This window comes from Terrapene carolina, unplaced genomic scaffold, assembly GCF_002925995.2.
Source record: "Terrapene carolina triunguis isolate 2854851 unplaced genomic scaffold, T_m_triunguis-2.0 Scaffold142, whole genome shotgun sequence".
NCBI lineage: Eukaryota > Metazoa > Chordata > Testudines > Emydidae > Terrapene > Terrapene triunguis.
In genome coordinates this window covers 3,234,458-3,306,546 of record NW_020664493.1, presented here as the reverse complement: position 1 = coordinate 3,306,546, position 72,089 = coordinate 3,234,458, and the positions used below count along the sequence as shown (strand labels likewise).

The window sequence follows — 72,089 nt, the reverse complement described above, 5'->3', positions numbered from 1 at the left end:
GGGGCGGCATTCCGGGAGGGTTGCGCTCTCGGAGGTTTTTTTTGATTCAACTGGCATTGATATTAAAATTATATCAGTAGAGGTAGAGTCAGGATTTCTGCTGGAGTAGAGCTAAGTCCCGCTGATCAAGAAGCATTGTACGAATGTAGTTTACAATTATCGAAGCATGAATGAGTGAACATGAGCTCTCCTTTGCTATTAATTAGTTAATGTTTATATTGATCTTTGAATTGCTAAGTATCTATCTCCCAGAGGCCCTATCCAGAGAAGAGAGTCCTTGGCTATTTGCTTACACTAATCAGGGGTCATCATTTACCCTACCATATGCCACTTAGCCCACCTCCTCCCCTCGCTCCCACACATACTTTGTTTGACCCCATCTATACTATAAAAACTAATTAACAACAGTTGTTGGATTAGTTTGTAGCCCTACTTAGGGACTGCCTGCCTTGTACTTCTTGCTCCTTGACTCTGACCTTGTGGTATCCTGACCCAGCCTACCACCTGACTCTTGCTCTGCCCTCTGGCCTGAATTGGACTCGGATTTCTTGCTCTGCCCCTGCCTGCCTCTTCACACCTGATTCTCAGTCTGCCCTCTGGCACTATCGCAGAAGATAATCTCCTGGTATTTTACCCAGCCTGACTCCTGCTCTGACCACAAGTCAGACCACCCACATCCTTGTTGTGACACAAAGTGACTTCCCACCCGCTAAACCAGGGGTCGGCAATCTTTCAGAAGTGGTGTGCCGAGTCTTCATTTATTCACTCTAATTTAAGGTTTTGCGTGCCAGTAATACATTTTAATGTTTTTAGAAGGTCTCTTTCTATAAGTCTATAATATATAACTAACCTATTGTTGTATGTAAAGTAAATAAGGTTTTTAAAATGTGTAAGAAGCTTCATTTAAAATTAAATTAAAATGCAGAGCCCCCCAGACCGGTGGCCAGGACCCAGGCAGTGTGAGTGCCACTGAAAATCAGCTCACCTGCCGCCTTCGGCATGCGTGCCATCGGTTGCCTACCCCTGCGCTAAACCAATTGTTCTGGGCAGGGACCAGTCTCTTGGCTAGAGTGAACAGATTCCCCACAAGTGGGTACTTAACAGTCAGCTACCTTCTTTGTTGTTCTTTTGCCACCAGCCATTGGGAATTTTCAACCCAACATAGAAGCAAACAGACCATAGAGAAGGCAAAAGGCTGCACATTCATAATGGAGTGTGCAACCGGACACAGACATGTAGGGTTCATCATCTCACACAGCATTCATAAATTGTACAGGCATGTTCCCAATTCATCACAGCTGGGAGAAGCCCAAACAACACCAAGTTTCTAAATGAAGTGGTGTTGGTAATTCAATAAAGAACACTTTTCCTTCTGAGTTAGGACTGATCCAATGCTCCAGTGTGATGTTAGAGGATCCACAACCACTAGAGATGCTGTCCTGTGATAAGATATAAAGCCAAGCTGTGATAAGATGCTCAGAGGCCTGGGTGGCGTAGCAGTTAGTGCACCTAACCTCTGGCCCCTTGCCTCTCTGTCAAGGTGGTAGAAGTGCCTGGTTCTTGATCATCAGTCAGCCACAAATCTTCTGGCCTCCACTTGCCTCTGGGTCTCACTTTTAAGGGGGTGTGGTAGTAGGACCTGGGCCCTCCCTCTCCACCAGGCACCAGCCCAGGGCCTGTGTGAGAAACACCAGCAGGGTCCTCCCTGCAGACAATCTAAGGGCTAGTCTACACTAGAAGCACTACATCAGCACAGCTGCGCCAATGAAGCTGCACTGATTCAGCTGCGGTATTGTAGTGCATCTGGTGAAGGTGCTCTATGCTGATGGGAGAAATGGGAGCTCTCCCATCGGCATAATTACTCCACCTCCATGAGAGGTAATAGCTATGTCGGCGGGAGATGCTCTCCTGCTGACGTAGCGCTGTCTTAGGGTGCTTAGGTCGGTGTAACTTGTGTCACTCAGGGGGATGACTTTTTCACACCCCTGAGCCACGCAAGCTATATTGACATAAGCGGTAGTGTAGACCTGTCCTCTGTCTGCTGCCCTGGGCTACTTCCTACCTATAAGTCCCTTCAGGTTGGGACATGGCCCCTATAGTCCAAACAATCAATCGCTTAACAAAAAGAGTCCAAATGAGCAGGGCTCTGCAGGACCTGCTGGTTCTTAAAGTGGTTGATGGTTTCAGAAGGCATTGCCTGTGGGCCTTACCCTCTTTATGGTCCCATCTCAGGCTCAACCTTCTATCTGGATTCCCGGAGGATTTGTCTCTCCTACAGCCTTCCCACGACCGATACTCTGGGCTTCTGAGCTCCTTTTAACCCACTCCTCCAGTAGTCATATGCTCAGCAGGCCTGGAGGGGTTGTGCTACCTGGGCCCAGTATTGCCTTTTAAACCCTTCAGGCCCAGTATACCACATTACAATCTATGGGACTTTTCTCTAGAATAAGTATCCTGTCCAAACTGGCACACAGAGAGTATGAAATGAGTATGTTAAGAATACATAGACAGATTAACTATGATATACTGGATAAATATCCCATTTTTGTAGATTTCATGTTTATAATCATAGAATCATAGGACTGGAAGGCACCTCGAGAGGTCATTTGGTCCAGTCCCCTGCACTCATGGTAGGACTAAGTATTATCTAGACCATCCCTGACAGGTGTTTGTCTAACCTGATCTTAAAAATCTCCAATGATGGAGATTCCATAGCCTCCTTAGGCAATTTATTTAGTGCTCAACCACCCTGACAGGAAGTTTTTCCTAATGTCCAACCTAAACCTCCCTTTCTGCAATTTAAGACCATTGCTTCTTATCCTATCCTCAGAGGTTAAGAAGAACAATTGTTCTCCCTCCTCCTTGTAACAACCTTTTATATACTTGAAAACTTTTATCATGTCCCCTCTCAGTCTTCTCTTTTCCAGACTAAACAAACCCAATTTTTTCAATCTTCCCTCATAGGTCATGTTTTCTAGACCTTTAATTATTTTTGTTGCTCTTCTCTGGACTTTCTCCAATTTGTCCACATCTTTCCTGAAGTGTGGCACCCAGAATTGGACACAATACTCCAGTTGAGGCCTAATCAGTGCGGAGTAGAGCAGAATTACTTCTTGCGTCTTGCTTACAACACTCCTGCTAATACATCCCAAAATAATGTTTGCTTTTTTTGCAACAATGTTACACTGTTGACTCATATTTAGCTTGTGGTCCACTATGACTCCCGGATCCCTTTCCACGGTACTCCTTCGTGGGCAGTCATTTCCCATTTTGTATGTGTGCAACTGATTGTTCCTTCCTAAATGGAGTACTTTGCATTTGTCTTTATTGAATTTCATCCTATTTACTTCAGACCAAAGCTTCCAAAGATTCACTTCAGAGAAGCACTCAGAAGTTCAGATGCTTATTCAAACTATCAAAACCTCTTAAATCAATATACCTGAGCTGGAAAGAGGCTTTCTTGTGAGATTTCCTTTACTTCCTACTTCCAGTTGAGTTAGAACTACTATGCCATTACAGCAGTGGGTCTCAAACAGGGGTACATGTAACCCTGGGGGTACTTAGTGGTCTTCCAGGGGGTATATCAACTCGTAGATATTTACCTAGTTTTACAACAGGCTACGTAAAAAGCACTAGCGAAATCAGTACAAACTCAAATTTCATACAGACAATGACTTGTTTATTTTGCTCTATATCCTATACACTGAAATGTAAGTACAATATTTATATTTCCAGTTCATTTATTTTATAATTATATGCTAAAATGAGAACATAAGCAATTTTTCAGTAATAGTGTGCTGTGACACTGTTGTATTTTTATGTCTGATTTTATAAGCAAGTAGTTTTTAAGTGAGATGAAATTTGGGATATGCAAGACAAATCAGACTCCTGAAAGAGGTACAGTATTCTGGACATTTTGAGAGCCACTGTATTAGAACATCCTCTCTGAGTATTTGATCACTACTGCTTCTTGTGCCAGCCAGAACCTTAAACTGGAAAAGGGCACAAAAGCAGAATGAAAAATTCAATATTTGTTCAAACATTATAAACGATTCAGCTTGAGTTCAGTTAGAGGTTTGGGTGATAGTTCAAGTTGTTTCTTATTTTATTCAAACTAATTTGTCCCCCTCTAATTTCAAACTCTCTTGTCAGAGACAAGGAAGGTAAGCTAACATCATTTCTTGGACCAACTTATGCTGCTGGAAGGTACAAGACTTCAAACCACACAGAATTCTTCTTCAGGTTATCTATGTAGTTGAGAAGCTTGTACCTTTCACCAACAAAAGGTGGGTCAATAAAAGATGTTACCTTCCCTACTTTGTCTCTGTCATATCCCAGGACTAACACAGCTACAACAACATTGCAAACAAACTCTCTTGATGTCCTTTTTGAACTAGTTGTTCTCCAACTTTCTTCTTTTAATAATAGCTGTATCCCTCCCAAAACAATTGAGCACATTTAATCTTATAACCATGCATCTCTGCTGATCTTGTGCATTTAGCCAAAATTAAACACATAATTCTGAGAGAGGCTGAGAAATCACGACTCACCAGTCTGGGTATGTTGAGATGACTTAGAAACAGAATAATAAAAGTGCTGACTTCACCTGGTATGCATCATTTTTTTTCCAGCAGCTCCTTTCAAAAAGGCTTCGATCTGTTCAACAGATTTGTGGTATATGTAGCAGATTTTGTTCCCACAACCAAATAGAATTTTTTGGGCATACTTCAAACTCCTATGTTTCTTGAACTACATTGTTTTCAGGTAAAGACAATATTTGATTGTTTCTAATTTGTTCACAAAATGTTTTAACATGAACTATATGAGAATTTCTTATATTTCTGTGCAGTGTCTTCTCTGCATTATCAGTGATTAAATTAAAGCAGATCCACTGTTTAAAATAAAAATGTTTACGAATTTATTTTTTTAAAAGTACAGTAATTACCTACATTTAATATTTTTGAGTATATTCCCAATACAACAATGCCCAGAATAATCTGTATACCTGTCCTCACCCTACCACTGCCTTTTCCCGGAAATTGAATGTAAATCCCATATAGTTTTAATATATCTTTTGCTATAGGATCTGATGGTATTAGAGTCCAAATCCTTAACTGTTACAGCAAGCACTATTGCACTGCCTCATGCTTACATTTTAAATCTTTCTTTGACCCATGACCATATTCCAAATAAATGAAACATGCCTTGATTTTTCCCATCCAGAAGACAGATGATAACATGTCTGTTTCAGACTATAGGCGTGTTACTCTTCAGCCAGTCATTTCTAAAGATATGGAACAAGTACTTCAGTCTTTAAGTTTAATATTACCCTTTCATATTTTGATCAATTTACAGTCTTTCTTTGTAATCAGTTTGGTTTCTTCCCAAGCCCAGTACAGGGGATGCTTTATTGCCAAATCTGTGTCTCTGGTATGATGTTCTGGATAAGGGTTATATCAAAGACAACAGTTCTTGATCTGTCTAGAGCGTCTCATACAGCCCCTTTGTTTAAACAAATATATATATGGTAAATATACCTTAACAAAGCAACTCTCTAGTTATCTGCATTCAAGGTCACAAAGTATTGTTAAAGGTGTTTCAAACAACAAGGACCCTTTGTCATCTAGAATTCCTCTATAGAATGTTCTTGGCTGGAATCTATTTTTATATATATTAATAATATAATCTCTTAGCAGCTCTCAATAAATAGTAGGCTAATTTGCATTAGTGAAGACACAACACTTCATAAGTCAATGTTTAATTCAACTGATCTTTCTGATTTCCAGTCTGATGTAGAAGTAACATTAGAATATAGCTGGTTCCAATAACATTTATAGACACAGTAACACAAATATCATTCTGAATTAAGAGTTAACATTTGAAAGTCAGTAACTGAAGAAAAGACTTAAATACATAGCATTTAAAAAGGAATACTGATTACTATGGGCCAGATACTGCCATCCAAGTGGCATTCCAATGGGACTAACTGTGGAATAATGTGCTACTCAATACAAGTAAAGGTAGCAGAATCTGGCTCCTTTGGTTGAAAGAAAATTTAATTTGTCATAAAGACACAAACATTAGGATAAAGAGTGGAATGACAGTTTCTTAAAGATGCATGTCAAGGTCACAAGGCACCACTGGTTTCTCTGAATGCACCCCATTAGGTTTCAGGCCTCGGGCCTTTGGCTTTCCTAAGATGGAATTCTACAATTTTCCCCCCTCCTAGACCAGGCCATAGACTAGAGTACCTTGTTGTTGGCTGACTCATAAACTCAGATTTTAAGGTCAGAAGGGACCATCATGATCATCTAGTCTGACCTCCTACACATTGCAAGCCATAGAACCTCCCCCTCCCTTCCAGCCACTCCTGTAATAGACCCCTAAACTCTGGCTGAGTTACTGAAGTTGACAAATCATGATTTAAATACACCTCTACCCCGATATAACACTGTCCTCGGAAGCCAAAAAATCTTACTGCATTATAGGTGAAACCGCGTTATATCAAACTTGCTTTGATCCGCCGGAGTGTGAAGCCCCACCCCCCCGGAGCACTGCTTTATCGCGTTATATCCGAATTCGTGTTATATCGGGTCACATTATATCGGGGTAGCGGTGTACTTCAATGACCCATGCTGCAAACGAGATCCACTCCAAAATTTAGGCTCAACCTTTACTTTGTATGTTTTAAGACAATGATATTACCACCTGTGAATTACATGTACATGCAAAAACAGATAAGGCAAGAAACTTTTCAAATAACTCTTTTCAAATCTCTGTTCTTTCCTGTGTCGTCTTCACCACTTTCCTATTACCAATCGCCTATTTTTACCCTCTGTTCTGCAACTTCAGGCAGACTCAGTTTAATGAGTTATCTAATCTCTACACATGTCCATTCTAAACCCCAATTAAAACATTCTTATGCATAAATCCCAATAACTAATGCAAATTAATCCATTTTTGCTTATCCTGCTAAAAACCTACTTTAATCTGTCTACTTCTGCCATCTATTCTTTGTTGTTAACCCCACTGGCTCCCTTCAGTTGTTTCTATCTTACTGGTCTGTGTAGGGTTTTGTTTTGTTTTGTTTTGTTTTTTAGTGGCCTTGGGTATGTGCTTGTTAGCATGTTCAGGGCACACCTGAAGTTAACAATTCCCTCATGACACTCTGTTTCACCCTATTTTCACAGATCAAGATTTTACAACTAAGACACACACACACACACACACACACAAGCTTTCATGGTTTACACAACCCTGAAGCTGTTTCAGCTAACTTCTGAAATGCTGCATCAGCAGGAACACATACAAAAAGCAAAACATTCTTTATATTTTCCTATAATACTATATATAATAATATTAATTTCTCTAACATTATTTAGTATATATTTGACTAACACAATTCATTACCCAGTTTTCCAGCACTCGATGTGCATTACTCCAGGGAGAGAGCCAAGGTTATGATTGAAATTGATCCTGGTATACGACACTCAAAGATGTCGAAGTATCATTGGGGAAGGACTAAGAAAAGCTTCAGTAAGAGAAGAGTTTTGAAGGAAAGTAATTTAAATAATTCTATTTAGGTGTTTTAAACTGTTTCATTTATAGCTCATCTGTATCACAATTCACTCATTTTTGGACATAATTTGAGGAGGAGGAATTTGGCTTGTGGCAGAATACACCTCTACCCCGATATAATGTGACCCGATATAACACAAATTCGAATATAACACAGTAAAGCAGTACTCCGGGGGGGGGGGCGGGGCTGCGCACTCTGGCGGATCAAAGCAAGTTCGATATAACGCGGTTTCACCTATAACGCGGTAAGATTTTTTTGCTCCTGAGGACAGCATTATATCGTGGTAGAAGTGTACTGGCATTGTGGCTGGGACTTGCCTACCAGTAGCTCTTTGCACTATGATAGCATGAATGGGGAGAAATCTCAGTGATGAGAATGTCATGAAGATTAACTTTCCTTTAGCTCCTTCTGGCAGGTGGGGGTGATCAGGTGGGCCTTTTATATACAGTCTCTGTTATCTGCTCTCACATGACACAACTCTTACTGTAGAGAAAAATTGCCCAAGAAGAGTAATTTGAGACGTGCCAACATCCTCCCACTCAAAATGGACAGGAGAAAGCTTGTAAGAAAAGTGAAGAATGACCACAGGAATGTTAGGAATCAGGGAGAGCTTTTATTAAAGTGCCTGGCCCTCAAGAGATGCTACTAAATGTCCACAATCAATAAACTTGTGGATGGAACTTTGGACAACACCTGCAGTGAGTAGCATTCTATGATGTGGAAGAAAATACATCCCAGCTCATATTTCTTTGGAAGATATTCCTTTAAAATTTACAGAATTAATTATTTGAATTTGTAACTGCTTTAACAATATATATTCACCAGGTGTTACAAGATGGCTTTTCATTCTCTCCTGACTGGCCTGAGTTTCTCTGTCATATGGGTGGAAAATGCCCTAAAAATGTATTTCTTTCTAAATTTGCAGTATAATATAATTATAATACAGATTTTTGTAATGGGTTTACCGACTGGCACTATTATAGATCACTCATTACAGAAGAGCAGCAAATTTGACACTTCTATCATAGCTTATCTGTCCAACAATTTGCAGGATATAAATTCATTTTGTGTGTATGCTAGCCAAACGGGGTATGAGGCCTTGAGTTTGTAGAAATTAAGGTCACTGGTTCTATTTACCAGATTTCTAGCCAAAAAAAATGTTGAAGGCAAGAGAGCACTCTGTAGGTGAGTACATTGATAGTCAAATCTGTCCAAAAGCTGTTGTCTTCTAATAATAATAACTAATAATAATGAATCACCTACTTTATGAGACTAAAGACAACAATGAAACTCAAGAATTGTCCATCTCTTGTCTTCTGTTCTATTCAGTTTAATTTTCTTGGCTGCTGCATCTGCAGGGTCTGGGCCACCAAAAGGCCTTGCATTTTTGAAGCACTCCTCAGGATGGTAGGGCTTCTGAGAAATCCCCTGAAATCCTGAATATAAGGCTCAGGTGACCGTATTTTCAAAATAAAAAACTGATACTTTTGTGGCTATATCTTTTAGGTTGGTGAAACACTCATGCAAAAGGCAAAAGTACGTTCTTAAAAATGTGTGCTGGTGCCCCCTACAGCCAGCTTCTGACTCAAGTTGCTCATATTTTTTGGAGCAGAGGAGTTCTTGCAGTAATTTAGTGTTGAGAATAAATTTATCATGAAATATTTAACAAGTGTTAACATTCACTTTGAGCAAAATATCAGCCTTGACAGTGTTTACACTCATTCAACTTTTCTCTCCAAACACTGCATCACACAGAATGCTTTCCATTAGACTGTTGCTGGTAAACAGAATAAATTCTACCTCTGATAGAAACACATTTTAAAAATTAGCATGTTCATTGATGAAATGAAAAACCTGGACATTTCAAGTGCCCCAAAAGAAGGGCCTGGGACCCTCGGACATCATACAAAAAATCAGGTCTGCTTTGGTAAAACTGGAATATAAGGTTTCTTTAGATATTCTTGAGCACATGGCTTAAGTCTTTGCAGGATCAATGTCCAAGTTATTATTGTTGCCAATATTTACAGAGAATATTTTCCATATGAAAAACTTTCTCTGTAGACAGGTTTCAACATAGTAACCACTTCTGTCTGAAATATAGGCCTACACTATGAGTTTAATTCGAATTTAGCAGCGTTAAATCAAATTAACCCTGCACCCGTCCACACAACGAAGCCATTTATTTCGAAATAAAGGGCTCTTAAAATCGATTTCTGTACTCCTCCCCGACGAGCGGAGTAGCGCCGAAATCGATATTGTCATTTTGAATTAGGGTTAGTGTGGCCGCAATTCGATAGTATTGACCTCCGGGAGCTATCCCACAGTGCACCATTGTGACCGCTCTGGACAGCAATCTGAACTCGGATGCACTGGCCAGGTAGACAGGAAAAGCCCCGCGAACATTTGAATTTTATTTCCTGTTTGCCCAGCACAGGAGAGCACTGGTGACCACAGAGAGCTCATCAGCACAGGTAACCATGCAGGCCGATAATCGAAAAAGAGCACCAGCATGGACCGTACGGGAGGTACTGGATCTGATCGCTATATGGGGAGAGGATTCAGTGCTAGCAGAACTTCGTTTGAAAAGACGAAATGCCAAAACTTTTGAAAAAATCTCCAAGGGCATGATGGAGAGAGGCCACAATAGGGACTCAGATCAGTGCCGCGTGAAAGTCAAGGAGCTCAGACAAGCCTATCAGAAAACAAAGGAGGCAAACGGTCGCTCCGGGTCAGAGCCGCAGGCATGCCGCTTCTACGCTGAGCTGCATGCAATTCTGGGGGGGCCGCCACCACTACCCCACCTCTGACCGTGGATTCCGATGCGGGGGTAATCTCATCAGACACACCTGAGGATTCTGCGGACGGGGAAGAGGAGGAGGAGGAGGACAAGCTTGCGGAGAGCACACAGCACTCCGTTCTCCCCAACAGCCAGGATCTTTTTCTCAGCCTGACTGAAGTACCCTCCCAAGCCTCCCAAGCCAGTACCCATGACCATGACCCCATGGAAGGGACCTCAGGTGAGTTTACCTTTTAAAATATAAAACATGGTTTAAAAGCAAGCGTTTTTTAATGATTAATTTGCCCTGAGGACTTGGGATGCATTCGTGGCCAGTACAGCTACTGGAAAAGTCTGTTAACGTGTCTGGGGATGGACCGGAAATCCTCCAGGGACATCTCCATGAAGCTCTCCTGGAGGTACTCCAAAAGTCTTTGCAGAAGGTTTCTGGGCAGTGCAGCCTTATTCCGTCCTCCATGGTAGGACACTTGACCACGCCATGCTAGTAGCAAGTAATCTGGTATCATTGCATGACAAAGTCTGGCAGCGGATGGTCCCGGTGTTTGCTGGCATTCAAGCAACATCCGTTCTTTATCTCGCTGTGTAATCCTCAGGAGAGTGATATCGCTCATGGTAACCTGGTTGAAATATGGGAATTTAATTAAGGGGACAGAGGTGGCCGTTCCTACTGGGCTGTTTGCCTGTGGCTGAAAAGAAATCCTTCCCTGTAGTAAGCCAAGCGCGGGGGGGGGGGGGGGGGGGGATTGGCGCTGAGCTTTTCACGTGTGGCTAGCAGGGATCTTCCCTGATACCAGCCACACGGTGGGGGGAGGGATAAAGCGATCATCCCAGAGAATTGGATGGGGGGGGGTTAGTTTGTTTTCTGCTGCTGCAGGTTAACAGGAAAACCGCAGCAGTCAACGGGCTTTGCTTGGTATGTGGGAAAGGAGGGCGCAGAAGCTGAAAGACAATGGCTTACCATGGCCGCCGCATGCAAGCCGAATTCTGTTGCCCGGATCTGCGTCTGTGATCTCTAACAGCAAAGCCACAGGCACTCAATATTAAGATGCAAAATGCGACCTTGCACAGAAATCACATGTGCTATGTAATGTGAATAGTATTGTTCACCGTGAAAGAGTATAAGCATTGTTCTGTAAAATGTATCTTTTTAAATACTTCTCTCCCTTTTTTCCCTCCCTCCCTCCAGCAGCTGCAAATTTTTCAAGCCTCCCTCCTCCGTCCTGAAGGCTATCTCAGATAAGGCGTCGGAAAAAGAGGACGCGAGACGAGATGTTCGCGGAAATCATGGAATCCACCCGCAATGAAAGAGCCCATCTGAATGAGTGGAAGGACACGGTATCAAAGTACAGGAAAGATGCCAGTGAACGTGAGAACAGGAGGGACCAACGTGAGGACAGAAGGGACCAACGTGAGGAGAGGAGAGACGCTCGAGATGAGAGGTGGCGGCAGGAAGATCAGAGGAGGCAGGATGCAACGCTGGGGCTGTTGCGTCAGCAAACAGACATGCTCCGGCGTCTGGTGGAGCTTCAGAAACGGCAGCAGGATCACAGACTGCCTCTGCAGCCCCTGTAGAACCACCCTCCCCCATCACCATGTTCCATAGCCTCCTCACCCAGACGTGTAAGAACGCGGGGGGGAGGCTCCGTGCACCCTCCCATTCCACCCCAGTGGACAGCCCAACCAAAAGGCTGTCATTATTTTAACCTTTTTTTAGTGGCCTTTTCCTTCCCTCCGATCCTCCTCCCAAACCCCACCCGGGCTACCTTGTCAGTTCTCTCCCTCTTTTTATAACCAATTAATAAAGAATACATGATTTTTAAATGATAGTGACTTTATTTCCTTCGAAAGCAAGCTGTGATTTAAGGGGGGGAGGGTGGTTTGCTTACAGGGAATGAGTCAATCAAGGGGGCGGGTTTTCAACAAACAGAACTTTCACACCGTAGCCTGGCCAGTCATGAAACTGGTTTTCAAAGCTTCTCTGATGCGCAGTGCTTCCTGGTGTGATCTTCTAATCGCCCTGGTGTCTGGCTGCGCGTAATCAGCAGCCAGGCGATTTGCCTCAGCCTCCCACCCCACCATAAAGGTCTCCTCCTTACTTTCACAGAGACTGTGGAGCACACAGCAAGCAGCAATAACAATGGGGATATTGGTTTGGCTGAGGTCTGAGCAAGTCAGTAATGTGCGCCAGTGACCTTTTAAACGGCCAAATGCACATTCTACCACCATTCTGCACTTGCTCAGCCTGTAGTTGAACAGCTCCTGACTCCTGTCCAGGCTGTCTGTGTATGGCTTCATGAGCCAAGGCATTAAGGGGTAGGCTGGGTCCCCAAGGATAACTATAGGCATTTCAACATCCCCAACGGTTATTTTCTGGTCCAGGAAGTAAGTCCCTTGCTGCAGCCGTTTAAACAGAGTAGTGTTCCTGAAGACGCGAGCGTCATGAACCCTTCCCGGCCAGCCCACGTTGATGTTGGTGAAACGTCCCTTGTGATCCACCAGTGCTTGCAGCACCATTGAAAAGTACCCCTTGCGGTTTATGTACTCGGTACCCTGGTGCTCCGGTGCCATGATAGGGATATGGGTTCCATCTATCGCCCTACCACAGTTAGGGAATCCCATTGCAGCAAAGCCATCCACTATGACCTGCACATTTCCCAGAGTCACTACCTTCCGTAGCAGCAGCTCAGTGATTGCTTTGGCTACTTGCATGACAGCAGCCCCCACAGTAGATTTGCCCACTCCAAATTGATTCCTGACTGACCGTAGCTGTCTGGCGTTGCAAGCTTCCACAGGGCTATTGCCACTCGCTTCTCAACTGTGAGGACTGCTCTCATCTTGGTATTCTGGCGCTTCAGGGCAGGGGAAAGCAAGTCACAAAGTTCCATGAAAGTGCCTCGTTTTTCTGGTCCTGGTTCAGCATAAACTGCACGATAATGCGTGAGGTGTTTACAATGTTCATGACTGCTGTCTTGAGCTGAGTGGGCTCCATGCTTGCCGTGGTATGGCGTCTGCAGTGTTCACCCAGGAAAAAAGGCGTGAAACGGTTGTCTGCCGTTGCATTCCTGGAGGGAGGGGTGAGGCTGTACCCAGAACCACCTGCGACAATGTTTTTTGCCCCATCAGGCACTGGGATCTCAACCCAGAATTCCAATGGGCGGGGGAGACTGCGGGAACTATGGGATAGCGATAGGATAACTACCCACAGTGCAATGCTCCGGAAATCGATGCTAGCCCCGGTACATGGACGCACACCGCCGAATTAATGTGCTTAGTGTGGCCGCATACTTTCGACTGTATACAATCTGTTTCCAAAATTCGAATTCTGTAAATTCGGATTAATCCCATAGTGTAGACATTCCCATAGATGTTCTGGCAGAGATTACAAACACAGCCAGCTCCAGTGGCTTTTATAATCACGGCAAACACAAACAGTGGGGTTTATAAACTCTGCTGGTGAATTTTGCAAATCCGGTAGCATGGGTAGTTTGTAAGGTCCTAAAAAGAATAACCGTGGAACCATATCAGGCCAGAACTTTCCAGTGATTTCTGCTTTACAGGAGATGCCATAATATGGGTCTTGGCTTTTCCTATGTCCCTATCCCTCTTTAGGTCCAAAAAAAAACAAGGAAAATTAAAATGAACGTAGGTTAACATAATTTTAAGGGTATAAATGTATATAGCCAAACATCAGGGCATTATTTTCTGTGACATGAACGTAGCCATTTGGAATGTCCTGCCCTTTGCTTGTCCTGTGCTGCTGCTGTTTGGTTGTTGTTTTTTATAACGTTGTATGATGGCAAACAACGTGCGCTGCGCTGCTATTTAATGCCCGCCTTAACCGATGCTATTAACAGTCGTGTGGCTCGGCTCTTTGGGGCCGGGATCGTCTTTGTGCTGAGTCTGGGCAGCACGATGCGGCCCCGCTCCAGGACCGCAATACCCGGCCCAAGTCCTGGGCACGGCTGAATGCGAGCTGCGGAGAACCTCGGCGCTCCCATGTCCGGGCTCGGGCGGGTGTGAACTTAACGCTCTAGGAGTTTCTGGCTGTTACTCCCCTGGGGCCTGGGGGTAGGCGGGCAAGGCCGTGTGTGGTGCGGGCTGCGGGGGGAGGGGACGTCAGTCCGTCCCTCAGCTGAAGGCGGAGCACGGCAGCGCCTCACACCGGGTGAAGGGCTCAGCGGGAGGGGAATCAGCCCCGCCGCGCAGAGGGAGAGAGCGCGAGGCGCCGCAGTGTGTCCGGTCCCGCCCCCCCCCGGGCTCGTACCATTTGGCGGCGCTGGTGCGGGGGTGCGCGGCAAACCCCAGCCAGGGGTTCCCTGGCTGCCGCGCGAGCGACTGGGCTCCCCCGTGACCCCCGCGCGCACATCGCGCAGCCCCCGCCTCCCCCCGGGCTCTCGGGCCCCCGCCGGGCCTGGGGCGGCAGTGGCGGGAGGGCGCTGCGCACGCGGCTCCCCCGCCCCGCGCGCCCGCCCCGGCCCCGCCGTTATTCGGATGCGGAGGCCGAGGCGGGCAGCGCCGAGAGCGCGGGGGTCCCGGACCATGCTGGGTAGCGGGCGGCGGCGCCCGGCGGACTCGCACCCCGACCAATGGGTGCTGGTTGCACCAGGTAACCCCCCCCGCGGAGGGCTGGAGCCCCGGCGCCCCGTCTCCCCACCAGCGCCGCCGGGGGAGATTGGACCTCCCTCAGCGCCCCATGTCCCATCCCCCACTAGCGCCCCAGGGGAAACTGGAGCCCTGTGACCCATCTCGGCCAGGAGGGGCACGACCTCAGAGCAGTGAGATTTGATCCCCCTGGTCCACTCAGGCTCCCCTTGTTGTGCCCCGTCCAGTCCCAGGGAGCAGGACCCAGCGGGGGTTGAGGGGCTACTCATTGTAGAAGGTTAAATTCTTTGCAGCTGTATTACAGTCAAGGGGGCAGCTGCAGGGGGTGTATTAAGGCAGGATTTGATGGTCTATATCTGCTGCCCCTTCCCTCTCACCAGTGAGCTAGATGCATCTCAAAGGCTACTGATGTTGCAGAAGGAGAGAGAGCTCCTCCCTTATCAAATCCACCTCTACCCCAATATAACGCTGTCCTCAGGAGCCAAAAAATCTTACCGGTTATAGGTGAAATCGTGTTATATCGAACTTGCTTTGATCTGCAAGAGCATGCAGCCCTGCCCCCCCTGGAGCGCTGCTTTACCGCGTTATATCTGAATTTGTTTTATATCGTGTCGCGTTATATCAGGGTAGAGGTGTACTTAGATTTCCTTGGCTGATTTGCACCCTAGTCAAGACCTCTTTGTATATCCAGCCAACCCCTATCTTGCTAAGTAGCTGGATCATCTACCAGAGCTGCCTGTGTGTAACCTTAAGCAAAGTCTTACAGAGTTCACCATTCTGCTTCTCAGTCTTGACTCAATATTTTCCTACATCACTGGGATATCACAGGGTTTAACTCATTAGAATTAGTAAATTGCTGTGAGATCCTTGGGGAGAAGGTGCTCTACAAGTGCAAAATATTATTTCTAGAGTACTCCCACTGGTGCTTCATCTCACCTGTTTTTGACAATCTTTAGTGAAGGACCCTCACCTACTTCACAGTTTATTCTGTCTTCTGTTTTCTAAAGGGAATGGCATAGAGACATAAACATCAGCTTTGAAACACTTAGACCCTTCTGAAACACAAAGTTCTAAACCTGATCAGGGATCTACTCAACCCTTCATTCTTATAGGATAAATAAACATAATTCCCTGTATCTGATGGAAGAATGTTTCAGATGAGGGCCTTAAAAACTGAAATCCTCTCTGGCCTGTATTTCCCTCCACTCCACAACTGTCATTCAGTGTGTTTTGTAAATGTAAAATTGCATTACTGCTAATTTTTTTGCAGTGTCTGGATTAAAAATACCATCTGATTCTTACCTTCAGTAATCTCCAAACAAAAAATTGGTTAATTTTTAAATGAAGGTGGCCGAGTGAGAGAGAATGTGTACAAACTGTAGAAAACTGAGAAAAGATGCATTTCTCAACCCTATTTTCTTCTGGATTTGCTGATTCCTTCCTGGCTCCATTCTTAGCTTTTCTGTTCCACACTCTTGGATCTGACATGCAGAGTGTACAAGATGCTGCTGCTGATAGTAATAATAACTAGGGCTGTCAATTAATCACAGTTAACTCATGTGATTAACTCAAAAAAAAATCAAAGTTCAAAAAATTTATCACCATTAATTGCACTTATAACAATAGACTACCAATTGAAATTTACTAAATATTTTTGGATGTTTTTCTACATTTTAAATATTGATTTCAGTTACAACACAGAATACAATGTGCTTACTTTATATTATTATTTCTGATTACAAATATATGCACCGTAAAAATGATAAAAGAAATAGTATATTTCAGTTCATGTCATACAAGTACTAAAGTGCAATCTCTTTATTGTGAAAGTGTAACTTACAAATGCAGATTTTTTTTTTGGTTACATAATAACACTCAAAAACAAAACAGTGTAAAACTTTAGAGCCCACTCAGTCCTACTTCTTATTCTGCCAATCGCCAAGACAAACAAGTTTGTTTACATTGACAGGAGATACTGCTGCCTGCTTCTTATTTACAATGTCACCTGAAAGTGAGAACAGGCATTCATGATGGCACTTTTGTAGCCAGCGTTGCAAGGTATTTACATGCCAGATATGCTAAACATTCGTATGCCCCTTCCATGCTTTGGCCACCATTTCAGAGGACATGCCGATGATGCTCATTAAAAAAATAATGCTTCAATTAAATTTGTGACTGTACTCCTTGGGGGGAGAATTGTATATCTCCTATTCTGTTTTACTTGCATTCTGCACTCTTTACATTTACTTGCACTCTGATGCAGAAACTACAGAACCCAAACCACCAAAAAAGAAAATCCACCTTCTGCTGGTGGCATCTGACTCAGATGAAGAAAATGAACATGTCGGTCTGCACTGCTTTGGATCGTTATCAAGCAGAACCCATCATCAGCATGGAACCATGTCCTCTGGAATGGTGGTTGAAGCATGAAGGGACATATGAATTTTTAGCACATCTGGGACGTAAATATCTTGCAACGCTGGCTACAACAGTGCCATGTGAACGCTTGTTCTCACTTTCAGGTGACCTTGTAAACAAGAAGCAGGCAGCATTATCTCCTGCAAATTGTAACCAACTTTGTTTGTCTGAGTGATTGGCTGACCAAGAAGTAGGACTGAGTGGACTTGTAGATTCTAAAGTTTACATTGTTTTATTTTTGAATGCAGTTCTTTTTTTTACATAATTCTACATTGTAAGTTCAACTTTCATGGTAAAGAGATTGCACTACAATACTTGTATGAGGTGAATTGAAAAATACTATTTCTTCTGTTTTTTACAGTGCAAATATTTGTAATAAAAAATAAATATAAAGTGAGCACTGTATGCTTTGTATTCTGTGTTGTAATTGAAATTAATATATTTGAAAATGTAGTAAACATCCAAAAATATTTAAAATAAATTATATTCTATTGTTGTTTAACAGTGCAATTAATCACGATTAATTTTTTTAATCACTTGACAGCCCTAATAATAACCACTAGCTCTTATATCATGCATTTCATCTGCAGATCTCAAAGCAGTTTACAAGGGATGTCAGTATCATTCTCCTCATTTTACAGCTGGGAAAACTGAGGTACAGTGCGAGGTGAAGTGAGGTCACCTACCAGGCTAGTGGCAGAACCAGGAATAGAACCCAGATTTCCTGAATTCCAGTATAGGATGGGGATCCACTTCTTTCTTTGACATCTATGCAAACTTCAGTTTAGAGTTAAGTACTGTATTCAAACAGTTGGCTTTGCCCACAAATGCCTCTGTCCTATTAATTTTAACACACTTAACTTTATGCATGTGAGCAGTCAGTTCTGTGCAAAATGTTAATCTCTCACATCAGCATTTTCAGGATTGGAGCCAGAGCTTGTAACTTCCATGAACTCAAACAGGTTTCCTTACAGAGGCTACGTGTACACTCGGGGGCTTTACTGGTATAGTATAGGTATAATATACCAGCAGAGTGCTCCTGGTGTGGGAACAGCTGCACTGGCAAAGTTGCCAACTTTGCCAGCACAGCTCCAGCAAAGTTTATAAAGTTCATCAAATGTATAGGAAAGTTTATTAAATTCAGTAGAACCTGAAAGCACATATTGAGTTTCAAAAGTCCACAGCAAATAGCTCCAAGGTTTTGCCGCTGACATAATCAGAAATAGTCTTAGGTCTAATTGGTCTAATAGTTGAAGTCTAATTGAAGACCATTGAATATAATAAATTAAAATTTTTATAGTGTTTTTGATAAATTACAGAAAGTTGAATATCCCTTTTTGAAGTCCCATATTTCAGAAGTGTTTTGTCAGAATTTCTGTAAAATTCACTTATGGCTATACTTGCAAAATTTGACTTTGCTTTCCAAATTTCCAACAGAATAGTCTGTTTTTTGAGGAAGTTAAATTCTTGCAACTCCCCTGTGGGGTAGGTAAGTAACAAGTTTCTGATTTTATGCAGGGAAACTTATGGAGAGAAAAGATTTGTTTTACTGTTACAACAAGAAGCACGAAAGAGCTATTTGTTACTTTTTCTTCTTGGAAAGTAGGTACATCCAAAGGATCCAGTCCTACAAACACTAAGTCACACCTATAGCTGCTCGCATGAGTAATCTTAACATTAGAATAGCTCACATGGGTGTTGATATCATGTATCACCCTATATATTCAGTAGCATTATTTTCACCTGGACATGAATAGTTCGTCTTGCTTTGATTGTGCCTTTTTTTAACGTTAATGGAGATGATGGGCTAATTCTGCAAAGAAGCAGATGTCTTGGAATCAATCCAGACAGAGAAGGGAAACTGAAATTAAGGGACTTGTCAGCAAGTATTCAGAAATGAAACTGAAACTCTACCTAAATCATGTGTATCTTGATACCCATCAAGCCCCAAGCAACATGGCAGCAGCTTGTTATACTGAAAACTCTGTGAAATAGAGTGCTACAAAGTTAGGGCCTCACCCTGCAAACACTTAACCACATGCACAACTTTTCTCATGTGACTAGTCCCATTGTACCGAGAATTAGTATTGTATTAATGTCACAGAGACCATTGAACAGCCCTCGCATGATTTTTAGTTGCTAATGGCAGATTGGATTGAAAACAGCTAGAAATAAAAAGCTCTGTTATTCCATTATCCATCTCCTGACTCACCATTAAGACTGATAAAACAACGAGGAGTCCTTGTGGCACCTTAGAGACTAACATTTATTTGGGCATAAGCTTTCATGAGCTAGAACCCACTTCATCAGATGCAACCATTCAGACTGATAGTAAATCTTAATCTGAAACTTTTGCACTTCAATTAATGGTGACATGCTTTCCCCCGGCTGATCACTGTGATGCAGCATTGGAAAGGGCAAGATACTGTCAGTACTTGCAACAGAAATCAGTGGAATGCCAAATAGTTAAATTGGAAGGCTGAGCGGTGCAATTTCTAAGTCTTCAGTTGAACTAATCACATGAGCAAAGAAAAAGCCTGTTTTCATTGTTTAATAATGAAAGGAACAGTTATGTTGTGGCTTTACTTTTTCATCTGCAGGATACTTGGCATGTTTTCTGAGCAAATGTTACTTACCAGATTATCAGATTGAGACAGTGCTACCAACCCATAGGGCAGGGGTGGCCAACCTGAGCCTGAGAAGGAGCCAGAATTTACCAATGTACATTGCCAAAGAGCCACAGTAATATGTCAGCAGCCCCCCAGCAGCTCCCCCCACCTGTTCCCAGCATCTCCCACCCACCAGCAGCCCTGCCAATCAGTGCCTTCGCCTCCCTCCCAGCACCTCCCAATCATCTGTTTCATGGCATGCAAGAGGCTCGGGGCGGGGCGGGGCGAGGGGGAGGGAGGGGAGGAGCGAGAGCACTGCAGGCTCAGGGGAGGAGGTGGAGTGGGGGCAGGGTCTGTGGCAGAGCCAGGGGTTGAGCAGTGAGCACCCCCTGGCACATTGGAAAGTTGGCGCCTGTAGCTCCAGCCCCAAAGTCGGTGCCTATACAAGGAGCCGCATATTAACTTCTGAAGAGCTTCATGTGTCCCTGGAGCCACAGGTTGGTCACCCCTGCCATAGGGCATCAGCAAGCATAACTGAATATGTGGGGCTTTCACATGAGCCCAAGGAATAAGAGAGGGAGTGACCAGCTTGAAAACTCTGGGTCATATTGGAAAAGTAGTCATATTAAAATAAGCTCTAGGAGACGTAGTATGTAAAATGTAATGTATTTTAACAACTTACATAGACAAATTATATTTATTCTATTACATGTCATTACTCCTAGGAGCATTCTGTTCCAAAAATTTAAAAATTCTGCAAATTTTATTTGTCAAAATAACACTACATAATCACTCCAGTTCCAATTACTTTGGTAATTTATTTCAAAATACCTGTCAGCAAGTATGTCTGTAACAATACAGACACACAAAAATTCCCCCGGGAGTAGAGAGTTAAAGAAACCCCTATGCTCTGTCCCTTTTACCTCCCCCTCCAGATCCCAGCTGGGGGGCCAGACACCCACAACCCCTCACCCCACAGCCCACCTTTGGGCCCCCCCCCCAGCCAATACACCCAAACCCCCTCCTCCCCAGAGCCCAGCTGCCAGGGCCGGCTCCAGGCACCAGCTTACCAAGCAGGTGCTTGAGGCGGCCACACCAGAGAGGGGCGGCACGTCCGGCAATTCAGCAGTGGGTCCCTCGTTCCCACTCGGAGCGAAGGACCTCCTACCGAAGTGCCACCGATCGCGGCTTTTTTGTTTGTTTTTTGTTTTGCAAGGTGGGGGGTGGCTGCTTGGGGCGGCAAAAACCCTGGAGCCGGCCCTGCCAGCTGCAAAGCCCCCCCCAGCCCAGATCCTGCACTCCATCTCTCCCCCTGGCCCAGATACCCATCTCCCCTCCCCGAGTTCAGCTGGGGGGCCCCGCCATGCCCAGACACCCTTCCCCCACAGAGCCCAGGGATCCAGAGGGAGAAACAGCCTGATGCTCTGTCCCAGGCTTGCGCAGAGTTTCCTGCGTGCTGCCCTCTTTCCCTCAGGGAATGCTGGGAACTGCAGCTTCCAGGAACCCTCTAGTTCCCTCTCCCTCCCCCCAGAAGTGTCTTCTATGTGCAAGCTCTGCCAGTCCAGTGGTTCCTAGTGGAAGCTAGCAGCACTGCAGCCCATTTCTGTGGGGGAAAGGAAATTCTGTGCAGACAGCGTTCATTTCTGCAAAATTCTGCATTGTGCAGTGACACAGAATTCCCCCAGGAGCAGCATGTTAAGACCCTACCTTTTAAAACATTTGTTTTTGTTCATTTCTGTTTAACCTAAAATAAAAGATGTTTAACCCAATTTGTTCATCACCCATAGAGCAAAACACAGTAGTAGACTGTTATAAAACAGGATCCAGGAATTGCTTAGAATTTGAAATTCAGAGAGACATTTGGCCTTTTATATTTATCTGTCTCTTCAATAACATTCCCTGAACAAGTAGGTTTAAAAAAAATCAAATAGAACTTTGTACATATTACATAAAAACACTGCAGAATATATATTAATATTAAAGTCACCTTAAAAAGTGAGTGGATTGAGTGTCCAGGCCATTCAGTAGAGAGTTTAGAGAGAGGCTTTGTTGGCATAATTTACCTCTGCTTCCCCCAGTGTGTACATTACACCAGCTTAGATTCCCTTACACTTAAGACCTTTTACCAACAGGTAATTTGCACCCATTCTAATATGTCATCTCTGAGTATGGCCCACTAAGTATAAGGAAGACTACTTTGATGTAACTCATAAGCTGTGGGGCCAGAAGAGAGGAGTGTCGCAAGTAAAGTAACCAAAAAGAGATGTGAGACTCTCCCCTACTTTTGTTTCCTATATTCTGGCTCCTGAGTGAGCAAGGCATTGTCTACGCTCAGGAATAGTGCTGATTCAGCGGTTGGTGTACCTGCACCAATGTTGACCCTTAAGTGTAGACAAGGATAAGCTGGGGTTTGCTTCAGTTAAGCTAGTTGGGATTTAACCTTGCTTGGGCTAATGAGGGTTTACCCGTACTTCAGTGGGTGCAAACCCTGGCATGCCCTTATGTACACCTAGGGTTCAGCATGGGTACAGCTACACCAATTGCTGAATTAGTGCTATTTCTCTGTAGACAAGTTTTAGACTTGCTCCTTGTGAGTTGCTCTAAAAGAGGTTAATTATGTCTGAACAGGGTGAAGCCAGAGGAGGGCTATAGTGGTCCTGATATGCAAAATCAGTCATTCCACTTAGGAATAGGGGCAAAAGACTAACCAAACCATCTGGTAGTTGTTTCTGTCTGAAGTTTCACTCAAGATAACTCGTGTTTATCCCATGACTGCACCTTACAATTCACAGGTGATGCACAAGGTGGTGTAAGTTTGAGGAGTCCACCTTGTACCACCTTAAACATTGCTTCTGAATTTAACCCTTTGCTGAAGAGCACCAAACAGTGTATCAGTGATTGCCAGACTGATAACCATTAGGGCATTGACAGTAAGCATTGGCGAAGTCCTCACTCAATTTTTTAAGATAGTATTATAGATTTGTTTTGAAAAAAGCCAGAAGTGTAAGCTCTCCAACACTTTCTGATGTTTAAACATAGTTGAGAAATCGAATGCAAAGGCAAAATTTTCAAAGAAGATGCAATGGATGCTCCTGCAGAATGTGAGTCTGTGCAAAAGTGCCTGTTTGCTGAAGTAGTTGAGGGTTTTTGTGAAGATGCAATATGGGACTGGGAGTCAAGAAATCAAGTTTATAGTCCTGTCTCTGATACTTGACTGACTTTCTGACCTCTACCAAGTCACTTATCCTCTGTGTAGCTGAGTTTATTCCTTTGTTGATTGGAACTAATGCATACTTCATATGGATTATTAATTAAACTTTGTAAAACCCTTGGATGATGTAAAGTGTCATAAGTAATATGTAATCTTATTCAGCCCTTCAAAAAGGTCTGTATTACTTATAAGCCCGGGTACAGAGTGGTAGGGCATCACACTTATGTACCATAGAGTCATTGGTACTGAATTAAAGCCATATACTTCAGAGTTCCTTCACTCCATGAGGTACACAAATGAAGTGAGATTATTAGATCTAAAATATCTGCAGTATTAGTATCTCCGTCACTCTATCTTTATTTAAAGCCTTTATTAAAATATCTATCAAAAGGACTTCATCAAAATGTTCCCATGTTATAAACAATGTGCAAAGGCTACGTGGGCCTGCAGTACTGCAGGGAATGGAAGAAAATACAATTTATGTAGATGACTTTAAACTAGATAAATTCATATGTTTTAATATCTGTTTTTAAATGAAATCTTAACTTTGTATTTCGAGACTTTTTAATGAGCCTTTCTTTTTCAAGAAAAGCCCTCAATATTCTTTTAATGCCAACTTTAATGGCATCTTTTTGCCGAGAATTCCATATCCTTTGATACCAGACTGTTAAACAGAGTATTCATTTTTAAAATTTGCTTATAAAAATAGATTTTGGGGCCATCCATAATTGCTTCATGTAGCTTGGTGGGGTTTTATGTTCCTTTCCAATTTATTCGTGTAACAATAACCATTGTATATATGGAATTTGGTTGTATGTCTGACCTCCAGAAAATGTGATAAGGTTTCCCCCAAGATTTTAGGAATGAGTCGGGCAAGTGAAAGTCATCAGATGACCTGAGTGTTTTCGTTAAATGTGAAAGAAGTCTGGATACTTTTAAAAAGCTTTAATGGTTTGTTCTGGTATTATTTTAGACTTGGCCTGTGTTAAAGTGGGAGAGGCTTTCATGTGAGGGAATGCATGAGGATAGAAAATAAGGATGCTGGGATTACCCGTTAGCATACCTGCTGTGCTGCACATTTTCAAAGCTTTTATAGCCTCTCTTAAATCAGCTTCAGGATAGAGTAAGTTGTGAAATTCACTTTGCAGACTTCAGTGAAAATGACATGTCCATCTCAAAGTATTTTTTTAAAACTGTTTGGTGTTACTTGATGAATACTGCATAGATTACTGTAGACTATATCTTAAATGATATATACCAAAACCAATTTTAGAGAGACAAGGTGGATGAGGTAATATTCTTTTATTGAACCAATAAAAAAAAAGCTCAAAAGCTTGTCTCTCTCACCAGTAGAAGTTGGTCCAATAAGACAGTGGTTCTCAACCTAGGGTATGTGTATCCCTGGGGGTACACAGAGGTCTTCCAGGGGGTACATCAGCTTATCTAGATATTTGTCTTGTTTTACAACAGGCTACATAAAAAGCACTTGCGAAGTCAGTACCAACTAAAATTTCATACAGACAATGACTTGTTTATACTGCTCTATATACTATACACTGAAATGTAAGTACAATATTTATATTCCAGTTGATTTATAATTATATGGTAAAAATGAGAAAGTAAGCAATTTTTCAGTAACAGTGTGCTGTGACACTTGTATTTATGTCTGATTTTGTAAGCAAGTAGTTTTTAAGAGAGGTGAAACTTGGGGGTACGCAAGACAAATCAGACTCCTGAAAGGGGTACAGTAGTCTGGAAAGGTTGAGAGCCACTGCAATAAGTGATATGACCTCATCCACCTTGTCTCTCTAATATCCTGGGACTAACACAGCTACAATAATACTGCATAAAACCAGTTTTGACATTTATTTAAACAGCCCCATAAAGACATTGTGTTTACCTCTTAATTACCTCATTTGTTAGGGTTATAAAGGCACTATGTATTTGTGTAAATCTGTAATGGCATATTCTTAAATGCTGTGCTAGATGAACAATTGTCTAGTTTATCTATTGCTAATACACCCACCTTTACTGGGTGAGTGGTTTTGTCTATCTGCCTCTATCTTGGTACAGTGTCTAGGTGCAGTATAATTAATTGAAAGGCATAATTTCTAATCAAAAGACCCTGCACACTCTCGCTAACTTGTTTTTTGCACGTATAAAAGAAACTCCTTGGGGCAGAGTTTATAAAATCTATTCTTGTATATTGTGGCAAATAATCCACCATCTTCCTTTAGGATTTAACAAGAGACCTCTTGCTGCATCTTTGGTTTGGCCTTTACTTTTATTCTCCAATTTTTTTAACCAATTATGGGTCTTAGACCTTAAGACAAAAGACATATTTTAATTCTTAGTTTTCCTGGAAACAACAAAGCTGCTTTGATATTTCTTTTTAAGAAAGCTCATTAAGTTAGCAACAACATTATCTTTTTCACTGAGTGTGGGACTGAAAACCTCAAAAAAAGGCAATCCAGTTACCTTTGTAAGTAAAGATCTCTATGCCATTCACAAGGTTTGTAAAATGTGGTCTTTTTCTCTTATATCTGATGCCCTTTCCACAAAAGTAATGCTTTCTTACCCTGATTTCTTATACAGGAGAGAATACTAAAGAATGTGTTCCACATAAATAGGGGTTTCTTAATGTTCAAGACCAAGTTGGTTTGGTATCCATTTCTGCAAGACAGCACCCTTGCAACGTTCTCCCCATCTGCATGCCAACCTGATTTTCAAGCATAACTGATTTCTAATGAAAATTACTTCTAGTCAATGTAAGAAATGACAGAGTAGGTCATGCTGGTGGGGACATGGCATTGTATGTGAAAGAAAGCCTAGAGTCAGTTAAAGTAAACAGCTTAAATGGATCAAAGTGTACCACAGAATCTCTATGGATAGAAATTCAATGCTTGAACAATAAGAGTATAGTAAGTAGTAGGAATATACTACCGGCTCCCTGACCAGGATGGGATAGTGATTGTGAAATCCTCAGGGAGATTAGACGGGCTACAAAGACAGAAAATAAATTAATGATGGGGGATTTCAACTATCCTCATATTGACTGGGTATATGTCACCTCAGGAAGGGACACAGATAAAATTTCTAGACATCATAAATAACTGCTTGTTGGAACAGCTTGTCCTGGAATCCACAAAGGGAGAGCCAATTCTTGTTTTAGTCCTAAGTGATACACAGGATCTGGTCCAACAGGTGAATATAACTGAATTGCTCAGTAATAGTGACTATAATATAAAAGACAGTAAGAGACCCAAAAAATGCCACAATGGTTTAACAGCAGAGTAAAAGAGGTGGTTAAAGGCAAAAAGGCATCCTTCAAAAATTGGAAGTCGGGTGAGGAAAATAGAAAGGAGCATAAACTCTGGCAAGTCAAGTGTAAACTAGGGCAGGTCAAGAAAGAATCTGAAGAGCAACTAGAAAAAGACACAAAAACTAACAACCAATATTTTTTTAAGTACATTGAAAGCAAGAAGCCTACCAAACAGTCATTGGGGCACTGGACGATCAAGGTGCTAAAGGAGCACTGTAGGAAGACAAGGCTGTTACGGAGAAGCTAAATGAATTCTTTGTATTGGTCTTCACTGTATTGGATGTGAGGGACATCCTTGCACCTAAGCTATTATTTTAGGTGACAAATCTGAGGAACTTTCACAGCTTGAGAAGTCAATAGAGGAGGTTTTGGAATAAATGGATAAATTAAACAGGACTAGTTGGTATTCACCCAAGAGTTCTGAAGAAACTCAGATATGAAATTGCAGAACTACTACCTGTGATAAGATACCTATAACTTAAATCAGCCTCTGTATCATAACTGGAGGGTAGCTAATGGAACACCAATTTTTAACAAAGTCCCCAGAGGTGATCCTGGCAATTACAGGCCAGTAAGACTAACTTGAGTACCAGGAAATTGGTTGAATCTGTAGGTCAGAAAAAAATTATCAAGTACATAGATGAATACAATGCTTTGGCTTTTATAAAGGCAAATGCTGCCTCCCCAATCTAATAGAATTCTTTGAAAGTGTCAACAAATATGGACAAGGGTGCTGGATATAGTGTACTTAGACTTTCAGAAAGCCTTTGACAGGGTCCCTCACCAAAGGCTCTTAAGCAGAGTATGCAGTCATGGGATAAGAGGGAAGGTCCTCTCATGGATCAGTAACTGGTTGATAGCTAGGAATCAAGGGGTATCTCTACAGTGCAGTTAGACACTCATGGCTGGTCCGTGCCAGCTGACTCAGGCTCCCAGGACTCAGACTAAGGGGCTGTTTAATTGTGGTGTAGATGTTCAGGCTCAGGCCTGAATCTCTACACCACAATTAAACAGCCCTTTAATCCAAGCCCCGTGAGCCTGAGTCAGCTGGTACAGGCCAGCTGTGGGTTTTTAATGGTAGTGTAGGCATACTCAAAGGGTAGGAATAAATGGAGAGAGGTAAATAGGAGGGTCCCCAAAGGATCTGTGCTGAGACCAGTACTGTTCAACATACTTATAAATGATCTGGGAAAGGGGGTAAATGGTGAGGTGGCAAAATTTGCCGATGATACAAAATTACTTAAGATCGTTAAGTCCAAATCTGACTGTGAAGAGTTACAAAGGGATCTCACAGAACTGTGTGACTGTGACAAAATGGCAAATGAAATTCGGTGTTGATGAGGGCAAAGTACTGCATTTTTGAAAACATAATTCCAACTATACATACAAAACAATGATGTCTAAATGAGTTGTTACCGCATAAGAAAGAGATTGTGGTGGCACTATGGCTAGTTCTCTGAAAACATCCACTGAGTATGCAGCAGCAGTCCAAAAAAAACAAAAACAAAAAGCTAACATAATGTTAGGAACCATTAGGAAAGGGATAGAAAACAAAACTGAAAATATCATAACGCCACTGTATAAATCCATGAACACCCACACCTTCAGTACTACGTACAGTTTTGGTCACCCCATCTCAAAAAAGATATATTAGAAATATATTTGGATATATTAGCATATATAAGATATATTAGGGATGCAACCCCACGCTCTGGGTGTCCCTAAACCTCCAATTTCCAAAAGCTGGGAGTGGATGACAGGGGGGATGGATGATTGGAAATTGCCCTGTTCTGTCCATTTTCTCTGAAGCACTGGCACTTGCCACTGTCATAAAACAGGATACTGGGCTAGGTGGCCATTGTTCTTGTCCAGGATGGCCATTCTTGTGTTCTGATGTAATGGACATACTGTGTGGCTTTCAGGGGGAAATTACTAGTATCTGAAAGGTAAATCCAATTAATACAGACAGGTATGTTGGTGAAGTATGATGGGGTGGGAAAGATCTCTCAATTTATAATTTTATAATTCTTTTCAGAGCCTGTTACTGATCTTCCTATGAAACCTGATGGTGGACCTTTATTTACAAGACTGCGTAATCCAAGTACAGGCAAGTTTGCAACAGTTAAGGACATTGTTAATATTATGGTTAATTCTTTCCTTATCTCTACCAGAGGATTAATATTTTGCAAACTGAAATGATGATAGTGTTAATCTCATGTGCCAGAGATTTTGCTGAGGATGCCATGTAGTTAATTCAGTTCAAACATTTAGGATGTATTTTATCATTTTAATTGGTGGAACTGTTCATCAGAAATATTGGCAGCACAAAAAAGTGGTATATTTCAAATGTATCTTTTAAATGCATTAGTTTTTTGGGGATCCACAGGCCTTTCTTATAAATCCAAATTTAGATTCTTCCGCTAGTCACCTTATGCTATAAAATAAACATTCAGTTAGAAGAGGCTTTCATTACACTTGCCAAACTTTTGAGCCTTTTCATTTTTAACTACAATTTTCTTTTTACTTAGTCCAAAGTGTGGTATCTCTTTTCTTGTCAGTAGATGATGATTTACCTTTAATTAGAAACATATTGGAAAAACAAATAATGTAGAAAATTTAATGAACCTCCCTCCAATCTCCAAAACAATCATTTTCTTCTTTGGTTGTATAGCTAGAGTATCTTAAAGCTGCCTTTGTCTAAGACTTTATTTTCATTAAAGTATACAGTATTAAACCCTGTTTAGTTTATTTAAACAGAAAATCTTCACATTTAAAGTAGTTTGAAAAAATCTGGTTCAGGTTGTTTCTTCGCTCCCTTCATAAATTCATTTGCTTTCGGTAGGATCACTGGGTTTTTTAAAATGTCACCACTCATGTTTATGGCATTAAAACACATCAGAGAAACTTAATTACAGGTGCAGATAATCAGCTAGTTTCTGCTTTGTGCCTAAAGGAAGAGATTAGTGAAAGATAAGAGATGCAGAATGGAAAGAGAGTTTATTAATTCTGTTTAAAAATATTCAGAATTTAGCTTCAAAATATAACGCAATGCACAACTTCCATCTGCTGTACTGAATTGGCTTTGCAATTTGTCACCAGAATTGAAAAAAGGTGGATAAGAATTTATATTTTACCAGGGAAGGAAGTGATCTATTTAACTTGTAGACTGAAAAGTGTGTGGGTAAGGCTTTTAGAGAAAAAGCTTTCGGTGTAGTTGTTGACACCGAAGCTGGGTAACTTACTATAGAATTACAGGAAGCCTATTTAAAGATCTGTAATGCGCAAACTTTTGGTTATGTAACCTTATGTATGAGTGCAGAGTCTGAAATAGGAAGAGAAGAAAACACCCTTTTAGCATCTTTTTAGAATATTTGTGTTTTAATAACTAAATTGTTGTCTCCAAATATTGTATAAGCACCCATGCAATGTTGGTGTGCTCTTGAGTGCTCAGCCAGAACTAACCAAGTCTGCAAAATCATACAACTTCCAAAGCAAAGTCTTGGTGGCTTTCCATTATAGTAATGGAGATTGTCAGCCTTGTTCACAATATATTTGGCATTTCGTAATCAAAACTAATATGGGGGGGCATAAAAATGATCTATTCCACTTTGTCCATGTGAACCAGTGAGAAGCAGGGGGATTTTGCGAAGGGGCCTAAAACAAAGCATTTCTGTCATCTCCAAGATTTCAAGTTTCTAATGAAACCCACTAGTTCAGCTCCTTCATTCACCTAATTCATTTAACCCATACTCTCCCTACATCTGTACCAACACACAAAAATAAATGACATACAACAAAATGGCACTTAAAAGAGTCGGGACTCTCATTCCCTATCCCTGAGTCAGATAACTCAGAGACAGCCACAAAGAAAGAAGAGCAAAATTCTCGCTATCACCACCCCCTCCCATACAGACAAAAGCTAATTTCTTGTGTGATCTGATTTGGGTTTGAATCAAAGGCTTTGCACTGTAAGATGAACTATTCACACTTCTTATTTATTGATGCAAAATTGAGTAGGGATTATAGAGCTGGTAAACGAACATCTGTATATAATAGTTTTCTTTGTCTAAGCTTTCTTTGTAGTTACAGTGTATGTAGAATGTATGTATGTTTATGTATATAATAGGCACATTCTTCAGACATATTGGATGGTCTTTTGATTTTCATGAAAGCTTGCAAATACAAACCAGATTTCTTTTAACAGGGGAAGCTGCCCTCTACTTATTCAATAGCAGTGCACAGCAGCTGTTTGAAGTAAAAGCTTTTCATGAAGAATATCGTTCTTGGTTTATAGGTCAGACTGTTCAACATGGTGAGTAACATAGTGTTTCCTCTCCCTTACCCCTAAATGTAACTAATATTCATACATTTTCCCCCCATAAATTTACTGTTGTGTCTCCTAATTGCAGAGTCCAGTCACACACTATCTCCACCTTCTGAGGCACTCACATGCCATCTGGCTTTAGCCAGGGGTGGGGCTTTGTGGTCTCTTAGAAGACTGCCTTTGGCAGCCTCAATTAGACAGATGTTCATGTGTCTTGAAAAAAATCAAATTGTAGTAAACTCAAGTGCCACAAAATATTTAGCTTTCCTTGTCAATCAACCTGACAAGTCCTCAGGGAACGTATGTATATTTTAATTTGATGGAAAAAAGCATAAATGGACCCACTTATTTTAGCAATGAAATATAGTTTCAGGCATTGAAACATTTGGTCCCTCTTCCTTTCACCTACCATTCTGGTTCCCAGAAAAGCTTTGGGATCTCAAGCCGATGGCTCTTTTTCTGAGGCTGGTATTTAGGAATTTCATAACCTGGAGCAAGTTCCCCTATTTATTCACAGCCCTCTCCTCATCCTAGTCTATCTTTTTAAATAGAAGGCAGACAGCTTTCTGTACCTTCTCACCAAGGATCTAACAATGTTTTTATCAATGAGGATGTCACTAGAGAAAAGTTTCTTGCCCAGTCAATTACTGCATCCTATTTTATTTGATATTTTTTTTCTAGAAAAAGTATAATTTAATGACAGGGAACACACAATTTTCTAAAAACTGTATATCTTCTTTAATTGCATTATCCCTAAGTGTGTGTTTAATTCTAAATTTCCTTTGCACAGGTGCATATAGGAATAACCAGATTGCAAGTAATGCTGCTGTAAGCTTTGACTTGCTGTGGATGGGCGTTGAGCCACGGGAGTGTGCATGCTTCATGCTGCTGATTATGTTGAATTTTCTATGTCCCCTTCTCCTCCCACCTTCTGCCTTGGCCCCTGAGAAATAGCTGTCCTCAGGAATCTTCACCTGCATTTTGTTTAGAAGCCTGGAAAGGTGTTCCTAATTTCTTTGAGTGCTGCAGTGGCATGTATAAAATTAACTCCTGAACCTCTGAAAAAGTTGTTCTTCTGATGATAATTCTCCAGCTTTTTGTTTTTGTTTGAGTATTCTAGCTATGTATAAGTCTGAAATTCATTAGTTTTGCACTTCCTGTAAAATGGGTCCGTGTTCAACCTAGCTTTGTTAGTGAGCCTTTCAGGTTCCTGAGTGGAGTTTCCCTGTCTTTTCTCCCATTTGTCTGACATATCGATACTTGTGTCATGGAATCTCTCATTCTTGATTTCCTGCATCACCTGAAAGAGGAGCTTGCTCCAATTCCCTGTAATTCATGTTATCTTCTCTTGTTGGCCTGTTTTTTCTTTATATCCCACTGCTGATGCAAATGCACTACCTGGAAGATGGGTTGAACTGCCTCTCAAGCAGTAACATATTTGTTGTGGCTCTTAATGATCTAGACTACAGAAGCTGCTGTTTGAAAAGCGTAACATTACCTCCCTTTGATAGCCAGCATGTCACCTTCACAGCATGCTCCATCTTCAGCTGTTCCAGAAACAGACCTGATCTACACCTAAAACATAGATTGACTTAGCTACGTTACTCAGGAGTGTGAAAAAGTAGCCTACCAAAGCCTCGGTTTAGACACTGATAGGTTGACGGAAGAATTCTGTCAAACTAGCTACTGGCTCTCAAGGGGGTGGATTGAGTACACCACTGCAGCTCTGCCATTGTAGCACTTGTAGTGTAGACATATCCTGAGTTCCCTGTTGCCTTCCAAAGGCCTGTCTTTCTTTCTGCCTTTTTCTAATTTATTTTTCAATATTTAACGATGATCTCATTGTTTGGATTTTTCTCATATTTTTCAAGTGACAGTAATGCATTACTAGACTCATTGCTACTGGAAATGTTGTTTTTACGGGAACAAATGAGTGTGTAGAGAAATAGAAATACATTTAGTATTCTATGTCCCCAAAATACAAAAAAGCTTCTTTTAAAAAAAAAAAATTGCTTTCTCAGTGCTATGATGGTACCTTCCAGCCATCAGATTAAAAGGTACCAATGACAAGGAATAGATGACTGTAAGACAGAACTTGGGGAATGGGGTTTCATACTTATTTAGCGATCTTACTCTAAAATGGAGAAGATTTGGAAATAAATATGCAAATTAATTAAAGACATCACAAATTATAATTTACCATTGGGCCTGTTGGTTCTGTTGTTAGGTCTTCCGTTGGAAAATCAACACTTTTTGAAATATGAAAAATGAATTATTAGTTGTAAGCCAAATGATTCACCAATAACCTGATCTTGGTTTGGCAAGATTTAGGAAATACAAAATGGGAAAAGTATGTTAAAATTTCATTCCCTATTAGTGAATTAAAACAAAAACCTCTCTCTAGCTGTCAAGTCCAAATATCTGCACTCATTTTTGGTTTTCTAATGTCAAATGGTTATCAATTATTAGATCTTATCTAATGAATTGCTTTCATGTTACATTGTTGTTTCCAATTATCTATATTGAAGGCTCTGTTAAACGAAGGCCCCATCCTGCAATTGGTATATATTATTAAACATACGCACTGGACCATATTCTCTGGTCTACTAAGTTCACTTTGTGTCACATAAGAAACCAACAGAGAATTCCCGCATGCAGAGGGAATCTCTGGCCTTTGTAAAGCATGCAGATTTCAGCTACAACTCATCTTCTGCTTCCTACTGCAGAGCTTGTGCCTGATGTAAGTGGGGAAGGGGCCACAGCAGAGCGAGGCCTCATTATGCCTGATTCTCTGCTGATGGAAAGGATTTCTCCTGTAGCATTCATTGAAGCTAGACTCCTGCAGCTTTAACTTATGCCAGGACTAGGGGGAGAGCAGAATCATTGAGCTACAGTCAGCTTCCTATCAAGACACCTGTCCCGCTGTATTTGAACGTGGCTTAGGCACAATTGAGAATTGAGCCCTTTTATATTAAGGCATTTATAAAACAAAATAACAGAATTTACTTAACTGCTCCATGAAAATGCTGCAGCCCCATCAGTAAAATTAAAAGGAAATAATCAAGCTGCTTATGTTATGTTTCTGAGAATAAAATGTTCTTTCATCTTTCTGTCCATAGATGGACGCCTATTGTTTGCAACACCAGTGGATCCTTTATTTCTGGTGCTTTTCTACCTCATAAAGGCAGAGAAAGAGGTAAGTGTCCTTGATTCTGGCATTAGAAATTTTAGGGGAAACAGCTATTTATTACTTTATTTTCTCTAAAAGTTATTTTAATTCTTTAAAGTGGGACTCCCACGCTAAATGAATGTTAAATTATATTTCACTGGAGCACAAATACATGTCCCAGACAGGTTGTTGTCATTTTTGCCACTGTTGTTTGGTAATCAAAGATGTAGTGGATTGTCAGTAAAGGATGTTATAGTTAAGGTTACATTTTGATTTTGATCATAAGCCTTATATTTCTCTCTCTGCTCATAATTATCTGAAAAATTTTCAATTTCATCTGAAATGTTTCATTTTTGGTCTCATTCCAAAGGTGAATATTTTGGAAAGTTTGAGATGAATTCATTCATCCATTTTTAATTATGGAAGGTGAGGGAAACAAAAATACTTTTACCACTCTAGAAAAATGTGAAGATGCTGCTTTGCACATTGATGAGTTTAAAAATGGTTGACCTTTACAAGTTGAAATTTCCACGTGTGTAGTCCTTACTGAGGACTTACCTCTAAGCCAGTTTGCCTAACTAAATATAAAAATTAACAAAACAAGCTGAATTATAAGCATTGGAAAAATCCGTTTTGTGACTGCTCAGCACAAGATTTCCCCCTAACATTTGAGTTACATTTTTTTGGCGCCAGTCGAACAAAGCACTTAAACCCCTGCTTAAGTACTTTGCTGGATTGGGGCCAGGTTGCTTAGGACTTTGTGGAATTCATAGATTCCAAGGTCAGAAGGAACCATTGTGATCGACTAGTCCACCTCTTGTATAACATGGGCCATAGAACATCCCTGAAAAAATGTCTAGAGCATATCTTTTAGAAAATATCCATTCTTGATTTAAAAATTGTCAGTGATGGAGACTCCATCGTGACCTTTCGTAAATTGTTCCAATGGTTAACTACTGTCACTGTTAAAAATGTAAACCTTATTTCCAGTCTGAATTTGTCTAGCTTCAACTTCCAGCCACTGAGTTGTTACACCTTTCTCTGCTAGATTGAAGAGATCATTATCAAATATTTGTTCCTGTGTAGGTACTTATAGACTTAATCAAGTCACCCCTTAACCTTCACTTCGTTAAGATAAATAGATTGACATCCTTGACTCTATCTCTGTAAGGCATGTTTTATAATCCTCTAATTATTCCTGTGTCTCTTTTCTGAACCTTCTCCAGTTTATCAACATCCCGCTTGAATTGATGGCACCAGAACGGGATATAGTATTCCGGCAGCAGTCACAACAGTGCCAAATACATAGGTAAAATAGCCTCTCTACACTCAAGATTCCCCTGTTTATGCATCCAAGGATTGCATTAGCCCTTTTTGCCACAGGGTTGTACTGGGAGCTCACAATCAGCTGATTTTCCAGCATGACTCTCAAATCTTTTTCAGTGTCACTGCTTCCCTGGATAGATCCCCCCATTCTATAAGGATGGCCTACATTCTTTGTTCCTAGAGATTGAGGCCTATGAGTCCCTGTGACTGTGGTGCCTGGAGAGGCTACACTGAGAATGCTTATTCAGGGCAAACTGCAAAGAATAGGGCAGACAATCCCCAAAACTGGTGGTTCTTCTTCGAGTGATTGTTCATGTGCATTCCACAATAGGTGTGTGTGCTTGCCACATGCACCAGTGCCGGAAGTTTTTCCCCTAGCAGTACCCATAGGGAAGCGCCCCTAGCGACCCCTGGAGTGGTGCCGCCATGGCACGGTATAAGGGGCACTGCGCGCTTCCCCCACTCTCAGTTCTTTCTTGCCTCCAGTGAAGGTTCCTTGGAACTGCTGTGCTCCAACTCTCAGCTGTAGCTTTCCCTGTTTGGACTGTCGTTTAGTTTGTAGATAGTACCTGTGTGTGTTTAAAAAAAAAAAAAAAAAGTTATATAGATAGAGTAAAAAAGTGCACTGGGGTCAGGGCATGCCCCGCGCCCCAGGCTTTAAGTCGTGCAACACTTGTAAGCGGCCTATACCTGTAAGTGATCCACACACTAGCTGTTTACGCTGTCTTGGGGAAATCCACCTCAGCAACCGCTGCAAGATTTGCAGATCATTTAAGCCTTGGACCAAGAAGGAGCGGGACATACGGCTCCGAGCCATATTGATGGAGTCGGCCCTGACACCGCTATGCCAGTCCGAGTCGGCACTGAGCACCGCAGCATCGGTGCGCGCAGCGACCCAGCAGTGCCCTCCACCAGCCAGCACTGCTCCCCATCCACAGGACACTCTAAGAAGACGAAGAAGAGATCTTCTCTGTCAAGGCACCGGGGCAAGGCTGGGGGCAAGACTAGACCCACGTTGGGCAGCTCTCGATCCCCCTCGACCTCGCGGCCTCCGACTCAAGTTGAGCGGAGTAGCCCAGCCCACTCTGAGCCGGCCTCCGCGGACGCTAGTGGCCACATATGGGTGCCCTCCACGCTGGAGGCCCTGCAGGCGGCTTGAGACATAATGTCTCTCCCGGTATCAGCTGCACCGACCCCAGCGGCTCCCTGGTCCAGAGGCAAGCCAGCACTCGGACCGCCACAGTCGCCACCCGGGCGGTACCGCTCATCATCGAGGGAAGGTTCCCGACGCCGTTCTCCACAGAGTGACCACACACATACCCCCTTCCCCCCCCCCCCCCCGCAGCCCACGCTGGTCCCCATCAACCCCCACCAGATTGTCTCGTTGGGTGCTGAGCAGCAGGGAATCCAGGCACCGCTCCACATCGAGGAAGTGCAGGCCTCAAGATCAGAGCGCGCCCCACCGGGACTGGGACAGACGCCGACTCCGAGAAGCCGCTGTAGCCCCTCACGGTACCGATGTTGACGCCGCTCACGCTCTCCGTCCCAGTTGAGGTCCCCAGCACAGCACCCCTCCCGCAGCTTCAGGCGTAGATCACTAGCAACTGGCCGTCACGGATCTGCCCGACGGAACCGTTCGCAGAGCAGCCATTACAGACGGTACTCCCGCTCCTCTACACCAGACTCAAGGTCTCGAGCCTGGCACAGTTCACGACACCGTTACTCGTCCCCATCCCGGGATAGCTGCCATTCGTATGCCAGCCCGGCCTCCCCTCGGAGCCGACAGTTGGTGGACCGGGCAAGTCCGGCGGGGCAGCCTGTTCCAACAGTGCCACAGCAAGTGCAAGTAATAGAGTGGTAGCTGTGTTAGTCTGAATCTGTAAAAAGCAACAGAGGGTCCTGTGGCACCTTTAAGACTAACAGAAGTATTGGAGCATAAGCTTTCGTGGGTGAATGCCCACTTCATCAGACGCAAGTAATGGAAATTTCCAGAGGCAGGTATAAATCAGTATGGAGATAACGAGGTTAGTTCAATCAGGGAAGGTGAGGTGCTCTGCTAGCAGTTGAGGTGTGAACACCAAGGGCGGAGAAACTGCTTCTGTAGTTGGATAGCCATTCACAGTCTTTGTTTAATCCTGATCTGATGGTGTCAAATTTGCAAATAAACTGGAGCTCAGCAGTTTCTCTTTGGAGTCTGGTCCTGAAGTTTTTTTGCTATAAGATGGCTACCTTTACATCTGCTATTGTGTGGCCAGGGAGGTTGAAGTGTTCTCCTACAGGTTTTTGTATATTACCATTCCTGATATCTGACTTGTGTCCATTTATCCTCTTGCGTAGTGAATATACGTATATATATATATATCCTATTATCCTAGAACTGGAAGGGACCTTGAAAGGTCATCGAGTCCAGCCCCCTGCCTTCACTAGCAGGACCAAGTACTGATTTTGCCCCAGGTCCCTAAGTGGCCCCCTCAAGGATTGAACTCACAACCCTGGGTTTAGGAGGCCAATGCTCAAACCACTGAGCTATCCCTCCCCCCAGGGATATGACAATATACAAAAACCTGTAGGAGAACACTTCAACCTCCCTGGCCACACAATAGCAGATGTTCATTGGCGCGATTCTCGACGCGGCATCGGCCGGAGCTTCCCTCCTGCCGGACAGGTTCGAAACCTTGAGGGAGCTCATCTGAGTGATCATGAGATTTCCTGTGACAGCTGCCAGGGCGTGCCTCCAACTCCTTGGTCACATGTCAGTGTGTACATACGTGGTACATCACGTCAGACTCAGGATGCAGCCCCTTCAGTTCTGGCTGACCTCGACGTTCTCCCAGTCCAGAGACAGGCTGGACAAGGTCCTCACCGTGCCCGAACCCATTCTAGCCTCCCTCCGTTGGTGGGCCACCCCAGAGAACATGCTCCGAGGGGTCCTGTTCAGGAGCTGCCCCCCAACTATAGGATTGGTGTCTGATGCGTCAGACTTGGGGTGGGAAGCCCACGTGGAAAACCTCCAGACCCAAGGCCTGTGGTCCACATAGGACCTAGCCCTGCACATAAACGTCAAAGAACTCAGGGCATTCGGTCTGGCCTGCGTGGCCTTCTGCTCGTGCCTTACGGGCAGGGTAGTCAGAGTTCTCACGGACAACACGGCCTCGATGTTCTACATCAACAGGCAAGGTGGGGCTCACTCCTTAGCCCTCTTCCAGGAATGGGACTTCTATATAGCCCACAATATCAGCCTGGAAGCCCACCATTTACTGGGTATCTGGAACTCTCGGGCGGATCGCCTGAGCCAGGACTTCTCCTCCCAACAAACGTGGGGCACGCCTCAGGTGGATCTCTTCACAACCAGGCAGAACCGCTGGTGCCCTCGGTTCTGCTCCAAGAGGGGCCTGGGCAAGGGCGCGATTTCCGACGCCTTCCTTCTGTCCTGGTCGGGTCAGTTTCTATATGCTTTTCATCCAATTCCACTGATCAGCAAGGTCCTAGAAAAAGTCAAGACAGACAGGGCTCGCGTCCTCATGATCGCCCTAGCATGGCCCAGGCAGCACTGGTATGGGACTCTTACGAGCCTGTCCATGGCCCCCCATGGCCACTGCCAACCCGCCCAGACCTTCTCTCTCAGGACCAAGGTCGCCTCCTCCACCCCAACCTGGCAGCCCTCCACCTCACGGCATGGTTGCTCAGTGGCTAGGCCACAGGGAGAGGACCTGCTCGGAGGGCGTCCAGCGAGTCCTCCTGGAAAGCAAGAGGCCCTCCATGCGTCAGGCCTACCTGGCAAAATGGTCTAGGTTCTCCCGGTGGGCCGCGGATCGCAGCATCTCACCAGTGGCTGCTCTGCTCCAGCTTATACTGGATTACCTCCTTCATCTGAGAGCCCAAGGCCTAGCGCCCTCATCTGTCAAAGTGCACCTGGCAGCGATATCGGCCTTCCACCCGCCAGTGCAGGGCCACACAGTATTTTCTCACGCCATGACCCGTCGATTCCTTAAGGGCTTGGATCGCCTCTTTCCTTACGTTAGACCCCCAGTCCCTCAGTGGGACCTGAGCTTGGTTTTGGCCAGGCTGATAGGGCCTCCATTTGAGCCTCTTGCTACACGCTCCTGGTCCCATCTCTCATGGAAAGTAGCCTTTCTTGTGGCAATCACGTCCGCTAGGAGGGTCTCGGAGCTCTTGGCCCTGACCGCTGAACCCCCGTACACATATTTCATAAAGATAAGGTGCAGCTCCGACCACGCCCTTCGTTCCTCCCTAAGGTGGTCTCCGCCTATCATATGAGCCAGGACATTTTCCTTCCGGTGCTCTGTTCCAAGCCCCACACGTCTAGTGAGGAGTGCCACCTCCACATGCTAGATGTGAGATGGGGCTCTAGTCTTTTACCGGGAATGAACAAAACCGTTCAGGAAGTCTTTGCAACTGTTCATCGCTACGGCCAAATGCATGAAAGGTCGGCCGATCTTCACTCAGCGGCTCTCCAACTGGATCGCTTTGTGTATCCGTACTTGTTACGACCTGGCGGGAGTTCCCCCACCACCGATTGTGAGGGCGCACTCGACACGGGCGCAAGCCTCATTGGCCACCTTTCTGGCTCACGTCCCTATCCAGGACATTTGTAGCGCTGCCACATGGTCTTCGGTCCACACATTCACTTCGCATTATGCGATCGTCTCCCAGACTAGGGAGGACGCCGGGTTCGGCAGAACAGTGCTTCGTCCCGAGTGTCTGTGAACTCCTACCCACCTCCAACAGATATAGCTTGGAATCATCTATTTTGGAATGCACATGAGCAATCACTCGAAGAAGAAAAGACAGTTACCTTTTCCATAACTGGTGTTCTTTGAGATTTGTTGCTCATGTCCATTCCATATCCCGCCCTTCTTCCCCACTGTCGGAGTTGTCTGGCAAGAAGGAAGTGAGGGTGGTGGGAGCACGCAGCGCCCCTTATACCGCACCATGTGGTGCCACTCCAGGGGCCGCTAGTGGCGCTCCCCTACGGGTACTGCTAGGGGAAAAACTTACAGCACCGGTGCACGTGGCAAGCACGCACACCTATTGTGGAATGGACATGAGCAACACATCTTGAAGAACACCAGTTACAGAAAAGGTAACTGTCTTTTTATTCTATAACTAGATTTCACCAAACCAGTAACCAAACAACTTCTATAATACCTTACTGGTTACCAAGAAACCAAAATTCGGTCCCCTTTAAGCAATCCAGCCTTTGGCTTCCACCCAGACAGCCAAGTCTAATATAGTGACGGTTACTAAAAACCTTATTCACCATATATAAAGTGCTACCAATCCCAAGAGAGCAGATGCATTGCCCACCAGGTCAATGAATATTTCATATCTCACCCACACTTACAGCCAATTCTTATTAACTAAATCTAAGATTTATTAATAAAAAGAGAAAAGAGAATTGTTATGGTTAAAAGATCAATATACATACAGATATGAGTAAAGTTCTTATGTCTGTTTCATAGCAGAGATGGTGAGGCTGCTGATCTGCAAAAGTTCTTCTAGAACAGTGTTTCTCAAACTGGGGTCGCCACTTGTGTAGAGAGAGCCCCTGGCGAGCCGGGCCGGTTTATTTACCTGCCCCGTCCGCAGGTCCAGCTGATCGCGGCTCCCACTGGCCGCAGTTCACCGCTGCAGGCCAATGGGGGCTGCTGGAAGCGTCGGCCAGTAAGTCCCTCGGCCCGCGCTGCTTCCAGCAGCTCCCATTGGTCTGGATCAGCGAACCGCAGCCAGTGGGAGCCGCGATCGGCCGGACCTGCAGACGGGGCAGGTAAACAAACCGCCCCGGCCCGCCAGGGGCTTTCCCTACGCAAGCGGCGACCCCAGTTTGAGAAACACTGTTCTAGAATCAGTTCAATAGGTTATAGTCCTATAGGCAGTCCATGTGCAGAGCTTGTTCAAATTCTTCCATTAGAATTTCAGGATGGATCCAGAGTAACCTGGAGACCTCAGTCCTGTGGGCTTAGACTTTCCTTGTCAAAGTTTAAGCAGAACTGAGATAAGATAGGGATCAGGCCCAAGTCTTCTTATAGCTGAACAAGCCATGGTCACAGCAGGGTCTTTCTTGGATGAGAATAGCTAATGTATATTGTTTTTGAAGCTGATCTCTGTTTCCTGGTAACTAGTTGTATTCATTAGCATAAGGCAATTAACCATTCAAACAGTTCACAGGTAGTTTACTTATGTGGAATTTACAAGTTTCAAAGAAAAATGAACCAATAATATTATTACACTAAAAGTCCCATCTAATCCCTTTTTGATCTCTGAATCAATAGAATACAGTAATGAATCATTAAAGACAGGAACAGAATTTTAGCATGTACAAGTGAATTAGCTCACATTGTTAAACTTCTAACAAGATATAGGTAAACACACACAAATACAATTATAATCTATTCTTGGTTTTCAAACAGTATAAGCAAACATAGAGTTTCTAGTCTACTTAATATGGCTTTGATAACTGTCTACAGGGAGTGATCCTGTTTATCATTTCAATACCTTCTGTTGAGGAGTTATGGCTCATACACCAATTGATCAGTCTGTCAGTGTCACACCACACTGCAAGGGCTCAAAGAGGGAGAAAAATTAAAATTAATATATGTGAAAAACCTCCAGACATGACCTAAAATAACTTTAAAATACTACCATTTTAAAGTAATTTATGTTGCAGCCCTGCAGGGCCAGAAGTGAATGCTGGTTCCCATTTGGAAACAGAATCTCCTCTTTCCTGTCATCATAAAGCACCTGAGTCTAGGCCTGTAGAGCTGGGAGATACTGGAGTTTGAACTGATAAGCTGCTGTTTGTGTAGGACTGAATAGTGCCTGTCCTGAGCCAGAGGTAGATGCAACTTTTGTGGAGAACCCACATGTTTGTGGGGAGGAGGAGGAAACATTTCTATGGCAGGTTGATCTTAAAGGAAAAAGGTGGCTGTTTGAAGTAGTTACAGGGGTTAGAATGTAGATAAATCCTGGAATGGCAGATTATGGGCAAAGGTATGTTTAAGTAATCCAAGGCAGATAATAAATGAATTGATCACACGGCTCTGCAAATTCTCATGTGCAATTTAAAAGTACAATACATCAGGAAGAATAGAAAAATGCATTTAATTAGTTAATGTAATCTCTTGTCCATGAGCCAAAGGACACTAGCTTATCTAACTGGAAGAATTTAAATGCCACTCTTCAATCATGCCAAATGGAGGCAGTAAATTCAGGTTACTTATCTGAAAGGCTTCTCTTTCCTTCAGTACCTATTTCTTGTTTCTCCCTCTAAGATTCCCTGTTACTGTTTCAATGAAGAAAAAGTATATGGATGGGAGGGAATTATTTTCTTTATGCTTTTAAGTTGTGGATTGAGGATACAAAATCTTTTATGCATGTTCTTTTAGCAGTCAACACCTGCTTGATATTTCTAATCAGTAATTTAACCTATATTGTGTTGGAAATGTTTCATCGTTTTATGATAGGGTAACCATAAATATGTATGCTTTATAGTAATGTAGTCCATCACAGTCTTTATAGTAGTCCACATTCTTATAAACAGTTATAGAAGAATACCTTCAGTGGCTTTCCATGTACCACACTTCATTCAGATTTAGTAGCCTTTTGAAAACCTTATCCACAGATTAATTTTAATATAAATGTATTGTTTTATTCTTGTAATCGTTTTCTTATTTTGATTATCTCTACTTTTTTCTGCACTAGAAACAAATAGAAATCCTTTGTTTTGTTTTGCACCTTGTACATTTCAGTTGGTTATTTTATGAATTCTCTGATTGCTCCAATGAGATTATTCTCTAATAATGAATGCGGTTTACGCAAGTGTTTTTTTGTCACCCTGACCAGCATAATGACTTCAGCTTTGGCCCTTAGAGACCATTCACTCTAAGGATGGAGAGCTAACTGAGCCTTTGTACTGATGTGCTCAGGGAGATTTCCAAAGGGAAAGCTGCCAATTGTGCCAAACTGTGCTGAATAATTATGCATTGTAATGTCTGGCAAAGGCTAGATTTGTTTGATGGTTCTGTCGTGTACAGTGCTATTTAAGCTGTGCCAAAACCACTTTATGTAAGACTTTAGGCCAAACTGGAACTCACTTTCCAGAGATGAAAGGTTAGCACTATGTTCCTTAAGATGCACTGCTCCTCTGAGATTCCTCTTTATGGAAAGGGAAAAAGCAAAATTTGAATGAAAGTTATGATGCTGAATTTAATCCAGCAGGTTGTGTCTAGAAAAGCTGTTGGTACACATTAACTACTGTAACATGCTGTCATCTTCCAAAGTAAACCCTCTGTACTTTGCATTTGTTTGTCTCCATGATGTTTTGCAACTGGACCTTTTTAAGCACACTAATTGAAAAGTTCAGTACTTTGTAAGTATTTAGGGTTTTGAAATATTTCTTTATAGTTTGTTGCTCTGTAAACAGAATATGTCGTGGTACTACTAGCAATCCAGTCTTTGTAATCCTTGGTTTAAGGCATTAGCCATAAAACATTTAATGGTTTATTATATTTTTGCTATTGTTGACAGTAATGTTTCTATAATCCCTTTGATTTTTTTTTTTTTTTTCAGAAAGGAAAGTTCCAACCACTGGATCAAGTTGTGGTTGATTCAGAATTTTCTAGCTGTACGATGTTGCTACAGTGTGCAAGAGTTATGGACTCACTACATCATGTGATAGAAGAAAAAGGTACAAGATTTGGGATGTTAATTTAGCTAACAGACTAATTCTTCAGCTAATGTTTGGTTCTGAAGGGTGTATTTATTTGTTTCAGTTGACCTCTGCACAGTGGGACTAGAAGCCACTCTGATGCTAAGCCAACAGCACTAGGCACTGGCTTTTATGTCTTGTTTCACCAAGCATCTTTGGTGTGCCAATGTAATCTGCCACATGTCCTGCTGCATTTTATTATTGGAATCCATTCATGTGGTTGATCATTCTCCTAAATTTGCAAAAAGTTTTCCCTCCATAAAGTAATTGCCATGTTTGGCAAATTAAACCTTTCTCTTTTGTTTATAACTTGTATCTCAGGTACGGCTCTATTTTTTAATTTTATTTTTTAACTGTGTATGTATGTGGCTGTGCATTTCTATGACTGCAACTATAACCACCACAACTACAATGAAATCAGGGATCAGCAAGAGTGCTTTCTCAGTAGAGGAGGGGGTCTTACTAAAGATTAATCAAAACTGTACTCTACTGGAATACTTGAAGATTTTTAAAAGTGCGAGTTTACGCTGAAAAGTGACTACGTAATAATAGCACCACCATGCTCATCATTTTGTGAGTTATATCTGTTGATCTTAGCAATAAAATGTTTTTTATTGCTTTTATTCTGGTTAGTTGGGCTGTTTTTGCCAAATTACATGTGAATGAGCTGGATTTTATTACTTCTTTTGCATCAGCAACAGAATTGTTTACTCAGTTACACTTGTATATTGCAGTTGCACAGGTATTGCTGAAGGCCTAATTGAGCATGTAGAAGCTCTGTTACTTTGGGTGATATGTGTGATAGAAAGAACCTAGCTTGTGTTTACATTCCAGGTTGAGTTTGCAGGGTTGGCAAGTGAAACAACCAGCTTTTCATTTATAAATGTTTGATCTGAAAAACATTGAGACAATAAACATGTAACCCCCCTCAATGTCATTGGCTCAGAGTAGAACTGCACTTCAGTGGTTGTTTAAGGAATGATGGGGCTTCCTTTTATAAGTGATCTTTATTTCAGTATTTTAAAAGGTGTTGCACTTGGCTGAAATTATATACTGCAGCTCTAAATTAGTAACATACCGTTCCACCATTTGGTGGCATCAAAAATGATATATCATTAAAGTTGTAAAAGGAATCCGAGTGGTTCCCTTATCCTGTGAGCAATATCTCTTTTTCTGTTGGTAAGCATCACATGGGTCTTGGAGTGACTCTTTTGCCAGTTGGATGGTCCACTAAGGAGCAGTGGCACCAGTGTCCCCTGTGAATTACAAGCGCAGTATATGGAGAGTAAGCAGGCCCAAGCTGGGATGGGCTGTGAGAGGCATTTCAGGAAAGGAGAAGAGACAGCACAAGTGCCTATAGTTTTGCACAAGTTTATGGTGTGGTGTTAAAATTAAGTAAAAAGAAAAATTTATTTAAAAAAAGTCAGCAGTTGTCTGCTATTGCGAGCTTTGTTCTGAAAGGGGTGTTGGTAGAATGAGGTGATAAACTGTATTAAAGAAAACCTGAATCAACTCCATCTGTCAAGGGTATACACATACTGTCCTTGATCTTTACACAGAATTCCCATTGATATTATTGGGAGTTCGTGTGTCAGTTGAAGACAACATATGGCCCTAACTGTTTGTTAGATACATTTAAATGCATGGCTTTTTTCATAGCACAAGCTTGGCAGACATGGAAAAGAGCCTTCATAATTCATAGCAATATCGTCTGAAAATTTAAGACTTGTAAAAATCACGAAGGGTCCTGTCTTTCAGATAGGGGCCCCCTTCTGTGCTGACCTCCTGACTGAATGGAGAGGTAATCATTCAAGAAGGATACAGAAGTTAGAGAAAACAGAATCTTCCACATTGGCCTTCTTTTTCCATTAAAAAAAAATCAACCAGTTTTTCTATTTCTATGCTGTGTAGAGCACCTACAAGGCGCTAAGGTATGCGAACAAGAAGCCTTGTTTGAACCAATTCCTGTAGCAATGGCAGGCTGCAGTTGTCATTGACAGCTTTGGGAGGGAAGATTTAGGCAGTGTTACAAGGATAACTACCAAAGAATTGAAAAGTAACAATGGAACAATAAGCACCACAAACAGAAGAAAAATACTAAAACTTGTATCACTTACTGTTAAGTTACATGAAACAATAACCTGGAGAGGCATGTTGAACTTTTAGGGAACCAGATATATTCTCACAATATGAGATGATGTTCTGTCCTTATAGGTAAGGGTTGTGTTGCATGTGTTCAGCCATTTCTTCCTAAAAAGCTTCATTTGAACATAAAGTAGGACATTCTTCCATTGAAAATAGTCACCTTTATTGCAGTGAGAAAGCAGGACCAAAGGAGAACATACTGATAACACTGTTACTACCTATTTGTTGTGACCAGGAATACTGAATGGATACTGGCTGCTGCCAGAAATGAGAGGATTTAATTATAAAGCAAAGGTGGAAGGAAATTAGATTTCTATCTTCCTTAGCCTCAGCCTGGCGACATAGATGAAAGAAATTCTGGGACACAAAGTAAACTTTCATTAAGAAAGGAGAAAGTGTCCTTACTATTCCCAGTTACACGTACAACAAATAAAGTAACCCAGCTGTGGGCCTGGCTGGAAACCTGTGCTTAGCTTGCGAAAGAGGGTAAACAACTAAAGAAATGATACACACGTCAAAGGATGAAAGCAGGAAGTCTTGTCTGTAGAGGCCTTTCAGTGGTAGTCGAAGGTGCACAGCATCGGGTCCCAGGTCAGTGCTCAGATTTACCGTTCTGAGTTGCAGATTATTTTGTTTGGTTTCAAAACTAACTCTTCAGAAAGGCTCACGTTGCACATAGTTTTAGCAGATATGAATGACTGTTTACTTTAGAGCTAGATTGTGAGTTTGGGCACAAAAGCCTAGACAAAGGGGTAGCGCAAAATCTGCGCTACCCCATGAGTAACCCTAGAAGGCAGTGTGACACACAGATATGCCTCCGGGTCACTGTTTCTCCCTGCTTCCTCCTTGCTCTGGAGTGGTAGTAATTTTACTGCTGGTTTGTACCAAAAGTAAATTACAGTCTCCTCAGCCCCACCCCCATGCTGGTCAGCGAGTGGAGGAGGAGAAGCCAAGGTTCTATCCACCTACTCCACTGAGGGAATAACCTGGTTTACTCCTGAGCCACCCAGACTAGAAAGTCTGTATAGGAGTAATAAGGAGGAGTGGGTTATTCCCTTGCATGAATGCCTAGTATAAATCACAATGTAGCCCTTTGGAAAAAAAAATATATATATATATTATTTCTTAGCAAAAATATAATAGTGGTTACCATAAAAAGTTCTTCTTTCTTAACCTTATCTCAGTGTTAGTTCTGTAAATAATATATGCAGTTATAGTACAACAAAGCAACCTCTGAGAAGCGCCTTTATTCCTTTAGACAAATGGGAAGTATTTACTTTTGTTTATACATAAAATATGTATGCATATAATTTTATATAATGTATAGCCATTTCAGCAACTGGCAACAAACTCTGAAAGCCAGCATCTTTATATTTTGTTTTGAAATATGTAAAAATGTGATTGACTTTAATTCAGTGGTTTTTATACAACGTTCTTAGTCATAACCATTTCTGGGTCTCCAAGTGCTGCTTGTCCCATTTGTGTCTGTTTTATGGATTGTATCTTGGAGCAAGAATTTTAGCTATTTTTTCTCTTTTACAGCACCACACACATTAATATGTAACAAATACACTCGGGGCTGTTCATCGCGTCTCAAGTTTCCTTTCCACCAACCCACTACTCACTTGTCATTCAAATCACTCTTAAAGATTTACTTTCTCTAGTGTTTACAAGAACTATTGGTATTATGACTAATGCATTTTTTAAAGAATCTAGTGCTTCTCTACTAAGGCCTCTCATTGCTCTGTGTACTCTACCTTATTTGAGAGTAAGCTCCTTGGGGCAAGAAGTATTTGTGTTGTGGACAGCACTGAACATGGTGGCAGTGCTTAACAAATAAAAAAAAAAGCATAACTAGCACTGGGAATCCGGGTAGTAAATTCTGAACCTAGAGCACTGATAGTTTACACTTGCTGGGCTAACATTAAGAAGTCCCCCTGCCTGGCACCCAGCGGTCAGGGCACTGAAGCAGTCAGAGTTCTGTTTCTGTGTAAAAACCACTCTGAACTTGCATTCACCTGCTTCGTTGGTAGAGGAAATTACTTCTTTCTGTTCACTAGATCTAGGTGAGGGGGATTGTTTCAAAATAAGTTCATGTATGAGGGAGAGACTATGATAGAAAAGGATTAATGAAGGGTTATGAACTTCAGTTTGTGAGTGTAACTCTTTGTTTCGTTTTGCAAGGCAAAAGTTGCACTGTGATCTTGTCTGATGTGATTAATATGAAGAGCCAAGAAAACTTACCTGATTAGAATAGCTAAGTAATATTGCCAAGCTTGTATTCCCAGAAGGTAGGAAAAAAGGGGCCATAAGAGTTTCTGAGTTATGGAAAACACTGAGAAAATAGATGTTAAAATGTGCTTTAGGCAGTTTGCTCAACAATACATCAGGGAAACTTCCAAGTATACATAGCGATTACCCAATTGCTGAACATATTATTTAATTGTAGAACCACTTATATTCCATTTGTATTTCTCAAACCCAATCTTTCCAGATGTCTCAGACCAGTTTTATAGGCACCAGACACGTTAGGGAACAAAAGCCTTTCCAATATATTCTCATATTATCAAACATAGTCGCTAAATCTCACCAATATCAAATGTGCATTACATGTAAAATCCATGTTCCAGTATTGAATCCTTTTGTCAGCAGTTTGTGACTTTCACAACTCATTTCAATTCTTCAGAGGTCTCAAATATTGTCAGTTCCTAGTATTTAATAGTACAAACTGTCAAGTGCATAAAGTACTTTCAAACAAAGTGATCTCTGAAGGGTTCAATGTAATTATTTTTCATATGTTTTAATGAAAATGGCTTCACAATTCTACATTTCCTTCCCTAACTGAGTCACTCTGATTCATGCTGTTTGGGGATTCTGCCTGGAAATCTGGTCTTGAACTATTTTTCAACATGGATTGGGGGAGGATGGCAAGAGGATGTCCTCTCCTCGAACTTTCTCAGATAAGGGAAATCCAAAAATTGTACATTATATTCTTGGACCTAAATCATGTTAGTTTCTTTGAGCAACAGGTTCATGTATCCCTTTTCTGCTTCTATCAAACTTATTTTCTTTTAAGACCCATTTAAAAACTTTTTTTTTGAGTCCCAAAAGGCTGTAGCCAACAATATCGCAGCCAACTACTTTATCTGCAATGGATCAGTTATAAAATGAAGGATAGTATTTGGAGTTTTCTTTTCTTTTTTGCTATGTAAAAGTATTTCCTTTTTTATTCTTCTACAATGGTCTAGGTGAAATTAAACTATATCTTGTATGTAACATTCCCCCAGCCCCTCACCACCCCCTGCTATGCACACACAAAAAGTACATAACAATTAGATATTTGTATGCAATGTGAAAGAGCCAAGATACACCTCAAAGAAGGAAATGCGGAAAGAACCATAAATAAAGCATTGTTGGTTGTTTGCAGGGAGGGAAAGAAACTCCATGAACCTAGTGCTGGAGTATGGTATCAGACCTTTTAAATTACTTAAAACAGATGTAAGTATTTATGGTAATGTTATATAGGTTATTAAACCCTATTGAAATACCTGTTAAAGAGCAAGAATGAACTGTTGTGTGTTCTAAAGTCTCCTATATCATCTTATTAAACATTTCATTCAATTTCCTGACTTTATGCACTATTAATTTAGTGTGCAGTTCTATGCTGAAATTTTCCTGAAACCTTTGTAATTTCCTCTCGCGTTTGCCCCAGCACACCCAGATAACTAATCATTCATCAGCAATGAATGTTTATGCTCTCATAGTTGCAGACATGGAAAATATTTTTAATACATATATCATAATTAATTTATATTGTGCTTAACAAATAATAGATAAAATAACCTTCCCCAAATAATTTGCGTGTTTCACTTTTTTTTAAGAACTACAACTTGTTTGCTTTGACATTTATGTTAAATTATTTCGAAGCAGAAGGAGGTGATGAAAAAGAAAATGTTGCTATCCACCATCCTATGAGTCTTTGGGGGAGAATGCTTGGAAGGACAGTAAAATATTTTTTGTAAATCATTCTTTTTTCTGCCTTTGCTGCCAGATGCATCTGTTTACAAAGTCCAGGTTTAAGACATGAGGCTTGACAACAAATTGACTGGGAACTGAACCTGAGACGAAAAAAACAGCTGTGACCATATCACTTATAAATGTAACCGTCTGTTGGCATGTGTCAAAAGGGATTCAGCAAAGCACTTAAGCATGTGCTCAACTTTGATCGTGTAAATAGTCTCATTGAAGCCACTTTTGAAACCATTGGGACTGAGACTATTCATATACTTAAATAATGCACGTGCTTTGCTGGATTAGGGTTAATTAGAGAAAATTAGACAATTATCAAGTTGCATGGATTTGTGAACATCAGCTTGCTGTGTTGTTTGTCCGCATTTCCAATATTTTTAAGTATTATTACCCTGATGACATGTGCAAACTATGAAATAACTTCCATGCCTTATGTGCATCTTTTGAGTTTTTAATGTATTGAAAATGAAAACCAATTATGGCTTTATTCCCCTGTTTTGTTTTATCCCAGAAATTGGCAATAAGAAATTTTATAAGTACAGCCAAGAGAAGACATTGATGTGGTTAAAGAAAAAGGTAATATGTTTCTCTTTTGCTTTTAAAGAGCTTTTTTGTTCAAAATTTAAAATAATAAGAAGGTTCTTCACATTATATTTGAATCCCAAAACGTGAGTAAATTCAAAGTCAATAAAGCTGTCATACTTTAGAATGTGACAAATATAAAGTGTTAAGGAAATAGCAGATTTCTAGCAGATTCCCTCTTAGACGTAACCAGACTGTGGCTGGTCCCTGCACGGGCGCAGAAAGGTCCAGGGTAGGCTACAATTGCTATTTCTATGCTGTCCCTGAGCTCATTGACTGCTCTTTGCCGTAAAGCATGGGAAGGAGGCAAGGCTATGACCATTTCTCCCTCCCTAGTCCATAGCAGCCAGCAGAGCTGGCCAAACGTGGAGGGAAGCACACTTTGAACACTGCTGTGATTTGATGCAACAGCTCTGTTCCTCATGACCTCTCTACATTGTCTCCCCTAATACTGTTGGGGTCGTGCAACTATGCATCTCCCGTGAAACAAGCCTGCCCACACTCTCTGTGCCTAAACGAAATTGTACTGTCAGGTAAGCTCTACTTGTCCACACTGCTGTACACAAAGAAGCAGATGATTTTAATCAGAATAGATCTACTGCAACGGCATCCATCAGAGAACATGATTAAATGTATGTCAGTCACAAGTTGTAAGGGAGCCTTGAAAAATTGTCATTAACATTTACCAACCCAAGTACAAAATCTACTTCCCACCTTTTGCCATGATCATGGAAAGGGTGCGGGGATAACAATAGTGTTTTGCCTGTTAAAGAAAGTACTGGTCTGGGTTGAGTGGAATTTTTCCAAGACTGGTATAAGGGAAAAATATCACTGGAGGAGCCTATATAGTTTCACATCTCTGATATTCATTTTCACATCAATGGCTGAATATTTATGTTTTTGCAGGTGCCTGTTATATTGTTATACTGTTCTTGATCTATTGATAAGGTTAAGATTTTCTCAGGGTATTTTTAGTAAAAGTCATGGACAATAAACAAAAATTCAAGGAAGCCTGTGACCTGTCTGTGACTTTTACTAAAAATACCTGGTCGGGGGGAACTAACAGTTGGAGCCCCGCGTGGGGCTGGCCGCTGCTCCCACCCTGCCTCTGCTCCTGGGTTGGGGCTGATAGCTTCTCCAGCCCCGGGGGCTGACTCAGCCCAGCTGCTGCTCCTGTGGCAGGGGGTGACCACCGACCACTACTCCAGCCCCACTGCTGCTCCTGGGCAGGAGCTGACAGCTTCTCCAGCCCCGTGGGCTGAAGTAAAAGAAGTCATGGAGGTCTGTTAAAGTCACGGATTCCGTGACCTCCAAACAAAATCGGATCTTTCTCTATTGACAATCTCTCTTATATTGAATCTGACAATGCCCTGGCCTACAGAATCCTGGTGATTACATTCCATTCCTGTTCAGGACTCCATTCCCATTCCAATAGAAATGGAAAAACCCTTGCTTTTCTGAGCAGGTGCATGAATCATCTGTAAAATCCATGGCTGCTCCAACTGTAAATTCCAGCCCGTCTCAGTGGAGCTGCAAATCTAGCTGCCATGTCTCAAAGGCAGCAGGCCGGAACACCCGGGATCCTTAATTTTTCGAGATCATATGCTAGTCATTACAGATGTATATTAAGTTTCATCACAGTTCATAACTTGAGCATTTTATGTGCTTTAAACCAAATTACAAGGGCTTTGTCACTGTATTAACACACGTACATAACAACGTTGATTTAGACATTTCAATCTGTGGCTCCTTATAGGTCAACCAGACAGTGAAAGTACTTAAAAGCAGCAATGTATGTGTGGGTGGAAGGGTGCAATCGGCTACATTTATCAGCGGCAAACAAATCACAGATATTAAAGAAGGTAAGAAAACTAAGTGTAGTTGTAACGAAATATATCTTTATGTAATAAGATACCTGCAGCTTAGATGCTCAGCTAGAATCTAACAATAATTTTAAATGGTTTGTAAACATTTAAAAATATTTCTTGCCCAAAATGTTTTTAGTGTAGTTACTGTAGTGGTGCCATGACTGTTTTGAGTTCTGTGGTTTCTGAAACATGGTAACTGTATAATGCACCAAATGTACAGGGTGAAAGGTTCTGAATAGCTTCTAGTGAGATCTAATTGAGGCGCCAATTCAGCAAACCATCCCTATTCATTGATGTGCTCAGAGAACAAATACTCAAGTTGGGATCATATTCCTGTGCAATGATTATGCAGAGAGAGAGAGAATGTGCATCTTGTGTTATCTTGTATAATAGATATGAATTATCTCTATACAGTATGTATAGGCATAGTTATATTATATATACTCACATCATATAAATTATGATTTAATAATATATTGAATACACACAATATAAAGGGGGATTTTCAAAAGTGCCTTTGTGCGCACAAGTCCTACTGAAAGTCACTACGACTTGTGTTCCTAAATCATTTAGGTGATTTTGAAAACCCCACCCAAAGTGTTAGTGTTATTACCATAATCATTAAGTTGTAAAGTTTCACCATTATTTTGATCACCTTTTTTCCTGAGGACAGTGTCACAGAGGGGTTGGATTATGAAATATCCTAGATATGCCCTTCAGAATATGCACTATGATGAAGAAAAATATCAAAATTTTAAGAGAAGAAATTTCAAATTCAGGAAGTAATTAGAGCAAATTAAGCAAAGGAGATGATTCACTTTACTAGGGGGTTCAGAAGCCTGCATGCAATCTAAAAATAAGGGAACAAGGAGCAGGTAATCGTGGCAGGCTTCTTGAACTCTGAGTACTGAGTATGTGGAAAACGAGTTATCAAGTAATGATATCAAAGGAAAAAGCATAAATGAGATTTAAGAGCCATCTAGACAGTTTTATAGGGGGTGCATTATAATATGTAGTTTCAAAAAGGAGGTGGTGCTGAGAGACTTGCGTGCCTTTACAGTAACTTTTTATTACTTCCAAAAACATTAATTAAATAAAAGGAAATTGCAACTGTCAGATCAGGTCCATCTTTACTATATTTAACCGTTATCTTTGGTAAATTTATTGTTAGTCTCAATCTACAATGTTTTGTCTTGTATCCTCCTACCTTACAGGAAGGTGTGTATATTCTTTATTATAGTTTTGCCATTGAAAGGGGTCTAGATTTAAAAGAACTACATTGAAGGAGGGAATATTGTGAGTTAAAGGTAGATCAGTTTTGGAGGAGGTTCTAAAGTCTCTCTAACTACTGTATGTAGCAAAGGGAATGGCAGAAAGTCAAAGGGAACTTACTCAACACTTATTTTTTATCATCATTCAGTGATAAGAGAGTGCAATTTATTTTTGCATACAGTTGTTGATTCAAGAGTATGGCAGAAATCTTCACTGTCTACCTGTAAATGCAGCTGTGTAGATTACAGTAATAACCGCCAAGTAGCATCTGTTGGTAAGGCAGAAGTGTTGTAGGGCATCCAATGGGAGAATGAGTACCAGGGAAACAAGGAAGGATTAGCATTTAGGATCTGAATGTTTTATTAGAGAGGAAGGTTGGGAGTCATATAACCCAGGGAGAAGAGATGGGATTTGAGATGAGATTTGCTATTAGGGAGGCTATATATATTAGGGAGGCTATATATATATATTAGGGAGGCTATTTCATATGGTGAGAGCAGTGTGGGAGAAGACAAGGAAGGGATATACAAAATTCTCTGACATTTGAGAAAAGAAGCAAATGGCCTGAATAAACGGAAAAGATGGTGGCAGGTTAAGAGTTAGGGTATGGGTTAGGGTGGCAGCAGGAACTCCTTGGAAAACTCTGTATTGGATTTTTAAATAAATAAGGAAGCCAGTGAAGATTTCTGGAGGGTGGGGGTGATGCAGCCTCATATCTGGGTCTGACAGAAGAGAAGAATTGCTGTAGTAACTGACTTGACCTAACAATTCAGTGCCATAAAAAGAAGAGCAAGATAACAAGAACATCTCTGTTTAGGTATAGATTGGGTATAAGGGTGAAGTTCAGAATCAGTGTGTTGGATCTGGACCGCTCCTTTATGGTTTTGGATGCCAAAGGGGGTTAAGGAAGGAGGAAATACTTGAGAAACAAATCTGCTTTTTTTTGTTGTAAAGCACACAGGAAACTGGTGCCAGTATAGCTAAAATGTGCACACTGGGGCCAGTTTATTAATTTTATCTGTTTTGGCACCAATTTGCTTCGTGCTATTACAAAACTTCATGTAACTGTGTGTAACAAACCATCTCTGACACAGGAGAAATACATCTTTGCTACTCTGGGAGCTGGTTTACCAAATGCTTCCATATAGTTCTGGGGAGAGTGGGGGTGGGGCTGAAGTGCTTGGCTATTTTAAGGCTAATTAAGAGGCAAGATATTGGCTTGGGGTCTGCTTGTGCAAACATTTATGCATGTGAGTAAAGTTACTCTCTAATAGCCCCATTGACATCAAGAAGAGTTTGGAGAATCTAAGCCTTGTTTGTGGGGAGGGGGACAGAAAAAGAGATGTTTTAGGACTTCATGTTGCCAAAGGTTTGATTTCCAGAAAAACTTTTATAGCAAGAGTTCCCTGTCCTGAAAACAGCTTCTAGTAGTTCATATTTCCACAGATAATTATCCTGTCTTGCCAGTGATGTTTAGATATGCCTTGGCATTTTTCATAAAATACTGACATTAAGTACAAGGCTTTGAAATAGACTCATTGTCTCATCTAATTGTTTTCAGTTGAAGCCAGAAATATATTTTAGTACTGAAACTCTTGCCAAATAATTGTAGGATCCAGATGCTTTAAAATTAATGATTACACATTTTGTTGAGTCAGCTTTTTACTTCTGCAGCATTTTTTTAAAATTAATTGTGCAGAAAAAATACATTATATTTAGTGTTCTCAGAAAGCAAACAGGTTTTGTAAAGTACATGCCACAGAGATTAATAACATCTGTGCTGACAAAGTAAGCATAGCAACTCCTTGCTTTTTAATTAAACCTACAAGTGTCATATAACATAAACTACTCAACAAAGAGAAAGATCACGTGTCTGTTAGTAGTTTCTTAGCATTAGCTCATCATCCTGGGTTATAGTGACATACAAGAGCATGGATTGGAAAGAAGTCCTGTGACTGTATAACATGGATGCACTCTCTCTTCCCCAAATCACTTCTTTTTTTTTTTAACTTTCAGATGACTATGTACGATATGCCCATGGTTTAATATCAGAGTATATTCCTGAACATCTGAGTGCTGAGCTATCTAAGTACTTACAGTAAGTATTGTTTTAATTATTTGTTAGCTTTATATGACACACATTGCTCTGCAAATGACCTTTTCTATTGAATACTGTAACTTTGACCATTAAGTTACAGTGAATGATAGAGATATTTTTGTCACTTATTAAATGTCAAATCCTACTGAAGAAAATAGAAAGGAACATAAACTCTGGCAAGTCAAATGTAGAAGTATAAGTAGGCAGGCCAAAAAAGAATTTGAAAAGCAATTAGCAAAAGACACAAAAACTTACTTTAAAAAAATGTTTTGCTGTTTATCAGAAACAGGAAGCCTGCCAAACAATTGGGGGGCCAATGAGTTATCAAGGTGCTAAAGGAGCACTTAAGGAAGACAAAGCCATTGCCGAGAACCTAAATGAATTCTTTGCATCAGTCTTCATCGCATAGATGTGAGGGAGATTCCCACACCTGACCCGTTCTTTTTAGTTGACAGATCTGAGGAACTGTTCCAAATTGAGGTGTCAGTAGAGGAAGTTCTGGAACAAATTGATAAACTAAACAGTAATAAGTAACAGGACCAAATGGTATTCACCCAAGAGCTCTGGACGAACTCAGATCTGAAATTGTTGAACAATTAACTATGGTGTGTAACCTATCACTTAAATCAGCCTCTGTACCAGATGACTGGAGGACAGCTAATGTAATGCCAATTTTTTTTTTAAATCTCCAGAGGCAATCATGGCAATTACAGTCCAGTAAGCCTAACTTCAGTGCCAACAATAGCAAAGAACAGAATTGTCAGATACATAGATGAACATGATATATTGGGGAAGAATCAACACAGCTTTTGTAAAGAGAAATCATGCCTATTAGAATTCTTTGAAGGTATCGACAAATGTGGGCAAAGGTGATCCAGTGGACATAGTGTACTTGGACTTTTAGAAAGACTTTGAAACAAGGTCCCTCACCAAAGGTTCTTCAGGCATGGGATAAGAGGAAAGTTCTTCAATGGATTAGTAACTGGTTAAAAGATAGGAAACAAAGGGTATGAATGAATGGTCGATTTTCACTATAGTGAGAAGTAAATAGCGGGTCCCCCAAGGATCTATTCTGGCACCAGTGTAGTTCAACATACTCATAAATGATCAGGAAATGAGGGTAAACAGTGATGTGGCAAAATTTGCAGACAATACAAAATTACTTAAGATAGTTAAGTTCAAAGCTGACTGGGAAGAGTTACAAAAGGATCTCAGAAAACTGGGTGTGTGGGCAACAAAATAGCAGATGAAATTCAATGTTGATAAGTGCACAGTAATGCATATTGGAAAACATAATCCCAACTATACGTACAAAATGATGGGGTCTAAATTAGCTGTCACTACTCAGAAAGAGATCTTGGCGTCATCATGGATAGTGCTCTGAAAACATCTGCTGAAGTGCAGCAGCAGTCAAAAAGCTAACAGTGGTAGGAACCATTAGGAAAGGGATAGAAAATATCATGTCACTATATAAATACCTGGTATGCCCATACCTTGAACACTATGTGCAGTTCTGGTCACTCTATCTCAAAAAAGATATTAGAATTGGAAAAAAGTACAGGGAAGGGCAATAAAATTGATTAGGGGTATGGAAGAGCTTCCATATGAGGAGAGATTAAAAAAAGACTGGGACTGTTCAGCTTAGAAGACAGATGGCTAAGGGGGATATGATAGAGATCTATAAAATCATGGAGGGTTTGGAGAAAGTGATTAAGTGTTATTTACCCCTTCACATTACACAAGAACCCAGGGTAACCAAATGAAATTAATAGGCAGCAAGTTTAAAACAAACAAAAGGAAGTACTTCTTCACACAACGCACAGTCAACCTTTGGAATTGTTTGCCATGTGATTTTGTGAATGTCAAAGCTATAACCAGGTTCAAAAAAGAATTAGGTATGTTCGTGGGGGATAAGTTCATCAATAGATATTCGCCAGGATGGTCAAGGATGCCTCCCCATGCTCTGGGTGCCTCTAAACCTCTGACTGCCAGAAGCCAGGACTGGTTGACAGGATGGATTACTCAATAATTTCCCTGTTTTGTTCATTCTCTCTGAAGCATCTGTCGCTGGCCACTGTCGAAAAACAGGATACTGGGCTAGATGGACCATTGTTCTGACCCAGCATGGCCATTCTTAGGAGGAGTGGAGCTCTCTTTATTAAATCTAGGTTGGCGTTGTGAATGTAAACAGCATGTTTTGCTAGTAGAAATATACTAATAATTATGATAATAATACCTAGCCCTTCATAGCACTTTTAATCCATTCATCTCAAAGTGCTTTACAAAGGTCGTTGTTGTTATCACCATTTTATAGAGGAGATGCTGAGACAGAGAGAGGTGAAGTTACTTACCCAAGTCACCCAGTGGGCTAGTTGCAGTGCCAGGAATAGGACCTAGAACTCCTGGGTTCCACTGTAGTGCTCTAGCTATTAAGCTACACTGCCTCTCCATTCTCACTCAATAAGCTGCTATCTCCATCCCAATGCAATTTTTCTGGGGCTTAATTTAAACTCTAACCTATATTGTGTCTTAGGTGAATTCAGAAGGTAATCCTGGATTAGGGCCCTGATCTTGCACTTCATTGTTTGCAAGAAGACTGTGGCATCCCCTGGTGCTTTGCTGGGGCTCTGTGCATGTGCAGTCTGCATGCAACATATTGTAGGATCAGGGCCTAGGAATGTACTAGGAGTTTACCCTTCAGAAGTGTAAAATGTCCATAAAATATCTTTTCACAGATCATAGCCAAACTTTTCAGAAGTAACTAGTAATTTGGGTTTTCCTCAGTTTTGGGTGTCTGACTTGACACCATTAAAGGGGACCGATTTTCAGAGGGTGTTTGCTCAACACTTTCTGAAACTCAGGCCCCTTTCAGTTGTCACCTAAGATGATTAAACCTAATGGGCACCCCGCTAGCCACTTCTTTCGAAAACTTGGCTCTCATCGTTAGTGTGTCATAAAAGTAATATGAAATGAAGTGGAAAATATTTTGAGGGTGACTGATGGGATTAGCATTGATGCCCTCTTTGTGGGAGAGTAATGTAATTTGAAGTTAACATATTCAAAAGATTTATTCCAATATATTAATTTATTTCTATATGAAAACTGTAACTTAAAATCTTTTATTCTGAAGGCTTCCAGAACTTACAAGTCCAGAAGCAGACCCCCCGCTAAAGGTAGGAAAATAGTAAGATAGGGAAAATTTTAAGATAGAATAACAATAAAACTTCTTGATAGATATGTTTTGTTGTGGATTAGTCTCTCTCAAATGTTTGAGGCAATTAAAACTAGACTGGACAAAGCATTAAAAAATCCGCAGTAAGGAGCAAACCTGCATTGTAGTAGCACTGATCAGAAATATAGGGGGAGGTGGATCACAAAAATGTTGCCAAATATTTTTCTATTTTTTATTCATCAAAATTTCAGTCATCTTTGTAGCTAGTCAAAAACCAGGAACAATTTTTGTCAATATTTTTTTACTGTTTTATAATGAAAAATCAAAAAATTTGAGCCTCTCTTGTTGGTAGGTTGATGGAACTATATGACCTCATGTCTTTTTCATAAACGTTACACCTATCCAACCACATGGAAGTAACTGTGGCCACAATTTATTCCTTTGATTCTGTCTTGAGCCGAGTGATATTCATTAGGTGTTACACTAACTCTGTTGAGCGTTCTTGTGATGTGGATTATACAATATGTATGAATGTCTATTATGCTGTTTGGATAGTGCTGAGAATCTGTTTTTAGAAAGGTCTAGTGACTTCTAAAAATAATCAGCAGTGTGATTACAGCTAAAGCCATTTTTAGAATTTTGTTCAATAGTTTGACTGTGAAATAATGTCTGCGGTCCCATTGACTTCCACATGGCTGCTCACGGTGTGTTGAGCACATGTGTAAATCTTTGTAGGTTCAGGGCCTAAAATGCTACTTTAATATGTTTTATATCACTGCTTCAGAGGACCAAGCCATAAATTAGGTGAAATCTGATTTGCTTTAAACCTTCTGTTTTAGCTTATTTTAAAATTTCTTTTATGTGAAAGCAGGTGTTTGTAAGGACAAAATGTATGGTTCCTACAAATCAAGACAGATCTGATGTATGTGTCTTACTAGTACAAAGTAATTGTTTGTTAAATAATAATCTAAAATAAATGTCCGAAGGGAGAGAGACAGAGGAGCCTTAGAGTTTAGCTACAAATGTCCACTAGCTGGGGGATATTACAAAGCTTACTCTTCCATTACAAGATTTTTTGAGGAAGTCTGAATTCTTCATGTGACATATGCCAACCATCCCATTAATTGTAACCACCAAACTTGCATTGTAATCACTATATCTTTTCAGGGTAGGAAGTCTGGTACTGACAGATCATAATACATAGCCACGCAAAATACTTAAGATCACTTAGAGCTGAACTGCAAAAGTTTTACTGAAAGTTAAAAACATGAAGATTCCAAAAGAGGGACATCATCTTTTATTGTTAGGCTGTCATTTAAAAATGTTCTTATAGTGCAGCATTTAAGAAAACTACCTCCCAAAGGGCCTGCTCCAACTCCAATTGAACTAAAAAAAAAAGCTGCTGTTGGATCTGGTCCTAAGGGCCTGAGAAATCTAAGATGCAGACCTGGTTTTTGTGCCAGAGTGAGAGAGATCACAAGTGCCAATAAATAGAGTGAAAAATAGGGATTTAAAATGGAATGGTTACCATTCAAGTTACTTGCAGTATCACTCACTCTGGCACAGAAACTAGAAAGGCCACAGCTCAGATTTCACAGGATATTAAGGCAATGGTAATTGACTCTGAAAATTAAAAAAAAAAAAAAAAGCACTCATTACATTTGTGAAATGCCAAATACACACAGCTTAGGGAAAAAACATGCACTCTTAAGGCCTGATCATGTCAAGTGCTGAACTCCCTTGAGTTCCATTGACTTCAATAGTAGTTAAGGCTAGCTAGCAACTTGAACAGTTAAGCTCTTAGATTGTCACTGAACTAAAATTGGAGAGCATTGAGCAAAAACAAGTCAGTGTATGTCAAACAAGTCAACCTATGAACGTTACCAGATTGTGGAAGGTAAGGATCCCAAGAGAGGTTGTATGCAACAAACAGATTAGACATTGTTCCCAATGTAGGATTGCTTGGTGCTTTCCAGTCCCAAGAGACCATGAGGACTTGAATTTTGTCCCCTGTTCCTTGGCCAGTAGATAATACTTTCTAGCACTAATCCATAAAGATGAGTCACATAGTCTCTGAATTAAAAACTAAAGGCAAAGGATGGAAATTCAGATGTGTATGTAAGTGATTCTATAAATCAGTCTTCTGTGGGCAAAAGAGAAGAAAATGTGTTTCCTACAAAACTAACCAAACTTCTCTGAATAGTGAAGAGAGACTGTTTATCCTCCTGTTTCTTGAGGAGACTGTTATGAATATTGCATATTACTTGTTCAGTTGCCTGTGCCATTTCAGTGTCTAGCTTACACCAGAAAGCCCGCAGGCCTTTTCAGCGTTAACGTTCAATGTGTGTACATCACAGTAGTGGTTGACAGAGCAACTTCATCACTCTAACATTTCAGAAAAGGAAATTCTCAGATGCACCTGTGGAAGCAGAAGAAGACTATACTAAGTTTAATAGCAGTGATCTCAAGAACAAAAAGGTACATGTGCTTTATGTGTGTGCATGCTCACATTTTGTTAAAGCGTGTTTTAATACTGGTCAAATAGTTATACAGGAGCCCCCTTTTTTGCAATTTGCCTCTTAGTCAGAAAAGCAAATATAAAATAGATGTTTTCGGAAAGTACATTCAACATGTTCTGAATAAAAATCAATATACTGTATTGTAGGTGGGTTCACCTTGATAAGAACCAAAGACTGAAAGTGACTTCCTGGGTCATTGAGTCCAGTTCCCTGCTATCTCAGACAACCCCATCATATAATCCTGTTCATAAACTTATCAAGCTCCATCTTGAAACCAGTTAGGTTCCTTGTTTCTGCTACTCCAGGTGGAAGGCTGTTCCCGAACCTCACTCCTCTGATGGTTAGGAACCTTCTTCTAATTTCCAGCCTAAATTTACTCTTGGTCAGTTTATATCCATTTGTTCTCACGGCAGCACTGTCCTTTTACTCTTCCTGGTATTTTACCCCCTGCTACATCTTCTAAAGCAGTCAATAGTTTTTTGAGAAACTTAATTGTTTGTGAATAAGGCAGATCAGAAAATTTTGAAGCAATCAAAAAGGCTTAAAATGAAGGTTGTGACCATATATTATCACCATTTATCATGGCACATTTCATAAGAGGTACCATAGAAGTGTTGATTCAAGAGTCCTGGAAAAAATTTAGTGAAAGCAATTACATTCTGCTTCTTTAAACTCTACCTGCAGTTTCCATTTGACATGATAAGTCTTAATTTCCCATCCTAAACTGTTGTGTAGTGTTGCAGTGTAATGTTAAATAACTGCAAAGGTGACTGGGTTTTAGTGGTGGGCCTTAGATAGCCACTTACTTAACAAATGTTATAAGGCTTAGTGAATGTTTATGAAGCTTTCTGAGCCCCTTGGATGAAAGCTACTACAGCAATGTAAAGGATTATTATTATTTATTTATTTATTATGGAAAGTGGTAGTGCAATTAGTTTGCTATTGTATTATTTTAAAAAAGGGACAAGGGAGGCAACATTGATTTAAATTCCCAGACATTTTCAAACAGGTCTTAATTTATCCACAGATTTTGTATGATGCAGTTGTTTGTGTGGGTTAATAAAGTAAATCAATACCAAGCTGCCTAATTTACCAGCTTCAATGCAAGTTTTCAGGGAAGTCCAATGGAGTCTACCATTTTGTCATTCCAAGGGGGCGTTCCACAGCCTTAAAAGAAGGTACAGGAGTGCCCCTAAATTCTTGTGATAAATGACTCAAAAGCTCCATTTTTTCCCCACTCCCATACAATGTACATGCAGTTTTGAATCTTGGCACAAAGATACAAAAAAAGTCTGAAGAAAGCTTTAATATTAAATTTGATTTACTTCTGAAATAACAAAATATGTAGTTAAGAGCATCTGGGAAGGATGAATTGGCTCGTGGGTTCTGTTCAGTGTACTGCACTTTTAAAATACTTTGGCAGTGTTTTTGTTTGCACTGTAAGTAATGCAGACAGTCTTACTGTTGGTTGCATATCATTATCCTGTCATAACATCATAGCTGAACCCAAATTGAGTGAAATTGTGAAGTCCTACAGTAGGAGGACTATCAGAAGGAAAGGTCAATGCAAAGATTTCTTAATAGGGAAAATGGCTAGAGATGTGAAGCATACTATTTTAAAATGTAAGAAAGGAAAGAGGTCAGCTCTATAAAATGTGGCACATAAAATGTGTGTTAGGTGTAACAGTCTCTAGGAAGCTGTCCCAGTGGCCTCAACATGCTTTTCAAATCTTGGTTACCTCTTTCATCGTTCGTGTCCTTTCCTCTCTTTCCCTTTATTTCACTGTTCTAAAAGATTTCGATAGTAAATCAGTGTGAATTATTCATTATCTGTAATGCAAGGCTGTAATTCAGCCTGCTGACAACATAATCATGAGATTGAGTCACAGGGTACAGTATGCATCTGTTATGTTGCATGCATTATTCCTGTTAATGTACACTCCAGGATTATCCAATGTAAGCATTTGAGTTAGGATACCTCATTCTGCAGGAGGGAGAGATATTTTGCTTCCTTGTTCTTTTAACAGATTCTCTGTCTTTGTGGTTAGATAATTCATGACAACTATTTTCTATTGAAAAATCTCAAAATTGTACTGTAAGTTTTTTTTCCTTCAATTTTATCCCACATCATCTTTCCCTGTGGCATACTGTAGACTAAGAAACCAAGCAAACCTTTAATTGATTTCAGTATGTATGAGTTTGTAGATTAGCATCCCCTCCTGTAGATTTGCTCAGTAATTTTTCTTTTTTTCTCTTTTTACCTCATTTCTTTAACAGACAACTAGCAAGATGTCTGCCGCTCAGAAAGCTCTGGCCAAAGTTGACAAGACTGGAATGAAAACCATGTCTGCTTTCTTTAGTGCAAAAACTAAAGCAAGAAAATAAAGATTTGAAACTAAAACATATATTTTGGTACATAATTATTTTTGTAGTTACTATTGTTCTAAAGCTAACCCTTGTCCCCTGAGTTTTTTTGTTGTTGGTTTATTTAGTCCGTCAGCTAATTAGGATTTTGAAGCAGGATTTTTGGATTCAGTGAGTGTGTTACATTTCTGAGATTTACATGTTGTATAAAATCAGACTAGAGCAGCTTCTTAAGGTTTCCTTATTAGCCCTGGTCAAAACACATGATGTGAGAGCTGCTTAGGGCATGTTATCTTTGCAACCAGAATTCCTGCGTTGTTTTTGTTGTAATTGCAATAAATAACAAAACTAATATAGCATAATAAATTGATGTATGAAACAAATGTTCGTTGTGTTTTCTGTATTCATAGAAGTATGCTGAGTTTTAGATAAGCTGTGGCACTTGGGGTATGTCTACACAGAGATAAAAAGCCCTTGGCTGGTCTAGGTCAGCTGGTTCGGGCTCCAGGACTAAAAAATTGCTGTGTAGACGTTTGGGCTCAGGCTGGAGCCTGAACTCTGGGAACTTCCACCCTCACAGGATCCCAGAGCTTGGATTCCAGCCTGAGCCTGAACAGCTACACAGAAATTGTTAGCCCACAAGCCTGAGTCAGCTGACCTGGGCCAGCTGCGGTTGGCCTGTGAGTCTCTTATCCCTGTGTAGACGTGCCCCCATAGTGCTTCCCTGTATATACACCTCTACACCTTCTTGAAAAATTATAGGATCACTGAAAAGTTGTGTGATAAATCTGCTAAAAAATCTGTTTCTTTCACTGTTTGTTTCCAAGAATCATAGCTTCTTACCAAAATAAGTTGCCAAATGTTTACTTAAAGACAAAGACTGAGATTTTCAAAGAAGCCTAATGACCAAATCTCAATAAATCCAAATAAGCAAAAGGGGAGGGGGGTGCCCTAACCACCAGCCAATAGTCTTTCTCTCTGGCTCATTGATTATTCATGTATTGTATAAACAGTGGAATAGCTTCAACAGGAGAGACTGAGAAAGCTGCAGACCAGAATATCCCATAACCTAGTGGCTAGGGTGCTCTTCTGTAATGGGGGAGACTCAAGGTCACCGCATCAGGCACAGAGGGACATTGAACCCAGTCTCCCATGTGAGCCACTTGGCTAAAGTGTCCAAGTGAGGCAGAAGGACCTTTTCCTCCCCAGCCATTTTGTGGATCCAGCTCTTTTCTGCAATGCCTAAAATCAAAACAATTTTTCGAGTGGAAATTAAACATTTTGTTTTGACATTACCAAAATGTTTTGATTTTTTTTCAGTTCAGTCAAAAGTGTTCAGCAAACTTAACACACATTCTGCATTTTTCAGTAAATAAACTTCCCCCAGTCCTACTCTAGGAGCACAAATCCCATTGATTTTTAATTGAAATTGTGCGCCTAAGTCATTTAGATGCTTTTTAAAATTCCACTCTTGGGTGCCCCAACTTTTGTTTTGCTGTGTAAGGAAGTTGGGATGGGAAGGACTGACATGACAATGAAATAAAGAAATAATTCATACACACGTACAATATAATCCATGTTAATCTGATCATAGTTTATATTTGTTCACTGCTTTACAAATAAGTTGTAGGAAACAAGGCGAAAGATAAATCTCAGAACATGGTGGGTTTGAAAGAAAGAAAGAAAACCATGCAGAGCCATAACATTCTGATCACTCTGATCTATAACTGTCTTCAGCCCTTTTACACCGGACCATTCAGCAGAGGTTCCTGTACCATTCTGAAGTCAATATCTGTCAACTAAACAACTTTTAATAATTAAGACCAGATGTCATCACGTCTGTGTTCTTCCTGTCAGTTATAAGCAACTCTTTTGAGACCTCCCTTGTCACTTTGCTGTACTAATTTTCTGTCCTGGGAGTGTAAGTGATTTCCAGCATTGTGGCACCATATGGAATACTAAAGATCAGCTTGTAGGAAACATTCTTGTGAATTGGTAAGAGTTTTAAACATAAACAGTTGTGACCTAGAGTCTAAGGATGTTTTCAGAACCACTCATTATTACCCTAACTGCTCCCATTGAAGTCAGTGGTAGAATTCCAATTAACTTCAGTGGGAGTAGTTAGGCCAATGATGAGTGCTTTAGGAAAATCCCACCCTTGAGTTCCAAGTGGGGAAAAGCAAACTTTTATGGCTATTATAACTGGAATGCGTCAAGCAATCTGTGGTGGTTTAGAAGTATTTTGGAAGACCGTGACGAAGCTTGGGTTATGTTAACTGGAAGTCTGCTTCAAGCATTGAAAAGGCAGTGAGGAAGAGGACACAGAGTTGGGAGTGAATGAAGAGAATGGTCAGGAGGAAAGCTTGAATGGAACACAGAGATTGGAAGGTGTTATAGGAGAAGCTGAGGATAGAAATGTAAGAAAGGGCAGAAGCATGGAGAGTGGATTTCTAAAGCAAACACTGATTCTGGGTTTTACACTTTGAAGTTTTAAAAGTCAGCGCACCAATGAAATACAGTTTTAAAAGCAAACCTTTACATGAGTTAAATGAGTTGTGAACTTTGCTCTTAAAAAGGCAGGTCAAATTAACTCTTCTGAATGGGTGGGGGATAGGTCACCGACAGAAGAAGTCTGTTACAGATGGAAAGTATCTATCTTGACTTCTTATCTAGTGCACCAATTTTCTGTACATGAATTCTACATTCATCCCTGCTCGCCAGGGCAAGTCTGGAGTTCTTCCTGTGAGCACAGATGCATTCTGCATTAGTATGTCACATCTCAACTACAGCTGTCAGCCATGCAGTAACTTATAACAATAGTAATTTTATTAGTGAATGTCTTTGGTCCAGCAGAAATTCATGCATGACAAGCTGTTTCCAAAAGCAGTAGAGCTTTCAGGTTAAAAAAAAAAGACAATTTTGTTTTTAAATATCCTTTCCCTTTAGGAAAGAATAAAATACATTTTGCAACTTTGAAACTTCCTTAACACGAAGCTGTAAGAAATTATAAAAAGCATATTGTGCCAGATACATAAAATAATGTTTCCGACCACAGTGAGGATTTAAATATAGTAACAATGAAAAGCCAGCAGTAGCAGAATGGTCATTATGAAGTGTTGCTGTGACATTTTTTGCTTGGTTAGTTTAGTTACTAAACAGTATCCCAGCACTGCTACAGAAACGTGCTTTTACTTTTTTTTCCCCCTGGATTAACATGTCTTTGCTAAATTTGCATGTAAGTATCTGATGTTTTTCCCTGTTTTTATGGCTGTTTGGGATAGATCGCATTTTTTAAGATTGCATATCACAAATGGAGTGACCTCACTGAGTGTGGAAAATATCCTGTGGATGGAAATGATAGCTCTCAGGGATCTTTCAGGGTTGGACTTTCACATAATCTGCAGTCTAAAATAATAAAACTAGCTCTATTTGGGAAGTGACTGATTATTTTATTTTCCATGGAAAAGAGGGCTTAAACAGCAAAGCTTGGATCTGGATCTGAAATTTAAGGAACTTCAGTGATGTCTGTATACAGAAGTTTGATTGTGGCTTTCTCCAGCTTCTTTAAGAGAGAGAATAAAATGCATTGATTCTTATTTGAATAGATTGATGTTTGTTTGTTTTTTTCTTTTCTCTCTAGATGTCAGTAAAAAGATGTCAGAGGAAGAAATGAAGAACATAATGAGGCTTGGTTATATCACTTTTCATACTCTCAAAGCAGCTTTTAAAAACTTTTTCTTATGTGCTTTTTAAAAGTGAATTCTTAGAACAAGGCATCCCCTAAGCTTTAAGAAACAGTTAATGTCAACAGATAACATTGTTGAACAAGCTGTGTGTTAATTATATGCGGCTTCAAATTTTATAGCTAATACAATATTGCTCTGTAAGGCCTTTTCAGGAAGGTACTTTAAGCACATGTGTAAATGTAAGCATGTGAGTAGTCCAGTGAGTCTGCTCATGTGGTTAAATGCTTTGCTTGGTGAGGGCCCAAGTGCTCAAACCTACAAGGTGCTGAGCACTCTGACCCTGATCCAGCAAAGGCACATAGTCGCATGTTTAACTTGAAATTAATGAGCACTCCCCCTGACACGTTTGCATTTGTGATATCCATAAAATTCGTGCATAAAATTAAGCACATGCTTAAGTACTTTGCTGGATCAAGGCCAGAGGTTTGAAAATCAGCTCCTAAAAAATGCCATGTTTCTGTAGGATTTTAAATAATTTTCACTCTTTTATAAAACTTCTGATTAAGTGGTGACTATTTCAATTTTAAGACGATTCGGTTACATATCTATGTACATTGTTGAGCGTCTCTTATGTTGTAGGCTCCAAACTCTGCTGGGAAGCAGAATTTTCATTACAGATAGGAAAGCATTAAAAATTGGGCAAAAACATTCCCTTGCTGCTAAATTCTGAATTTGGGAATAAATTAAAAATCTATTATGTGAGTAAGCTCCACCCTAACCTCCTGAAATTATAGTAGTTTGATTTGCATCATTCTACAATGTTTAGGCTTGAATCAGTGTTTTCGTTATAAAGGCAGGAGTATAAAAATATGATCATAACAAGGCTGAGAGCTAATATTTTTATAATGGATAAGATACTGAAAATGTGCATTTTATGATACTAGAACTAAACAGATGGTTTTACCTTTTTACAGATTAGTCCATTTTGTTGGATTATATGGGGGCAGTGGAAAGCCAACAAATAATGAGAAAATCTTAATTTCTGTGCATGCATGATAAATTTTAGGGGACTGAGTTTCAACCAAACTATCCTGCTGAGAATATTTAGAACGTAGATTGTATGTGCAAGAATAGCAGCGGGATTATATGAGAGGCCATAACTGCCCTACGTGGTCCAAAACCCACTACTTAGTCACATGCACTGTAACTGTTTCTATCAGGCATATGGTATGTGTTTGCAAAAATGATTACCTTTACCAAACTGCCGTTAACATGAAATTTTGCGGTATAGCTGTTGTAAACTAGTAATTAACAGCAGTTTTAAAATGACTGGCCATATATTTCTATGAATCTTAACTATGGGCCCAATTGACCAAAGCACTTAAGCAGGTGACCTGTATGTTTACATAAAGCCTAAATATGTGTATGAGAGTGACGAGGTGGGTGAGGTAATATCTTTTATTGGACAAACTTGACACGCTCTTGAGCTTGGTACCTTGTGTCCAGCTGTGACATGCTGAGTACCTTTCTCAGACCTGAAGAAGAGCTCTTTGTAAACTTGAAAGCTTGTCTCTGTCACCTACCAAAGTTGGTCCATTAAAAGTTATTACCTCACCCATCTTGTCTCTCTAATATCCTGGGACCAACACGACTACAACAACACTGCAAATAAATGTAGTGTTGAGGGGGAAAATATTTTGGCCCAATTCTGCAATCATGTGTCATGCCCAGGGAAGTCAATGAGAGTTCTGAGTAGAGTTGATTGGGATATTTCTGGGAAACTATATTTCAACAACAAAAGGGGAGGGGAGGGAGGAGACTATTAAATTTTCGTTTCAGTTTCTGACCAGCTCTAGTTTTGAATAGGAAAGAAGGATTAGAAAGGACTAAGCCCTTAAATGTTTAAGACTCTTCTATGAAATTAGTTATTTTATGAATGCTCTCAGGGATCCTTTTAGAATCCTATACTGATATTGTCTCTTATTGGCTTTGCACTGGACTAGTTAGCACTGATCACTGTCACTTGTCATGGCTGGTTAATGTGTATTTTAATATAGATTTCAAGGTATTCTTGTGTGGAGGATTCAGCAATTTGATGAGAGTCTAAACTGCATTTTCTGTTTTTGCTAACTTATATTCAAAATATGAGATGTATAAATAATACAGGATACTTCATTAAAGGGTATGGTTCAGTTTGTGTGCTGGATTGTATTTTTAATTTAAGTAGGACAAAGAAATATCCTTACCCGTGGAAACTTATGGAATAGCCTTTGCTGGTCATTGCAGTAGTTTCACATGGAAAATAAAATACAGTAAACTAATATTTTAGTCTGTGCTAGGTAATCAAGTGGTCAATTCTTGAACTGAGTGGAGTCAAAAAATAAGTTTATTAACATATACAGGGGAAAAAATTAATCATGGTGTAAGTGGGTTGTGACGGGTTGGATCACAGAAACCCCCTTGGGAGCCGCCACCTGATGTGCCAAGACTACCCCTGCTTCTGTTTTCCCTGCCAGCTAAGGGCTCCAGCACCCTGTCTTGCTGAGCCAGCCACTCCTGTCTGGCTCCAACACAGACTCAGGGTCTGAATCACTTGTCCCAAAACTGCAAGTTTACCCAAAAACAGCTCACAGGAGTGTGCTTGTCTTTAGCACTCAGATGCCCAACTCCCAATGGGGTCTAAACCCAGATAAATCCGTTTTACCCTGCATAAAGCTTATGCAGGGCAAACTCATAAATTGTTCGCCCTCTATAACACTGATAGAGAGATATGCACAGCTGTTTGCTCCCCCAGGTATTAATACATACGCTGAGTAAATTACTAAATAAAAAGTGACTTTATTAAATACAGACAGTAGGATTTAAGTGGTTCAAAGTAGTAACAGACAGAACAAAGTAAGTTACAAGCAAAATAAAATAAAATGCGCAAATCTATGCCTAATCAAACTAAATACAGATAATCTCACCCTCAGAGATGCTTCAGTAAGTTTTTCTCAGACTGGACACCTTCCAGGCCTGGGCACAATTCTTTCCCCTGGTACAGCTCTTGTTCCAGCTTAAGTGTTAGCTAGGGGCTTCTCCATGATGGCTCCTCTCCTCCCCTCTTCTGTTCCACCTTTATATATCTTTTGCATAAGGCGGGAACCCTTTGTCTCTCTGGGTTTCCACCCCCCCTCACTGGAAAAGCACCAGGTTAAAGATGGATTCCAGTTCAGGTGACATGATCACATGTCACTGCAAGACTTCATTACTCACTTGCCAGCACACACATATACAGGGAGACTCACAGGTAAACAGCCATCTGCAGACAATGGGAGTCATCAAGATTCCAAACCATCATTAATGGCCCACACTTTACATAATTACAATAGGCCCTCAGAGTTACATTTTATATTTCTAGTTTTAGATACAAGAGTGGTACATTTATACAAATTAGATGATCATACTCAGTAGATTATGCACTTTGTAATGATACCTTACAAGAGACCTTTTGCATGAAGCATATCCCAGTTACATTATATCACTTATTACCATATTTTCTCTAAATCTATCCCAGTTACATTATATTGACTTATTATCAAGTTTTTATAAAACCATATAGATGTCACATGGGTACAAATCTAAAGGTTCACGATGGCAAATTCAGTAATACACTTAGACCCATGCTTAAGTACTTTTCTGTACTGATGCCTGCGTATTGTGTGCATCTGTCTATTTATGAATTTGCTCAGGGGTTTGGAATGCTAGAATAAGTGCCTCTGAGGTGGATGGATGGGAAGAGGTCATATGATATCCATGAAATTTATCACATAGATATCACCACCATATACCCAGTAAAATGTATGTATGTGTACATACTGAATTGTACTGTAGTGGTAGCCAGTTTCTTTTCTCTGACTTTAACAAAGAACTGTTAATCAGACATAGGGGATGAACTGTATGTTTGCCAAAACATTATTTTGGTGTCTCCATGAATATGTGCTAAATGCTGACAAGAACTTATCGGAACTGTCAGGAGACTTAATTTACTCCATTTTCATTTTCAGACACCAGAGAACAAGGTGCTAAGCAAAGGTGTCATTGTTCATTGGTGGTCAAATCTCTGAATTAGTGTTAACAAGAACCAAACAAGAAAGTAAACAAGGTTCAGATCTCTTCACCTATGCATCTTTCAGCTGTGTATGTTTTTCTTTAGGATATGTGCATTTATTCCCATGAAGGATGGAGCAGGAAATCAGTGTTATCACTAACATTAAAGGAAAACAACAC

The 72,089-nt window shown here is 40.9% G+C and overlaps 1 protein-coding gene across 2 annotated transcripts; it reads left to right on the top strand.

Moving 5' to 3' along the window:
- The first annotated feature begins 14,847 nt into the window (after positions 1 to 14,847).
- On the top strand, positions 14,848 to 64,267 carry RNASEH2B (ribonuclease H2 subunit B). 2 transcript variants are annotated; one of them, XM_026653655.2, is made up of 11 exons: positions 14,848 to 14,982; positions 28,574 to 28,645; positions 30,743 to 30,850; positions 33,982 to 34,058; positions 43,947 to 44,064; positions 50,771 to 50,835; positions 52,598 to 52,703; positions 55,998 to 56,079; positions 59,210 to 59,252; positions 61,649 to 61,729; positions 64,048 to 64,267. In XM_026653655.2, exons 1-11 carry the CDS (start codon positions 14,868 to 14,870, stop codon positions 64,153 to 64,155), a joined length of 975 nt encoding a protein of 324 aa, XP_026509440.1. In that variant the 5' UTR covers positions 14,848 to 14,867; the 3' UTR covers positions 64,156 to 64,267. The 2 variants fall into 2 exon arrangements, with proteins under 2 accessions (XP_026509440.1, XP_026509441.1); XM_026653656.2 differs by lacking the exon at positions 14,848 to 14,982 and adding an exon at positions 18,125 to 18,185.
- The last annotated feature ends 7,822 nt before the right edge of the window (positions 64,268 to 72,089 follow it).

Bases quoted from the DNA above. Each gene is read 5' to 3' on its own strand.
- RNASEH2B (XM_026653655.2), top strand. From the start codon at position 14,868: ATGCGGAGGCCGAGGCGGGCAGCGCCGAGAGCGCGGGGGTCCCGGACC. The intron at 52,704-55,997 runs GTAAGAAAACTA...TTTAACTTTCAG, and splicing joins AATCACAGATATTAAAGAAG to ATGACTATGTACGATATGCC. The intron at 59,253-61,648 runs GTAGGAAAATAG...CTAACATTTCAG, and splicing joins AAGCAGACCCCCCGCTAAAG to AAAAGGAAATTCTCAGATGC.